Here is a 70190-nt window from a genome sequence, read left to right on the forward strand (position 1 = left end):
GATGCACCAGTATAAAACATTTTACACGGTCATCCAATCACATATCTTTTTTATGATCATTTAAGCGGTCAATGCAAAATGTTATTACATAATTGGATGCACATGTAAAATTGATTTTTCGTGGCGGTGCATCAAAATTAAATTTTTAAATTATTGTGAAAAAATTTGCATGATTAAAACTAAAAAGTAGGGTATTCGCGGTGCGGTTTGGATTGAATTATTTTTTTAGAGAATCCGATCCAATTTCAAGCGATTTGGATTGGATTGGATTTGCGGTTTCGTAAATTTAAAAAATAAATAAATATATATATCAAGTCTCAATATCAAATTTTAAATAACCAATAATGACATAACAATTTTTAACAATATTTTGATAAACCAAAAATAAAATAACAATAGAAATAAAATTATATATTAATTAAAATAAATAAATCTTATTTTAAATTCACAATATATTCACTAAATAATAATAATACATGAATAATATATAATATATAACAAATTGATTATATTATAAGTAAATTTTAAATATAATAATAAAATAATAACATTATAGTGCATTATATAGTTTAAATTGGATTAGATCAATTTGCTAAAAAAGTAAAAATAGAATCTAATCAAATCTAAATTAATGCAGTTTTAATTAATTTTCGATTTAAATTAGATTAAATAAACGGTTTAATTTAGATAGATTCGAATTTACCCAACCTACTAAAAAGGGAGTGATATTCCATTGTTGCCAATGTAGGACTGAAATTATCATTCCCTCCAAATTATTATCATATAAGCATGGTCAAAGAAGCACGCTTTGCATGATTTGACCATTGTTACACTGTGGTGGGTATTTATTGGTGGAAGGCTCACGGTTTCTATTAAAAGATGTTTCTCACATCTGTATTTTACTATTTTACATACTCCATTCAATATTTTACATGTATAAACGTCTTATAGTTTAGTACATCCTTAACATTTCATAAATTAATCTAGTAGCTATTTTCCTAACCAATAATTACATCTATATCTATAGTTTTTGAACAAAAGAATGAAGTAACAATAATTTAGATCATAGATATCCTCTAGAGTCACTAGTAGTCTAACAATGCAAACTTAACCTGCAATCCAATCTTGCCACCCTCAGTCACAAGCTTAGCTGCTGTTACCAGCCAATGGCCGGGAACGTCGTGCGGACCTCGCACGACCTCACTGGTGTCAACAAACTTTAGCATTTTGGCGGAACGAGTCGGGACAGGTGGACCGTCCGGATAAACACCGGAGTTGAGCGCGGTTGGTGCTTGCTTCTGGTGACCACTCACACTCTGTTGTTGTGTGAAGGAAAATGTAGTGCTAAGATTTGTTAGGAATGATGATTTTCTAGAAGCCTCTGGAACGGCGGCCCATTCGGACTTCCTGATGCTGCAATTTGGTATGTGAGTGTATAGGAGGCGCAAATGAAGCACATTTCTTGGCCAACTCCCTTTGCTAATGAGTTGAGCACCGGTTACAATGTAGACACCATTACTACTTGATTCATTCAACCATTCAGGGTCATGTTTGACTACTGAGGTGCACACGTTAGCAAAACCCTTCCATCTTATTGGCTCTAGGAATTCGTCGCTGTTTTCATTGTCATCTGATCCTCGCCACATCGACGATTTGCTTGTGATTGAGCCGCCGGAAGAGAGGATCATTGTGTTTGGGAGGCTGGAAAGGTGCTGTATGTGTAATGCTAGTCTGTCACATTTTCTTCCCTCTAAATACAAGCGAAGACCAACCACAGGTTTTTGTTCACTCAATACCTGATATTTTGCACGAATTCCGTGATTAATTATATAGAATATACTAGAAATCTTCCTAATTACTAAAAAAGAAGAAAAAAAAAAAGAGATGGATATTTTTGATGTCCTGAAATCTTAGAAAGCAACAAATTCTTCTTTAGAGAATGTTTGTGAGAATAAATTATTTCTCTATCGATATAATATAATGTCAATTGCAACACTAGAAGGGTTGAAAACTCAAAATAGGTGCTATGTTCTATGCAGCACACACATTGAATTGAAATAAGGAAACAACACTTATTATCAAGTGAAGTATTAAGTTCATATTGTTGTCAAAATGACTTCTAGAAAGAACAAAGAACAAACACCCAAATTTGTCGGGAAAGAATTTTGATTGGATACTTTAGTCCTCAACAAATTTTTATTCTCTTAAGAGCCCTCTAGAATTACTCCCGCAAGCCAGATTGGTCCCTCGGTCGCTTTTAATAAAAAAATTTAATATGGGTATTGGACAAATAAATCCCTAAAAATTTTTCAAAACAACGAAGGAACCAATCTATCCGATGTGAGTCATTTTCATGGACTTCTAGAGATTAAAAATTTGTTGGGAATCAAAGTGTCCGATTTGAAATTCTTTGAAGACCAATTTGAGTATTTACTCAAAAACAAAAATTCGTCTCATCTCATGTACCTAAAAAGCTTGATTTGTTAGACTAATCTGCACAAGATAGGTAATTTCGTCAACAATATGATCTTTTGTAGCAAATGTTCCTCAAGGGTTTAATTTTTTTGTCTTCTGTGGATAATTTTGTCGGCGACATGATCCTTGGTGCATAAATTTAGGATTTCGCTTCTTATATATGTTGCAAAAACTGTTTGCTCAAGTAGCAGGGTTTGGTTAGTAGTACCTGTGCAGAGCTGATATGAAGCTTGGGACCCAAGAAACTGAACTGCAGCGAAGGCGAAGAAGTCTTTCTCCGTTGATGCCTCAGAGGTAGCTCATAAAACATTGGTGCCCATTGCGTTGGAATTTGAAACTCCAAGAAATATTGTAAATCTTCAGGAGAAGGCTTATCTGTGAAGAACATTTAAATCAATGAAATGCAGTGTAACTTCCTCGTCAAATTAGAAAGTGATCGACACTTGAAACTCGTGTAATTTAGTAAAACATGCAAGGACAATCCGAGACAAATCATATTTGCTTTATTTTGGAGCTTATCTAAATCAAAATCATTGAAGCTGCATAAAATAGAGATAAAAAAAAGTAGATTATATAACTAATTTTGGATCCAAAAGAACATATCTTACAGCGCAAGTACGAATTGATGGCATGGCTCAGATAGCCACTTCCAGGAATTCCTGTGAGAAGTGATGAAATAGGAACAAACTTGAAGAGAATTGCTTCAGGATTTGATGGCACTGTCTGAAGCCAATTTGAGTGACTATGCTTGAACATATCACCTCCTCTTTTTGAGCAAATAATAGTGAGGCCCTGTTCCAATAACAAAAAGCATGAGATACTAACAATCTTTAAAATCTTTGTTCCTTTCAAATTGAACTGATATATTGTTTCTCTTTTTTATACTTACATCCTTGCTTGATGATTCCGAAATACTGGTGAACTGTACTGAGTTTGATTGCATCACGCGACTAAAGACTTCAGGGACCTACATGAATTAGCAAGATTGATATCTATCTATCAATACATAGACAACCATGTTAATAAATATTCTATAGACTTCAGTTGTAGGAATTAGCCTCTCTTAGAACGCTTTAATAATATTGTCTTATGAATGTGTATAAGAAGGTTATGCATTGTATCAAATTGACATAACAGTCACTTGAAATATTATTCAGATTATATCACTCTCCCTCTATTTTGATTCTGTATTTTCATGAATTCTAAGAGTATTAAAGATGTTAGTAAATATCCTAAAAACTTAAGTTGCTAGATAAAGACAGCAAGACATGCTAATGCTTTTTATATCTAACAGGCTCCTTCATGCAAAAGCTATTTTAAGCTTGAAGTGTGGCTACAAATCCACACATACCTTGTGGTCAAATTTGATTTTAATTTAGAAGAATGGGCGTAAAAAAGAACAAACACGAAACATTTTTGGGTTACAGAAGTTCAAATCTCATAAACCTTTTTCTTTTTCCAAAACCTTTGGCTATAGAGTAGAGTCATATTGGTTACCTTTTGCTTTGCATGTATTGTTGTCTGCCTCTCGAGTAGTGAAGGGCTTCTTAAATCCGAAAACATAAAGTCTCCAAGTTCCTCTAGATATCTTCTGAGATCACTAGGAGAAATCTTTGAAGAGTGTTTCTGTTTGACACAAATTACATCTTGGCCTCCAACAGCCATACCTATTATTATGTGTGTACCATATGTCTGAATGAACCTGCCTAACATGACTGATCAGGATCATTACGCTTATTGACCAAAAATCATGCATAACTGTATGCATGTTCCATTGTTAAGATTGAATTGCGAATACATAAGAGTGAAAAAAGTTTGCTAACAAGGATTCTGTCTAGAAGGCAAATTGAGTATTAGTTAAGGGAGACATGGAATTCTTGTGAATTGGTTCTCCATTACCGACAACTCGAGCTTAATGATAAAGAATAATGAATTTGTTAAATGCAGTATCATTGATAAGTTGTAGAAAGTACAGAGTACTTGCTATTTTTCACTTTTAGATATTGTTAGATATATAAATATTCATGTGCTTTTATCTATCAGTTTAAACTTTTAGAAAAGATGGATTACCTGGACAATGCTGCAGGATCCCATTGAGCCGGAACAGCTTTCTTTACTTCATCTTGAAGTATGAGGTGTGAAGGAGTTAGGTGCAAATAGTACAGAGAAATGAAATAACCATCAAAAGCAAGATATTTGATATCTTCGGCATCACGATACCAATCGCCAGTTAAGTCGAAAAGAGCATTAAAATAGCCAGAGGGAATTTTCCCCTGTATTGCTGATTTCTGGTTAAGCAACTCAGACATCTGCAATCAAAGAAAGAGATATGCTACATTTAAACTCTGTCTTTTAATACATATCTTCTATCAAGAAATTGCAATGACATAATATCAACCACTTTAGAAATTTAGTACATTCATAGTTCAACTTATTCATAATATACTGGATTTTCATGATAACAGACGTTATGGAATGAAATGAGTATTACTTTTTTTTTTTTTTTTTTTTTTTTTTTTTGGTCTTTTCAATAAGATCCATTACTGAAATATTGCTGCATTTTATTATCCATTAATTGAATTAGCTACATCTTGGGTAGCATTTCTTTGAGAATCTTGATCAATCTCTAAAATGCATGGATGACGACAAATGAAACAAGTGATTAATGTCTTATATTCCAAGTTCAAGTGTCTTAACATTTTCATCACTTGAAGTTTGAGATTTAAATACCCAAAATGACATGTCATGGTAGCAATCTAAAATTAAGTGTAAACTATAATCATGTAACTGAAATGTATATACTGCCTTCGATAACACTGTCCATCAATTATGATTTATGACAACACATTTTACACTTACAATGATAAAATTCTCATTTATTTTACCCCAATCACTATTCACTAATTAAGTAGAAGGTTCCCCCGTGCAGAACATAAAGGTTTAGACTGATTTGGGATACAGTTTTTTGGCATAATATCGAAGCTTATATAACAAATATAATTCAAGTGCCTAAAATTTGATTATTGTATTCAATTTCATTCTTCTAAATAAAAGCCTAAACTCTTTCTCTTTTAAAAAAAAGGAGAGGATTATTGACCCATGTTTGACACATGAACTCAGGAAATTCTCCTCAGGTCACATAAATATTTTGTATATTCCTTTTGTTTCGGATATTATCCTCATCCTTTTGGGAGTGTTAGAACTATGATCTCACAATAGGTCCAATAATAAAAAAATATGTATCAACTCTATATATATGAAACAAATATAAGTACAAATAACACCTCATTTTGTACAAATCAATTTTCTATAGATATTCAATAAAAGACCAAGCTACCTGTACCAAATGATTCAGCATAAACCTTGCATACTTGTCCGTACATATTTAAAGAGTAACGTTGCATGCACCAGTTTTGTCTACATTTCTTTTGTATAAACTTACCTTTAGTATTAAAAGTCAGAATTTAATTTTGATATGCGTAAAGTTTTTCACTTACATCTAATTACTCAATCCCACATCAACAAAAATAGCGAAAGTTAATTCATCAAAATTAAACTCTTAAAAGTATTAATAAGAACAGAGAAGATAAAAGTTTTGTCTTTTAAGTAGTGTTTGTTTTGAGGTACTGAGACAGAGACTGAAAGACTGAGACTTAATATCATGTTTGTTGGTTCAGAGACTGGTACTAAAATTTCTCTCTATCTCCAAAATTTCATTATTTCAGTACCTCCAAAAGTTAGGACACAGGGGACTAAAATTTTTAGAGATAGAGACTAAAACTTTAATAACATTTTATACCTAAAATACCCTTATTTCAATTAATTAATTTTAATTTTACCTTTTGTGTAAATTAAATTATAGTTTTATTCTTATTTCAATTTCTGTCTCCTATTTTGCACCAAACAGAATATTGAGATTTATTTCAATTTCTGTCTCTTGGTCTTTGTCTCTCACTCTCACTCTTTCCGTCTCTCTCTCCACCAAATATATCATAAAAAATGTACCAAAAATTTCCAGAAAAAATTATAAAAACATCTCTTTGAAACCATTTTGCTGCTCAAACAAACAATTCATCGAGAACTCGGTACAGAAGCAATTTCTATTCATCGAGGCAATAGTATTTTGGAATTTGAAACGCAAAGAAGAAAAAATTAAAATAAAAAAAGGAACCTGATTGAATTGAAGAACATCAGACTTAAATCGAATCCTGTCTCCTTTATCACAGCGTATATCTTGAGAAACATGAGGAATAATAGTGTTATTACCAGAAGGTCCTCCAGGCACCACAATATCCCTCATGTTCTCTTCGTCAAGAACCACCAACCTCCTCCCTCCATTAACGCCGCCCTTGGCGAACTTGAGCCGAAAATCGCTGGTGAGATCGAACCCTTTGCCCAGACAGCCCAACGCTGCAACCTCCTCCATCGTCGTCTAGCAAATTAAACTTTGATGATTATATTATTCGAATATAATAAGCACTTATAGCATCAGCTGCCACGACCTCTGACCGTGACCGAATCGAAGAAGCTAATAGTCAAATCAGGTTTGGTGGCGGGTTTGACTTTGGATTCTTCGCTATTATCAGTTTGTTTGAATAATTGAATGAGACAAGGTCATTATTATTACTGTGCTTAGTATGGTTCAAATAAAATAGAATAAAATAGTAGGGTGACGTAATCAACAAATATTATTATTTTAGTTCAATATTTAGTCTCTAATAATTTATACAAATACAATTATATTATATGTATATATTAAAATTAATTATTGCCAAGAAGCAATAGCTCAAATGGCATAGCCAATAAGTAATAGCTCAAATGACATAATCTCCTCATACTCAATTAAGAGGTTGCGGGTTTGAGTCTCCTATCTTTGGTAAAAAAAAAATAACTCAAATGACATAATCTCCCCATACTCAATTAAGAGATTGTGGGTTCGAGTCTCTATATATTCGATAAAAAATAAAAAATATTAAAATTAATTATTAATATAAAATATAAATTAAAATATAAATATATATTAAAAATAAATTAAATTATATATATTTATATATAAATATATTAATAATTAATTTTAATATATAAATAATATTTTTATTTATTTATATATATTAAAATTTAACATATAAAATAACATCATTTATATATAAATTTTTTATATAAATTAATAAAATTTATTTATTAAATATAATTTGATGTTCGTATTAAAATTATTAAAAATTATTAACCTCTAAAATTTTTTAAAAAAATATTATAAAATTAGTATAAATAAATAAAATAAAATAAAAATTTAAAAATAATTAATTTTATATAAAATTAATAATTAAAAATTATTAAATAAAATTTTAATTAAATTATTTAAATTATTTAACAATTTTTAATTATAATTTTATATAAAATTAATTCCATTTGAATTTTTACCATAAAATTGGCGGAGGCTGAAGGCTCGAGACTAGAGGCTGAGGGAATGGCGTCGGTTGTGATTTGAAAGGGAAAGGTTGGTCCAATTTCAATTAAGCACTATTTACTTTATATATATATATCACAACTTGACACAACTAAAATATATAGCACAATTTGAATTAACTTTCAACTGGTTGTTAATTTATTTTTTTATTAATTAAAATAAAAAAATATAAAAAACCAATAGAATATCTGTTAATCTATATAATGTGTATAATAAATTGTATTATGGTCAATTTAATAGAATATCAGATATTTATTATCCCTAGTACTCGAATAATTATTCTAAATAGTAAGAGTATATTGTGTTTGATAAATTAATAGTATTTCATTTTAAATGTTCACTTTTAACTAAATAAATAATTCATTGTACATATTATACAGATACTTCATTCACTCTCTAATAAAATTCTTAAAATAAATAAATAAAATGTTATGAAAGAAAATAATTAAAAATTAAATTTTTAACCATTTTTTAAAAAATATTTACTCCTTGTGTTGTTGGCTACTTATAGTGATTAACTTAAAATATTAAGTAATCAAAAGGAGACCGACATACATGCCACGTCTTTAAAATTGGTCAAGTACGTGTATCTCTGCATGCATACAATGCCATTACACATGCCAAATGCCATCTTCTTCTGAATATAAGTAATGTCAGATACTCAATGTAAGTCACAGCCATGTATATAAATAAAATTGTTACTTGAAAATGGATGAAAGTTGAAAGCAAAGATGTCGAAGAACAGCAAGAGTAAGGTACCTGGGGAGCCCACAGGAAGTGGCACTTCCTTGCTTGAGACTGCTACGGCTGCCATCCAAGCCTTTGCTCCAGTCAACAAAATCCATCAACATCTTTGTGCGTAAGTAAACCCCCTCTTTCCATTATTACCTTAGTTATTACTTTCACTACATACTTAAATAGGTTCTTTCATATCCAACGTTTTTTATTTTCAATCCCACAACATTTTCAACAGTATTTCTATCAATTTCTACCAAACTTTTGTTTATGATGGTGTGAGTTTATGACGGTGTTAATAGAAGTGTCTTTGCGAATGTGTCTAATAAAAATGTCTTTTTTATAGCTGTGTTTAATGAAAGTATCTTTATAAATTTATAAATCTATTTTTTAGATGTATCTTTTTATACATGTGTTTAAAATATAATAATTAATTATTGTTACTAATAAATTAGCAGATAATATATTAGTACCCTATACTTTTTTTTATTTTTAAAGAATTTTATTACAATTTTTAAAAAATAAGATCTATCCTTTCGGTCATATTTTTAACAGCTTAGTTATCCTAATAAAAATAATAAATTTAATGAAAATATAAATTTATATATCTTATTTTTATTGATTAAGATAAAAATTTATATATCATATTTTTATAAAATTTAAATACATTAATATATAATAATCAATATAATAAAATTTAAACGTAAAATTTTTCACAGACCTATTTAATATATACTCTATTTTTTTTAATTTGTTACCTCTGATGATATAAATTAGTTTTTATTCAAAATTTATCTTAGGGTATAAAATATATAAATTATTTGAGTTGTTTTATAGTGTGTTAATATAACTAGTCAAATTGTTCCTGGAACAATTTTTATTCAAAATTTATGCATGTTTCTATCATATGGATTTTTTTATTTGTTATTAATTATTAACTACAAATAAACTACTCCACTGATATAAGCGTAACAAGTCTTTCACTCATTGTAAATTTGTAAATCATATATATATTTTTTATTATAAATGTATATTTAGAATCGTTTAAAATGAGAACTATTGTAAGATGAGAAATAAAATAAACTGAAAAATCAATTATTTTGGATCAATAATTTCCCCATTTTTTTGTGGGAGGGTATCAAAATAATCCAATTATTGTCATTAGTAACTTCAACTACTGCAGATTTTATAGAAAATAATTCCTCATCGTCTGATTATTGGATTTTTTTTAGTTGTAGATAGGGCTGGAAGCGAACTTGAAAGCTCAAGTTCGGCTTATAAAAATTGAGCTTGGCTCGCGGCTCGACTCATTAACGATCAAGCCCATTTCTTAAGCTCAAACTCGACTTACTAAAAAAATTTATAAGTTGGCTCGAGTTCACGAGTTGCTTCGAATAATAAGGACATCATCTATAGTTTTATATTAATAAATTGTAACTTATATATTTTAAAATATTTAAAAAGATCAATTTTATATATTGTTTATTTATCAATAAATTATAAATTTTTAATTTATTTCCTACATTAAAATTTATATAAAAAAATATAAAATTTGAAATAATTAAGATTATATATATACTAAATACATATAGAATATGTGTATTAATATATATAATCGAATCAGTTCACGAGCTAATGAATTGAGCTTATCTAATCTTAAGTTTGGCTTATTTAATTTATGAGATCAATTTCAGGCTCAACCTTGGTTCGCAAGTTTAACTTATCAAGCTATTAACGAGTCGAGTTCGAGCTGGCTCATGAGAGCCGGCTTGACTCACTTATCAAGCTATTAACGAGTCGAGTTCGTAATCTATTATTTTCTTTTAATCTCGAAATAATATTGGTTGTTTCTATTTAATCTTTTCTCAAAATGATACTATTTCTTTTTTATGATATTACTATCATTTTTAGGATACTTTTGGAGATACGATATTCAATGTAATTTCTAATTTTTAATGTTAATTACTTTAAAAATATTACAAGTATTAAAAAGTGATATCTAAGATTGATATTACTCTTAATAAACATGAGTTGAACATGCATTAACATTCATGTATGAACCAATTTGCAATTTGCATGTAGGTTTCACTTCTACTCTCACGACATGACCCGCCAAGTGGAGGCACACCACTTGTGCGGACACCAAAATGAAGAGATGAGGCAGTGTCTCATCTACGACAGCCCCGAAGCCAATGCTAGACTCATTGGCCTCGAGTACATTGTGTCTGAGAATCTCTTCATGACGCTTCCGGACGAGGAAAAGCGCCTTTGGCACTCGCACGAGTACGAGGTCAAGAGCGGTTTACTCGTCATGCCGGGGATCCCTGGCCCTGTAGAGCGCCGGGACCTGGAGTCGGTTTGCAAGACTTATGGTAAAGTTTACCATTTTTGGCAAGTTGACAAAGGTGACTCTCTCCCTCTTGGGGTGCCTCAGCTCATGATGGCATTTACTAGAGATGGCCAAGTCTACAACGAGCTTGTACAAAGTATGGTTTATATCCTGTCCTTTTGTTTAGATTCTTTATTCTTTTGAAAAATTTTCAAGTGTACTGATTTTTAACCGTTGATCTTAATTATAAAAAAATATATAATATATATAATTAAGATCAACGGTTAAAAATTACTGTAATATTGATACGACGGTACATTTAAAAACTTTTCTATTCTTTTATCATTGTGATAAATTGGTCTTAGAGTTTGTGTATGGCAAGTGTACCTAACTGTAGCACAAGAAATTGGGCAAGTTTTTAAGGAAAAAATGTAAATAATTTTTTTAAAGTATTTACAAAAAAAATAAAAATAATTTAATGTTTGAATATTTTGAGTAAAAGTGTTATTTATTTATCAATTATATTTGAATACAGAAATGTAAAAAAGTTTTTATCTATTTATTGTGTTAAATTGTTTTTTATTTATTATGTTAAAATATTTTTTAAAAATTAAATTTTTTAAAAAAAATATAAATTATAATTTTTAAAAATGATGTTTTTTATTTTTAGTGTTTTTATTTTTTTTATTAAATATTTATTAAACACAATAAAAAAATTTATTAAATTTTTTTTTTTACTAATTTAATGGCACTTAAATAAAATTATAGTCATACTTGAAAGATAAATTGTGTTTTAACATATGCCTCTATTATGATCGAGCTGATTCACATTCAATTTCATTGCAATTAAGTAGTTATTAGTTATTACTATAATATTTTTGGTCAATAGTCACAGTATAAAATCGTTATTATAGGTATTTTTAAATCACGTTTTTACATATGATATAAAAAAGTGTGATCTAAAATATAAAATAATTTTATTAAGAGAAGGTTGCCTTTTAAATTCATGATTATAGACATCTATAGTCACGGTTTTTAAATAAACAGTGATTAAAATTTTTGTTTAGGTCAGTCAAACTGTGACCATAGGAAATTTTAAGTTTAAAATTTTAAGTCATGATTTTTAAATGTGATAAAAAAAATTTTAGTCTAAAGTCTAAAATGTTGTAATGTGTATATAGTTATTTGTTCTTTAAGTAATTATAGTTGATTTGAATTTTGTTTTGTGTATATAGTTTAGTTTTAAACTCTTAAATAGAATTCTAATTCTTGATTTGGTAACCTATCGAATTGGAGATACCGTAGAAAAAAAATTAAACGAAACCGTAAATCTTTGGTAACCAAAGAAAATTAGCCAAAAATAGCCATAACTTGCCTTATTTAGCATTCATTAATTGTTACGATAATTAATGAATGCTAAATAAGGCAAGTTCTGACTATTTTTTTTGTCTACCTAACATTACCTTGTTGTTTATGTGTAGATTGCGGGAAGCGTTTGGGCGTGGATCACGAGAAAGAGAGAATGAACAGAGAGTATATGAAAGGACCAGAACATGGAATTGATCCATTGGCCAATGGTGGAGGTAAAGGTCTTAAGACTGTTCTTAGAGAGGTCCATCTCCCAAATAATCAACCTCCTCCATCTGCCACCAGGGTCTTTGTTTGAACAATCATCATATATCTTATCAATATATAAGATGACATCAATCTTTTCTAGACTTATGATGCACAACTTGTATAATTATTAACAAGGTTTCATGTGTCAAAGTTATATGTATGAGGAGTCGGGATCTCTTAATCCAAAGATATGTAATAATGCAGTTAATTAGCACTTAATTACCTTAGGATCTGTTTGAGAATAAAGGGCATAAAGTGTTGTGAAGAACTCATGTTATACTATTGTACCGTTATATATTGGGAATCATATATGTTTTAAACTTTTAATTTGTTGATCGTACCTGTGATGGTGCTATTTAATTTATAAGATATAGCGTAATAATATGATAATAGCACCACAAGCGTCAGGCTTCATAGTTATAGATTTATTTTTAGTTAGCGAGTCTTATACTCTTATGTATGTGTCTAGGGATTGAAGTCAAATGAGATTATGAGGTGATTTCTACGAAGATCTCTTTGCTTCCCTGGTTGGAATAATTTTTATCTTTGAGATATGGTCATTGTGATGGTTGCCATTGTTGACATTCTTTTTTGACATCCTCATCTTCGTCACAACCAATCTGTTACTGAATTAATAGGTCGGCCATCCTTTGGACCTTGGCTTGTAGCGTAGCATTCATGGCCAATAACTTGAACTAAATTGGTGGACGAGGAAGTGGAGTTTGCTCATCAACCATGATCGACAAAAGAGGAATAACAAGTGAAAAAAGAAAACATGGGATAACATTAAGGTTGGTCCATAGTGGGTACCAAATGTTCTTATTGTTAAGGACTCTGTCCAAGATATAGCTCGCTATAGAAGGAGAGACATCGTCCTATCTTCTCTACGGATAAGATATACATTGGAGTTCAAAGGACACCAAATGGGATGGGTATGGGATGGATACCTGCAAAAAGTACTTCAACATTTAAGTCAGTAATAATTCAAAGAAAAAAGTGAGAGTGACTTAAGTGAGTATTAGATTTTTAGATGTATTCTTTTACCTTGCTTTACTTTATACAAACTTATGGAGAAATGACCGTTTTCAAATATCTTTAGTTGTCGAGATATTAGGGAGCACGTGTAGACTATAGTGCAGTTAAGTTTGAAGTACCAACGTCTTTTTTAACTGCTTTTCCGAACTACTAGGGGTGATGTGTGAGAAGGTTATTGTTTTTTTGTTTTACTTGAATGATTATATCTATTTATTTGACTTGTTCGCCGAACTATAGGTGACAATTATTGAATAATACGGGATAGATTAGGTTGTAAAGGTGGAGTTATAGATATAACAGCCAAATTATATGTAACGTGAGTGGTGATTATTTATGAGCCACGAAAATTTTAACATTCTTTTGACCTAATTTATGTGCTGATGAGTCGCAATTCCATACTTCACAGTAGGTCAAAATATTTCAAAATTGATTTATACTTTGTCGCAAATAGAATTATTTAGCAGCAAGCACATGTTGTGCACATTTCTTCCTTTGATCAAATTGTCGATGACTTACAAAGTCTCTGTCCCATGATGCCTTTGTTCGTTTTAGGACCAAATTGAGGCTGGTTTGTTTGAGAGATATTAGGAATAAATGGTAGTTATGCTTATGCTAATCATTTAGTTGGTTGCTCATTAGCTATTAGAATTATTATATAAGACATGAAGTTAGCTCTTTTAATTACAAATAATGAAAGCCCTCTTTTAAAACCTTCTGCTTTCTCTCTTTTCTCTCTCAACTTCTTCTTCCCTTTTCATCCCTGAAGGGTTTCTGATACCATTTCATAAACATAATATAAGCTGTACATAATATCAAGCAGACAAGCATACATCAGTGTGAATAAGAAGATTTTTTGTTACTGATGTCAACTGAGTCAATTATATCGTAAATGAATTGGTAAAATTTCGAATGATTGAATAACTGAACTATATGGAGTGTCTCTGCAAGAAACCTTTTTGTGAGTTAAGTCACAACACCAACTAGAAAATATATTTTTTTTTTTACAATATATTATATGATGCCAAATCACTGTACAATCATTGTGGAGTTTCTCAATGACTCAAAATCAATTTAGGGGACACGTTCTAATACTCGTTGTAAGGCCTTTTTGATACCTTCCTGATCTAGTGACGTTGTCAAATGTACCTCCTGAACCTGCAAATAAATTATAAAATATGTTTTATATATAACTACAAAAGAATAATCTTTACGAAAATATTTAGTAACAAAAAAAAATTAGTCAAAAACAGCCCAAATTTATAAGTTCTAACTGTTTTTTTTTCTCTCTAACATTACCGTTATCTGTAATACTCACAAGTCACATGTCCTATTATTTGTAAACTCTGTTTTCTATTCTCTTTTTCCCCATTTCTTTTAATTATTTCCTTTAGTTTTAAATGAGAAATATTAGAAGACTAATACTTTTATGGTGGAAATTTAGATGCAGTCAACTTTACGTAAAGTTGATACCTGAGAATCGTTAGATGATTTGACTGATTTGACTAAATTTTCATTTAACGGCTCTCAGGTATCAACTTCACGTGAAGTCGACTTCACCTGAGTTTTCACTTACTTTTATTAATTTTAGCGAATATTTTAGACTAACACTTTATTTTTATACTATTAGAATTTAGAATTTAAAATTTAGTATTTAATAATTAGAGTTAGTCAAATATTGGCAAAAAATAATAATCTAGAGCTTAGAGAAGTCAATGCATATGAGAGTCTATATTCTTCTTTTTTTCCCTATTCAGTTCAGATTGCATATTTCTATATCAACTTAGGTTCTTAGACTGTGTACAAGAAAAAGCCACCAGAGAAAAGGGAAGAGATATTAGGAAGAAAGACATGTTCTAGTTTTCAGATTCATCTCGCCATTTTCGGAATTTTTCTTCCTGTAGGAATCAGATTTTGGTTCCATTTTCTTTGGCTTTTGGATTGGTGAATGTAATAAGATTTTGTTAGAGATATAATCATTCATGTTGTTTTTTTCTATCAGCTTAAACCTTTGTGAATGAGTAGTTTCATGACAATGATATTAGATCTCTATATCCGAAAGATCAAGAGTTCGATCTTTGGTGAAAGACACTATATAAGAGTTCGTGCTACAAAGAAGTTTTATTTTACCTGTCTTCCCGCCCTAGCAAGGAGGGTAAATCTTTGATTTACTGGAGGTGCCTAGAAAACAATAAATAAATAAATACAAGATAAAAAAAAAGAATGTGAACAACTTCACGCTAGTTAGATAAAAGAAAAAAAATGTTAGGACATCAGAATTTATTGTATTTTATCATCACTAGTCATCAACTTATTCATTGAGTATAGTAATTCAATAATATTTTTTTTATATTTTTAATTATTGATAACTAACTAATAGTCAAAAACAATAAATTTTGATGGTGGAATAAATTACCATTTGTATCCATGAAAGATATAAATGCTGATACATGTATCTATATAAGAATAAAACGACAATTGTATCCATAGAAGATAGCTTTCGTGTGCCAAAAATACCCTAACGGACCAACTGTGTAACCAATATCCGGATACTCTTGGCACACGGAAGCCATCTTCTGTGGTTATAATTGTCATTTTATTCTTATATTAGTACATTTGTCAGCATCTGTATCTTTTATGAGTACAAATGGTAATTTATTCTTGATGGTTCTCTAACATTACTCAAAAGAAAATTATTTAAAAAAACTCACATTAGAGAGCCAAAGTTGCAAGTCTTGTGAGACAACCCGTTTTTCAAATCCTTGACGGCTTATTCTTGCTTCATAAATTCTGTCACATGAATAATATCAACGTACCATCAACAGAAACTTCTTCACATGCCTTTTATATATCATCATTTGAAGGAACAATATAAGAAAAGTATATATATTTTTCTGAAAATAAAATACTTCTTTTAAAATAGAAGTAGAAAACAATATATATTTAAGTACATTAAATTTATTTAAAATATGTAAATTATCAATATAACTGTTTTAAAATACGTCACCTATATAACGACTCAATTTATTTAAATACAATATATATTTAAGTACATTAAATTATCAATATATCAAATTTGTAATGTGAGAAATATTTTACAATAGAAAAATAAACATATAGAAAAGAAGAGACAATGGTGCATGGAAACATACCCATCCTCCTGTTTGAGCTCTTCAAGGATAGCTTCAAGCCCCGGAAGAGGCTCAATAGTACTACTTTCACTGTCACTAGAAGAATCAGGATCAGCTATACCATCCTATAATATACAAAATATAACTTAAATAAGGCAGAGCCATGTAGATTTTTGAGTAATTTTGCCATGGAATTTATAAGTCTTAGAAAAAAAAAATAATAATCAAGTCCCTCAAGAATTGAAAGACTGCATTTATAGGTTTCTGAAAAATTACATTGTTGGGTAAAATTCATCCTCTTCTGTTGGGATTTATACATCCAATATTGCAATTTTTTGAGGTACTTAGTAGTTTAATTACTCTGTTGGTCCCTATAGTTTCGTAAAATTTTCAATTAGGTCCCTATATTTTTTTTTAATTGGGTCCCTGTACTAATTTTTTTTCAATTAAGTCCCTCTTAGTAGTAATTGGCTTAATTTTATAGGGACCCAACTAAAAAAAAAAGAATTGGTATAGGGACCTAAATAAAAGGAAAAAAAAGTGTAGGGACCCAATTAAAAAAAAATTGGTGCAAAGACTCAATTAAAATGAAAAAAGTATAGGGATCTAATTAAAAATTTCGCAAAACTATAGGAACTAACAGAATAATTAAACCGTACTTAGTTGATATTTTTTCCCCTTAGGAACCTACAAGTTCATTGCAAAAAAATTTCAAAGACTTAATTTGAACTTTTTTTTTCTTTGGAGATATGTAAGTTAGTAAAAAAATACTCCAAAAACCTACTTATCTTATTACTCTAAATAAATTAAATAAGACTGAGAAAAATGAATAAATATTTAAATTAATCATTAAGAAGTCTCTGAAAATTACTCTTTACAGATTAGTTCTCATGTGGCTTTCAATAAAATTTTTAATATGCGTGATAGACAAAATATCTAATAAATTTTATTAGGGGTAAGTACGATTTTGGTCCCTTAAGTATGGGGTCAGAATCGAATTCGTCCCTCTTCTTATTTTGCCATTAAAATCATCCTTAATGTTTTTTTTCGTATTAAAATCGTCATTTTTATTAAAATTTTTAATTTAATACCTAAACTACCCCTATTCCTATTTTAATAATAAAAATTATAAAATTAAAAAAAAAAAAACAAAACGCGTTTTGGGAGGAGGGGGGGGAAGAAAACGCGTGGGTGGGTGAGGGGGGAGGGAGATGGCGCCGGGGAGGGGAGGGGAAGGGAGCGGGGGAGGGGGATGGCGCCGGGGAGGGAGCTGCTCACGTTGCTGCCGTCAGACCCTGTCGCCGCCGTTCGTGCTTCAGTCGCCGCTGCTGGTCGCCGCCTCACCGCTGCTGCTCGTCGCCTCTGCTTCTTGCTTCGTCTTCTACTTCTTCTTCTTCTTCTTCCCTTCTTCTTCTTCTTCTTATTATTATTGTTGTTGCTGATTTGTGGAATATTATTGTTGTTTTCTGTTTCTGATTTGTTGATTTGGGTGAGGGGGAGACGGGGAGGGGGAGGTGACGCGGGGTGGGGGTGGAGGTGCTGGGAAGGGAAGACGGGGAGAGGGGGGTGACGCGGGGTGGGGGTGGGGGTGCTGGGAAGGGAAGACGGGGAGAGGGGGGTGACGCCGAGTGGGGGTGCTGGGAAGGGAAGACGGGGAGGGGGGTGACGCCGGGTGGGGTGGGGGTGGGGGTGCTGGGAAGGGAAGACGGGGAGAGGGGGTGACGCCGGGTGGGGTGGGGGTGGGGGTGCTGGGAAGGGAAGACGGGGAGAGGGGGTGACGCCGGGTGGGGGTGGGGGTGCTGGGAAGGGAAGACCGGGAGGGGGAGGGGGAGGGGAGGCGGGGAGGGGGAGGGGAAGGGGAAAGGGGGAACGACAGCAGCGTTGATGGTGGTGCTGGTGGTGCTGCGGTGGTGTTGGTGGAGGTTGTGGCGGTGGTGTTGGTGTTGGTGGTGGTGGTGGTGGAGGAAGTAATTATGTTGGTAGTGGTGAGGGTATTTTTGTCCAAAAAAAATAAAAAGGACGATTTTAATACGAAAAAAAACATTAAGGACGATTTTAATGGCAAAATAAGAAGAGGGACGAATTCGATTCTGACCCCATACTTAAGGGACCAAAATCGTACTTACCCCATTTTATTATTAAATAATTAGGTCTCTAAAAAATATCATTATCGAACAACTTAGTCTTTCTTAAAAATTACAGAAAAACAAATTCATCTAAGAGTAATTCTCATAAAATTTTAGAATAATAAAAATTTGTTGGGTGAATAGTTTGTAACTTTAGTTTAAAAGGTTTGCAGGTCTTTTTTACCATTGAACTAAATTATATGGCTGAGACAGTATTACTAATCAATTTTTCCAACCAGAAACAGAATAGAAACAAAATCATCCACCCAAAATCCTTGAAATACATACATAACATTGGAAAGCTTTCAAGTATACCGATATTTCAGTAATTTTTTACCGTTGATCTTAATTATATATATTTTTTGGGCAATGCTACGTAACCAAAATATTATAGATAATAAATAAAGGTACATGATTAATAGTATTTGCGTTGATAAGAGAGTGTGAATCACTCTCCTAATTTAATTGACGTAATTAATTTCTTTCTATCATTAATTATCTTTCCTTATTTAATTATACAAAAAGTTAATTCCAAATTTAATGTGAATCAAATTGCAAAAATTTCTCCTTCATTATTATTACATGTATTTATAATTGTATAATTTTTTTCTTCCAAATAAAAATTTCAAATTCTTATATTTTTAATTAAAAAAAAACTCAAATCACCTCAATACATTTTATAAAAAATAAAATATTTTAAATTTGATCAATTTTTATTTATTAAAAATTAAAAATATCTAAAATTATTGGTTCATGACCTGCAAAATAAAATAATAAATAATAATAAATTAGCACCAATTTATTGATTATGGATATTATATATATAAAATTATAAATATTATACGTATAAAAATATGGATGTTAAATTAGAGAATTTAACAACTTCTGGTATACAACTCATATTTTACATATAGGTTATTATAAAATAAAAAAATTAAAATTAAAAAATAAAATTTAAAAAATAATTATTAATTCGTCGTATTAAAATCAATAAATAAGTATACATATGAATAGTAAACAAAAAATATTAAAATTATGATCCTTTGGTGTACATGTAAGATAATTTGAAATATATAACAAGACACATAGTTTAAAATTTGGTAATATTAATTGTAAAAATTTGTTAATTATAAATATTATATGTATGAAATTATGAATGTTATGAGTATGAAATTATGGATGTTATTAATATAAAATTTTGGATGTTATGTGTATCTTACTTAATTATGGATGTTATGTGTATGAACTTGTGGATGTTATGAATAAATTTGCCAATTGAATAAATTAATTTAGGTATTTGACATTTTTTTTCAAATCTAATTATAGTAAAATTTAGAAATATATGTGAATTAAAATAAATCATTTTCACTTTGAAAAACATGAAATAAATTTTTAAATTATCAAAGACGGTGATTTAAAAAATTATACGTTGATTTAAATGTATAATGTCTTCAAAAATAAAATATTAAAATATTTTGAATCATGATTTATTAGTATATATGTAAAATAATTTGAACTACATAATAAAATATAATTATTATTAATTTTTATTGTATTTTTATATATAAAAATCAAATTATAAAAAGGAATATTAAGTATTGATTACAATAGTGCCTAATAAAAAGGGATATGATTTTCTAATTAATATCATTAATTAGCAGATTTAATAAGAACGGTGATAAGTAGAATAAACGGTGATAAGTAGAATGATAAGAGAGTGAAGTAAAAAATAAAACTGTTATTAAGTGATATAAATGAAGTAAAATATGGAAAGTTTTGGCTGATTATGGCTGAAAAATTTTGGTTACCAAACTTTTTCCATATTTTTTATAATTAAGATCAATAATTAAAAATCACTGAAACACCGGTGTATCAGTACATTTAAAAGTTTTCCGATAACATTTAAGTAGTGCTACTTCAATAACTCAAAACATACACATTCTCTCTTTAACAACTTTTGTCTAAAGTAAATAAGTAATAAAGGCAGGAAATATACACATTCTCTCTCAATTTTTAGTTTTATTTCTTTTTTTTTCATTTTCTCAAACTATTTGCAATTATCAACTAAAAAATGAGCTGTAAAAATAGCATATCCAATAATAACATAACTAAATGCATACAAGGAATCATAGATACACTTCATACAAACCTGTGGTATTACTTTGTCCAGAGTTTCTAGAAGTGGATCTTCTTCTAACTGTTTAATTGACAGTGTAATCCTTGATTTTTCTCTGCAACAAGTTTGACATAGTTCCCCATGCAAAATAAAATTCTTTTAAATACCAGGGTAAGCTACCAAAAAATGTTGGTACAAAAATTTTCTCAAAACATTATAAAACATGACAAACGTAACTAAATTTTTTTTTTTAAGTAGCAAACAATGCTTGTATTTGGATAAAAATGTTTCATTTTTCTAATTATACTTACAGAAAACTGCATTAAAATCTAATCTCTAAAGTATGTTTTGAGAATCAACAATGCTAGGGAACCAAGAAGGTACCAGCCAAAAATCAGCCAAATACCAGCCAAATACTTCTGGGTGAATCCAAAACGGATGGTGTTTATGCTAAGCATTAGGATGTTTCTCCTACTAAGTATTAGAATGTTTCTTTTTCATACTAAATGGATGTTCTTTTATATATATTATAAATTTTTTTATATACTAAAAATCGGGATTGTTGGAAGTTCCGTGATTCCTGCCCCTATTTCTCCAACGTATAATTCAGAATTTTAATTTGGGATGAGAAGCAATTAATATCAAATATTATAAATTAAAAACAAATTAAATTAATTAAATATAATTATAAATTAGTTAAGTTGTTTATTTTTTGGCTGATCACCTCTTGCTTCCATATACTTACGATTTTGGTAGTTTATCAGAAGAAGCAAAGTACAAGGAAACGCACCTATCAACACCAATAACTTTGACCCTGACTTGATCACCTTCTTTTAAGATGTCTCTTACATCTTGAACTAGATCCCATGATACTTCTGAGATGTGTACTAATCCGGTAAGGTGATAAAGACCTGCATCATTCTGTATTTGTTTGGTATTAAAATACATTGACATTCCAATTAAGTGCTACTATATAGATAATACGGCAGCACTTAATTGGATTTCACTGACAGTGTAAAGTAGTTAAACTTGACGATTAGGAGTTATTACCGTCGGGGAAGCGCAAATGAACGAATGCACCGTAGTCCTCGACAGAGCCAACTCTTGCTTCGAAAATGTCCCCTACTTTGACTTGCCCTGAATATTTGGACCAAGAAGCTTCTTTCTCAGAGAAGATCAATTTTCTTTTATCTTCATCTGCTAGAATGACCTAAAATTAGAAGAAGAAGCTACAAATCATTTATAAATTCAAATAACTCTTGCTGGTTTGAAATTTGGGAAGCAGGTTGAAAATGAAAATAATCTAGTTCAGCATAAACCATAGGATAAAACAAATATTTGATGCAAGTAGCAGATACAAATGCATTCATCATATTTCAAGGTTCAAAAACTCACTTTTTTTTAGATGTAGATTTTTTATTTTATTTTATTTTTTCTTCAAAAGATAAAATGATAACATGTAGCATCCATTATTCAAATAACAATAATGTACCTTCACTGATATGATTGAACCATGCAAACCTTTAGCAATATCTTGGATAGGTTTCTGTGGTTCTACACAAAAGTATAAAAACTACAATAAGGCAACAATTGCAACTCTACCTGCTACTATGACTAAACATTAGCAAATGTTGAATCAGTAACATGTTATAAGCATGCTGGGTTTGGTACTATTAGAGATATAATCATTCATGTTGCCTCTTCCTATTAGTTTAAACTTTTGGGAGGAGTACTTTCATGACATGGTATCATAGCTTTATATTCAAAAAGTCAAGAATTCGATTTTTAGTGATCCTCAAAAGTGAAAAAAAATAGCATAAGGTAAATGGAAAAAGAAAAAAGAAAGCCTATGTAAAAATCAAGCAAATAAAAAAAGAGGCTCTTGCTTGAGGAAAAGTGCCAAAGATATAACCATTCATATTATCTCTTTCTATCAACTTAAGCTTTTAGAAGAAGTAGTTTCAAAATAGGTACATAAGCTATGAAACTCTTGCATTGAGAGTTAGCTACGGAAAGAGTTATTTATAAGGTCAATCGAGATAAATAATGAGAATATTGTACCAAATACTAATATATGACAGAAGCAACCAAAATTGCCAACTAGTTAATGAAACAACCACGGTAACTAGTTGGCAATTTAGGGCGTTTGATTTGTATTTTCATTTCCTGTTTTCTGCTTTTTGGATTTTATAAACTATATTACGTGTACACTAAAATTAGCCACCAAAGTCGACCAATATAAAATACATGTTAGAATACAAATACACATTGAAAATAAATTAAACCACACATATAGTTATACACAATATATTGGTGGCTAATTTTAGCAACTGATTTTAGTATACAAATAACATTTTTGTTGATCTAAACGTAATTGAAACAAAATCATTGCGTCCGACAGGGGATACCTTTGGACGAATGGATTGGGCTGAGCTGTGGGAATGGGAGAAAGCCGACAATAGAATAAAAGCGAACAAGGAGGCCTCCGGCATTAAAGCCTTCAATCCTACCATTGTGGATCACTCCATTCTCTTTGTGCTCCTTTGCAACCTTCCAATCTGACGATCTCTACTTCATTGCAGAAATTAAGTATCAGATAAGTTTGTTAAGCTACTTACTTATATGTTATTACCCTCCATCAAGGTTTCATCAGGATATATAAATCATGTGCTTCCGAATTCATGATATTTTGATTTGATATTAGCACCAGAAACGCATTAAAAAAAAAATAGCCAAAGTTTGTATTAGTGCTAACTGCTAAATCATAACATAATTTAATTTTAATACGTAAAGGAGTTTACACTATCATGTAATTAAAACTAAAATTTATTATACGTATGACCTTTGAAGTAGTAACTCAGGATTAAGTCAAAGAAACTTAGCAATATATTATCGAATACTACGTCTACACTAAAATCAACTACCAGAATAAAATATATGTTAGAATATAAATACACATTAAAAATAAATTAAACCACATGTATTTATATACAACTACATTAGTGACTAATTTTAGTGGCTATTTTAGTGTACGAATAGCATTTTTTTGTATCCTATATTTGTGTAAAATTTTTCTTTTTTTTGTCATTATTTAGCCATCAACTCAATTTCTTTAATTTAATTCTTAGTGCAGTAATCCAACGATATATTTTATCTCATTAATGTTACACATCTAAGTATTTTTGTTAATTAAATCCAATAAATTGGTTTAACATTAACAAAAATTAATTATAAATATCATTACTCCAAAATTTATTGTTTAACTTGATTGAACTCGATTTAGAAAAAAAACTCGATTGTATAATATTATTCAATTTTTAAACATTGACGACAAATTAATGAAGAAAAATAATAAATGAAGTTGATAGCTGATAGCAGTTAGATGAAAATTTAGTCAAATCAGTCAAGCTATCAACTTCACATGAAGTCGACTGCAACTGAGTTTCCACCAAAATATTAAGGAGAAGAAGGAAAAAGAGAGAAACCCGGGCCTGACGAATGTGATCATCATCTTGTAGCTGCGGTTCCAAAAGAGTAGGGCGTTGATGAAGGAGTCCACCATCTGGGTTTTGGTCAATCTGGGTACTATTTCCAGAGACGCATATTCTACTTGTGTTATTACAGTTATGGTGCCACTCCCAAGGCGTCTTTGCAGTTAATTTGTGGGGGCATTTTGGGAAACTAAAAGGATAACGATAAGAAGTGGTAGTGGTGCAGTAGAGGAGGTCTGGTTGTGAAGAAGGTGAGACTGAGAGAAAAGAGATTGAGGCAAGCGTTGGAGTGAAGATATGCATTCTTAATTGATTCTTTTTCAACAAAAGAAAAAAAAAAACTAAGTTGATGTCTTCATTGTTATATATATCTATCTATGTATCTCCTAATCTCCATTTGGATTATGGTTGTTATGGATATAATATAAGCGATAGGTTTTAAGATAGCAGGTGCCTTTTCTTCCACCACCATATCTTTTATGCTCGCTACTTTCTTTCTGCTCGTGTGGTCGTGGAACAAGCTCAGTCACACACTACTTTTATCTGAAAATTTCAGGTAAAAAAGCTCTTACAGATGTTATTAATTAGCATTATGCGGGTGTTTTGAATGAAGATTTTATAATTATTTTTATGTAAAATTTTTATTTTTTGACTTATAAATGGTGAATTATAGAGTTAAATTTTGATATGTTATAAAAGTATTAATTTTATTTAAAGTGTGGCCAAATAAATAAATCATATTTTTATACAAAATATTTTCGTAAAAAAAGATATTTTTTTGACATTTTCATTTAAGTAATTTTCTTCTTTCTAAACCTCAAGTACGTCTGTTTTTTTAATTGTTTTTTAATTATTAAAAGATAGTTGTTGTATTTTTTATTTTGTTATATATTTTTATATGGACTAAACTACTAAAATCATTTCTAATTTTTAAAATTATTCACAAAAATATCATCAAAATTAAAAAGATAATTGTTTAAAAAATATATACAAAAAATAACACCAAATTAACATTTAATTTCTCAATTTTTAATCATATTTGTAAAAATCACATTAAAATTCAATTTTTAAAGCACTTTCTTAAATTATAAAGACAGTGTTAGAAAGAAAACGGTCTACAACTTTTACAGAGATCTAAAATTTTTTGGAATTGACTAGATATTATCGAAAATTCATTAAAAGATTTTTACGGATAATTATACTTTTTATCCAACTCACAATAAAAGAAGTACCATTTATCTAGATCGATGAATGAAAAAAAAAATTTAGAATTTTAAAGGAGAAATTAACAACAGTACTAGTTTTAGTATTATCAGATCTCTAAAGACCGTTGAAGAGTTTAGGATGTGTACTGATGCAAACCAAAAATAATGTAGCCTATGCGTTAAGACATTTAAGGTCACATGAGTAGTACTACCCGACTCACGACTTAGAATTGGTAACAGTAATGTTTGTCTTTAAGATTTGGAGATATCATCTATGTGAAGTGCAGTTTGAAATTTTCTCTGATCATAAGAATTTAAAATACTCAATTAGACTTTTGATGTTCTTTAAAAGGGAATTTATAGTATACAGATGTGAGGATACAGATATTCCTCCTGGGGCTATTTGGTGCTGACAGGTGTCTACGGGGAGCCACTTGTGATTGATTGCTGAACGGTGTAACATGAAGCCATCATGTAGCCGAGTAGCTGATGCATGGGAAGGGAATTGGCTCCGTTTGGACAGAGGTTGCTGCGGGAGGATGTGGATGATTGGGCCGTGGTTGGATGGGCTCCATGTGTGGCCTTGGATATGGGTGGGCCGTGGCCCGTGGGGCATCATGTTTGAAAGGATGGCATGCGTTACAAGCATACTGGAACATAAATCAATTATGTGTTGTTTGACGGTTGACAAAAATAAGACGTTCTATGACCCAAATAAAATCGAACAAAATTAAAGAAGTGAAAGAAGAAATGCGCCCGGACTAAATTTTTGCTGAACATTGAAGATTTAGTGTGTGTTTGCGTTAGACAAACTGGAGTTTGAATGGAAGTGATTTTGTAGAATTGATTTTGAGTATAATTAAATTTGTGTCAACATGATTTATGTTTGGCAATTTTTATTAAAATGAATTTTGATAAAATAAATATTAGTTGGATAATATTAGTTAAAATCACTTCTAAATAAATAATTAATTAATTACAAAAAATATAATATTAAAATATAATATTATTTTTTTAAGTATATTTAATTTTTTTTATATTTTTTTAGTATTTTTTATATAGTATTTTTTTATAGCACTCTATTTTAGTATATTATAATTATTTATTATTATAATAAAAATTAATATTTATTTATGAAATTAAAAAAATATAAAAACTGACAATTTTGTTAAGTATTTTTCTATAGTAAAATTTAATATTTATTTATTAAATAAAAAATAATATATAAAATAACGTATTCATTTTAAATACTTTTAATAATCTTATTTTTATTATTATTTTAGGTTATAATTTTTTACAAGTTATATTTTTATTATTATTATTATTTATAATTAATATTTTATTTAATTTATTATTTTTAATAGGAACACAGATTATAAAAAATTAAAATAACAAACAGTACAAAAAAAAATTAGAATAATTATTTTAATATTCTCAGTATTTATTTAGAAAAGATTATGGAAAAACCAATAATAACTAGCAACTAACTTAAACGTACGGTGAGTAAACGAGCTTTTGGGATGTAAAATTATGTTGGCATATAGAGAAGAAAGTGGGTGGGACTTTGGTTAGGAAACTAGTGCTGCAGACTGTTTTCATTTTTCCCACACTAACTCATAATTTTTTTTTCTTTCGAAGTTGACCCAAAATATTTTTTTTCCAAAGTCCACAGCCACAATGAACCACCCATCAATGCAGTCCTCAATGCAGTCCTGATTCCATATCTCTCGTTATTGAATAGTATCAGTTAGGCTCATCCCTTGTAAGTCTTCTAAGCCAACATCAAATTCCGCACCATCGAAGTCTTTTCCATTATAAACCCAATGTCACATGTGTCCTCTCTCAATAAACAAATTCTATGTACGCCTTTTCCAACTTGCATCTGTACACTAGACCGCTCCTTGTGAATTTTGTGATTAGGGCAGCAAATGGGCTGAAATTAGTTAAAACGTGTTCGGACATTATAAAGTGAATGTTGTTTATTGATTTTATTGTTAATTGATTTGGATATTGGGCCGGAGGCCGTAATAGGGTGAGAAAACCCTCCTATGAGGTAAGTGAAGGTAATCGGCGTGAATTATTGTAATGGTGATGGACTTGGAGATTGAGCTAGGCAAGATTTCAAGGGTTGGAACCACCGACATTCAAGGTACGGGTTTGAGTTTCGAGTAGGCATTATGTAAAGTTATGTGAATGCCTAGGTTAGTTAACCCTAGGATAAGTGTGGATTGAAATTGGTTGTTGTTGGGGATAGTGAATGGCTATATGTATGATGCAATTTTGCTTATGTCTTTTTTTCACGGGCTCCTAGTATATCATATTCCTTCCATTATATATGTATGTATTTTGTTTTTAGAAATCGTGATACCTCACTACCATTGATTTACTACTTAGACATAAAGTTCTGTGTAGTTAGGTGTTACATTTTTACTATTATTATTATTTATGGTTAATTTTTGTTTAATTTACTTTAACTAATAGAATCAATATATTATATTATAAAAAGCTAATAATAAATATAAGAGAAAATTCCACTTCCCTCCCATCTGAGATGCTAAAATGACACTTTCCTCTCCTCTATTTTATAAATGTACATTTTTCTCCCTTTCAACCTTTAAAAAATCTCCTCTTTAATCAATTTTAAATTTTTTGTGTTAACTAGTATTAACTTTATCTATTTTTAAGAAAAAATAATTAATTTTTTGAAAAAATATACCCATTAACAAATATTTTATTTTTTACCATTAAATTTTGCTTACCAAAATACCCTTTAATAAATTATTTTTTTATTGATTAAATTGTATTTTTACCAAAATATTTTTTAAAAAATTAATAATTAAATTATTTTTTTCTAAGATACCTAACCTTCAATCATTTTTTAATTATTAAATTATGATTTTATCAAAATTTTTGTTAACAATTATTTTTATATCTTACTATTAATTTTTTATATCAATATTTATTATTTTAACATTAAATAAAAAAATTTTACCACTGTTAATATGTATAACAATTAATATATATTGATATTAAAAAATAATCTTACTAAAATTTTTTATTTAATATTAAAATAATATATATATATCGAAAAGTTAATAGTAAAATATAAAAAAGTTGTTAATGAAAATTTTGATAAAATAACGAATATTAAATACCTAAGTATGGCACTACTAGATTAACATTTTTGGGCTCCCCCATTTTTCAGGACCATGCTGGATAGTGAAAATAATACATCTCTCCCCACTCACTAATACATAATATTTTGGGAGGTTGGGGGCTGTCCAAAACTCTACTTTCTCCAAGGCCCACACCCGATAAAAACCCACACGCCCAACCATCCCTAAATCAACAGCTCAAGCTATCTTTATAAAAATGGCTAGGCTCACTCCATTTAAGCCTACACCGAATATTTACTCTCGCAGCTCCCTCCGTTATGCAACCCAACAGTACACGTGTCTCATCTCTAGGAAAAAAAAATAATATCTTTACATCTTTCCCAACTTTGATCTTTACAGTAGAGCAACCCTCTTTAAAATCACTATCACAAACTGGTCCTATGGTCTTTTTAGTGTAGTTTGAATCTGAATCTTTATTTTTTGTTATTTTATATGCTACTTATTAATTATGTAATAAAATTGTAAAATAATTTTTTTTATAATTATTTTAATTTTATACTCATTTATATTTAAATTAATTATATTTTTTATCATTCATAATTATTAATATAAATGTTATTAAACTTATATAAATAAAAATATCAAATATTTTTATTAATTAAAATATAATTATTTTTTTATGATTATATGATATTTATTAATATTATTTTTCAATAAATACATATAGTATATAATAATATAATAAATATAAATATTTATTATGAAAAAATACTAAAATTTTATATATTTATTTAATAATAATTAAATTATAATTTATGAATTATAATATAATTTATTAAAATTTGATTATTTTTAAAATATTAATGAAAATATATATTTTAAATTTTAATTTTTGAATATTTTTTATTTTTTATTTATATAGGACTAGTTGAATCAATAATTCATTGCTTAAACTAATAAATTAATAAATCAGTAGTACGATAGATTCCGACTATAAATGTAACTACACCTTGATTTGGACCCAAAAAAACAACTGTACCTTGATTTGATTTAACATAAAAAGAGAACATCAAACCAACTTGAAATAGGCTATTAGTTAGTTCATTGGCCTGTTTAAATAAGTGTCAAAAATTTGACTTTTATCTTATACATACAGTAATCCATTAGCTCCTTAAATAAATTTTAGATCTCTGACCTATGAAGCACGGATTCGCTCATGGTGCCGGCGTATCCGTGTCGGACGCGAATCCGACGCCGACACGCGGTGGATACGTCAAACGAGCGTATCGACGGCGTGTCTTTTTGCGGTGCAGAATGTTAGTAAAGCGGTCATGAATCCGAACGAGTCCGACCCGATTTAGATGTTCATGAGACGAATCTTTCTGTTGGGCTACAAATCTGCAATTAATTTTGTGATTTTATGTCCAATTAACCGATTTTCTCTTTTTAATTTTAAAATATTTTAAAATCAAAACAAATTAAAATTAAAATTTAAAAATAAAATAATTAATAAATCAAAACCTAAATCTACTTATTGTTTGTTTTTGGTGGCTTACTTACTCACTAGCTTAGCCGTTCTTAGTTCTCTGCATTATGTTGAAAAATAAGAAGAAGAAGAATAGAAGATACAGAAGATGATGGATTTGAAACTGTGATGTTTGCGGATGATGGACTTAGAGGAGAAGAAATTGATACATTTTCTGTTAGCAAAATCGCAATAGTAGATTAAAATTTTTTATTTTTTTAATAATTACATAATTTTAAGACTTTTTATACAACTATATTTACTCTTATATTTACAATATAATATTTTATTAATTTAATATATTATTTAAATTTTAATTCACAACGTATCATAAACGTATCTAATTTTTTATAAAATGAACATGTCGGCGTATCCGTGTCGTGTCGTGTACGCATCGCGTGTCGTATTGGTGCTTTCTGGTCTCTGACGAATTAGTACTTAACCTCGGAATAAGAGATACGTGGTAAAAAAAAAAAATAAAAAACAGCACATCATAGTTTATACTCACCTCTCGCAAAATAAGAAAGAAGACGCTCAACATTGAAGAATAGGCACAGAAGCAGAGGGTAGTAGAGTAGTAGCTGAATTCAAAGCCTCGCTATGGCCCCTCCCAAAGTTCTAATGGTCCCTAACAAAATCACGGATCACACCCTCTTCAATTCAATTCGTCCCCTTCCCTATCAATGCATGTAGGTTTATTTGTGAGTTTCTTACTTTTGCAACGTTTTTGTGCCTCTGGTTTCAGGTTGCAGAGAAGCCTAGCATCGCTGTCTCTATTGCCTCTGTTCTCTCGCGCGGCAAGGTACTTAAGAGTTCAATTTCAAATCTTCTTTCTTTGAGAACATGTACTTGCTCTGTTTAATCTTTGGGAAGAGGTTGACTGATTCATTATTTGGGGGGTGTTTAGAATTTTGCCTATGCTAAGTGAACACTAAAACCAGCTACCAAAGTCAGCATCAGTATAAAATACATGTTGGAATACATATATACATTGAAAATAAATTAAACTACACATGTATTTATATACAAATACATTGGTGGCAGATTTTGGTAAATATTTTTGTTAGAATTTAGGTTTTAATATTTTGGTATCAGTAGCTTTGCAAGTCCTATTATGAGAAAATGAAAAGAAACTTAAGGAAACAGCCAATAATGGATAAGAATAAAATATACAAAAAAGAAGAAGAAGAAGAAGCAATGGGGCTTGTTTGTTTGTTTTGGTTTCTTTTCTTTTTCGTTTTTATTAGAATATTTGTCATTTTAAAATGTTTGCTGCAGTTATTTTTTTGACATTCTAAATCATTTGTTTTTTCAAACACATTTGTGTAAACAGATGTTTACAAGGAGGGTCAGCACTGAAGTACATGAATTTGATGGGGTGTTTTTTGGATCTCCTGCGCAGTTTAAAGTGACATCAGTCATTGGACATGTTTTCAGGTCCCTTACCTTTCAATTTTGGAAACAAAAGATCACTTATTAAGATTTTTCTTTCTTTCAATGTTGTTATGGTATAATTACAGTCCTTTGAACTTGGGGCTACCATAGATTACATGTATTGAATACTGCAGAAACTTAGAATGAACTTTATATTATGGATGCTGTTATCTGGTTAAGGAAAGAAAAACACTGCACACCAGTGATCACTAATTATGTTAAATGGACCTGTTTGACATGAGCCTTTATATCTGATTTATGGTATTATTTAATATTCTAATATAATTGTCAATAAAAGTGTAGGAAGCAGAAAATGTCCAGTTTTTTACTCACTTGTGAAAATCGACTTAACAGTTTATGGTGTTCACCAAGCAATTTGGTCTTTGGCATGCTGCTCATGTCTATCATGTGCGTTTTTAATATTCACTGTTGTTTTTCTATTGTTTGCTCAATCTAGTGTAGATTTTCCTCCCAAATATCAAGATTGGGCAGCCACAGATCCATTAGATCTTTTTGAAGCTCAGATTGTAAAGAATGAATCAAACCCAAAGGTATTTTTTCAGAGCTGGGATCCAATTTGACAATAATTTGTCTGCTTACAATTAGAGCAGAGTGCAGAAGAAAACTTGCTTCAGTTACTTGTCTCTGTACATTTACTGTTGAAAAATTTTATTGTTTTATCTTTTCTGAAAAATTATGAATAATTTGTTTGGCGGAAATTTTCCCGAACTTTGAGCTACAAAACATGTGTGCGGTTGGAGGCAGGCTACTATTCTTTTCAATGCATACAGATATAGGATCTGCAGCTCTGAACAGCTGCACTATCCCAAAGAATTATGTATATCTAGAAGTTATGGGGTGGATGGCTGCCCCACACCTCAGAGTGAACTGCCCCTGTGCATATGGCATATGCCCAAATAAGAGTTGAGTGGTTATAAAGCATGCATATTGGGTTTCTAAAGAAAAGGCTGAAGTACATAAACTTTGTGCAATTGTTGCTTTTTTCGGCAAAGCCTTAGTAGCTTTGAAAGAGCAAGGATGCCAAGAATTTCTCTACCTGTACATGTCATTTCATGTGAATATACTAGCTTTCAATATGAACTTTGCACATGATTTTCACAATTGTGTGTTGATAATGAGCCTCTACTTTGTGTTTAATTTATTTATAGCATTGTGAAAAAGGAGAATTGGTTTAATTAAGTGGTGATATAAACTTTGGTATCATTCCAAATTATCACTTGATCTAAACTCTTAGGGAATTTAGTTTTATTTTATTTTATTTTATTTTTATTTTATTTATGGATTCTTTCGATTGGCAAGGGTATTATAAAATTGTTTACTTATTTGTTTATTTTATAAACTTGTATTGGTTCTGTATTTAAGTACTTTATATTCCAGTGATTAGGACTTGTTACCAATTTAATTTGTCTTTCTTGGTTTGTAAATGCTTGATTACATTGAAACGACTTGAAATAATTCATCTGCTTTTCTTCCATCCAATTTCATTTAAAAGGTGTTAATTGCAATGATGATAACCACTTAGGATTGAGTTTACTGCCTTTGCAGATATTTTAGTATTTTAGTAACATTTTACTATGTTTTAATGGTTTCCTTCCATTATTAACACGAGGTATTTCATTCAGGCTCACATTTGTAGACACTTAAATCAAGAAGCTCGTGGGTGCCGTTATTTGGTATTGTGGTTAGATTGTGATCGTGAAGGAGAAAACATATGTTTCGAGGGTAATAATAGTTTTGTTTGTTTGTTTGTTTGTTTTTGCCCTCTTAACATGTGTCACCATTGTTATTACACTTTTTCTTCGTTTCTTGAAATATCAATGCATATAACATGCCTCTTCTATGCTGTTAGAATGGAAAACTATTATATTGGAGATGTGGGTTTTGATTTGGTTTTCTAAAAAGAAATCCTATCCCTTATTCCCAATCACGAAATCCACACCTAGTAATAATACTTCAAACTATGAACCTTCAGCCTTGTAATTGAAATATTCACTCTATTGCAGTTATACAATCAACTGGTTTCAACATAAAAGACACTTATCGTGCACGGTTTTCAGCTGTTACTGAGAAAGATGTTATGAAAGCTCTAGACAACCTTTCTACGCCCAATAGAGATGAGGCATTGGCTGTTGATGCTAGGCAAGAGATAGATTTAAAGGTTGGGGTTGCTTTTACTCGATATCAGACGAGTTATTTCCAGGGAAAATATGGGAACCTAGATTCCAGGGTCATCTCGTGCGTTCCTACTCTCTTTTGCATTTTGCTGCTGTTGGTCATATATTTGTTATGCCATATTTTTTATTTTCTGCTTTCATAAGCTGAATAGAGATTTGAAATTACTAGTCTTTTTGTTTTAAAGAGAAATTATGTTAAAATTGTTAAAGTTATGTTAAAATTGTTGAAGAACTGCTTAGTTTTAGGCTTGTGAATGACCTAGAGCAATCTCAGGCAGTCAAGCACTACTGAACCACACCAAAATGTTAATATTGTCATTGTTGTGCTTAGCTTCATTGTTCCTGCTATTTCAGAACGAATAAGTATAAATATTAGGCTAAATTAAGGTATTAGTCCTTGTAATTTTAACAACACTAGAGTTTGAAATTTATAGTTAGATTCTTATCATTATTATTATAGGGTTTTGCTAAGGGCACTGCTTAAGGCTTCCAAAGTAGAAGGTTTGTATTTAAAGAGTAAAGTTTTTAAGTTGTCAAGACTTTTAATGCATTGAAAGCTCTACTACTTTGCACTACTGGAAACTATTTAGCAAATGCTTATTATTATTAATAAATTAATCCTTAGTCATATACAATAAACAATCATTGTCAATTGCACTGTTCATCATATATGTTCGTATAATTTCTTTTAGTTTTTTTTTTTTTTTTTTTGAAGGTCTCTTTATTTGGGGGAAAAGTTAGCAATTAAGTACTTCTTTTTCTCCTCAAAATGAAAAGAATGATGACCTAATTATGATTTTTAAGCTACACAAACCTATTTGAAAAGTCAGTTATAGGTGAGGTCTTGGTTGGATGGAACTCCCCCATTACGAATACTGTCTAACCTACAGGCTGATGCTGTATGAACCATGTATATAAGGGGCTAGTTTTTCTATTTGTTTGATAAACTTCAACTCCTCCAAAAAATTAAAAATAAAAAAATCAAAGGTTATTTGGACCTGGCAGGTGGCTGTTCGTAAAATGATTGCCAGTTTTTTCAGGATTAGATTGCTACATGTCATGACTCCATTTTCTTATGGCTTTATCTTTTCGGACATATTAGTAATATGACCTGGTGTTCTAGCTTGATTCTCCATCTGTTTGAAACTCAAGTTGCAGGTAATCCTTTGTAATAATTATGTATGTATCATGGCTTGATATGAATTCCCAGGAGGTGATGCAACCCACAGATGTTTTACTTCCCTGATCTTCAGGCATATCAGCTTTATTCATTAATAGCAGGAAATCATATGTGCTTTCATTTTAGTTAAGCATTGACGATCATGGATTGTGACATTCTGTTGGTTGCTGCATATTTCAGTTATGGACCATGTCAAACGCCTACCTTAGGCTTTTGTGTGCAGAGGTATCTGCAAATAAATACTTTCAAGCCAGAAAAGTTTTGGAGTTTGCACCCGTACATAATTTTCCAAGGATATGAAATTCAGTTAGAATGGCAACGTGGCAGATTATTTGACAAAACTGTAAGAATTTCTATTCTCTTATATCATTCTTACTTTGTCTCTCCCTGACAAACAATGGACATCGTTTTGATATTTCATATCATTGCAGGTTGCTATGATGTTTCAGAAATTGGTTGCAGAAGATGGATTTTTAGAAGTTACTGAAATATCAGAAAAGCAGGAAACTAAAGGTCGTCCTGTTGGTCTAAATACTGTGAATCTTCTGAAGGTTAGTAGACATGTGGCAAAAACTATTGAGAAGCAGTAGCAACATTTAAACTGTGTGTTCAACTTTAATGTGCAAAATTTCATTGCCATAACTATGGAATTTGCTTCAAAGCTAACTTTTTGGTGCACATATAATGGTTCAAAAGCGGTACAGTTAACAGTGTGACTTTTCTGTTTTTTGGAACAACTAAATACTTTGTGTTTCATTGTGCTAATGTGTGGATTTAGATCTCATAACCTAAACTTTTTTTAATGATTATGTGCTAAAATAACATACTTCATGCTGGTCTTTTAAATGGATGACTATATACAACATGGATGGATGAGAGTAACTTGCCTTGCTTATGAGGATGCGTGATTTTATTTCTTGATTTCTGCCTGGATAGTTGATCAAGGGAAAGTATTAGATAAGTCAAACATGAACTGGTTGTATTAACCAGAGAATACTTAAAAAAAAGAACTTAGGGAAGGAGAAAAATGGGAGAACTGTGACCTCTTCTCTATTTTGATTAGAGCGCAGAGAAAATTGTGTAGGGCCCACCAAGAGAAAGTTCTATGGGCTAAACTAGAAGAGGATGGGGCCGAGAGTTAATAGCTTTAAGTTACCAGTTTAATCCTATAGCCCTTTTTTTTTTTAAAATCGTAGATGGTAGTTATATAAAAAGTCACAGATACAATCGCAATTTCTTTTCTCTAGTTTGTTCTGTAACAAACAGTAGGACGAAGGATTTATTTTTCATTTCCTCCATATTTTCTTTTCTCGACATTTTCTCTTTACATCCAAATGTAGCACAAGATCACAATAATCAACCATTGGAATTGTTAATTGAATCATCTGCTCATGATGCTGGATCCATTATTGGCCATTAGCCCTTCGCAAAGCAATTGGTATGAGTAAGGTTGCCTGTGGTTTTTAAGGAAGCATATGATGATGTTTTTCTTTCTATTGTTGTTACTAAGGAGACAATTTTAATCTCCTTCTTTTGGTACTTTTGTTTTTTCCCCTGTTTTTATTATTTTTTGTTACTGATATTTTCCAACTCAAGATATAGTTCTTTTTGTTCTTTAGTATGTGACATTTCAAATTTGATAAAGGAGTTTTTCTTTATTTACCAAGAGTCTGGAAATTTACTTGTGCAATATTTAATTTCTTTTTAATACACTTTTTCTTTCCAGGTTGCTTCAAGTGCTCTTGGATTTGGTCCTCACATGGCTATGCAAATAGCTGAGCGATTGTATACTCAAGGATACATCAGGTTTTCCCATAATTTGTTTGTCTTTTATATTAACAATGGAATATCTACATAATTTGTAGTTTGTAATAACTTTTTATTGGTTTGTGTATATTAATCAAGCTATCCTCGCACAGAAAGCACAGCATACCCTCCTTCATTTGATTTTCGTGGTACACTCTCTGCACAGGCAAATAGTCCTACATGGGGTAGTTATGTACAAGGGCTACTCGCCAATGGTTATCACAAACCTCGATCTGGAACAGATGTCGGTGATCATCCTCCCATTACTCCAATGAAATCAGTAACAGAAGATACCCTGGGAAGTGATGCTTGGAAGCTATACCAATACATCTGCCAACACTTCATAGGGACAGTCTCTCCAGACTGCAAGTATTTAAGGTAAAAACTATATTTTTTCAACTTTTCTCAGCGTGTCCTTTTATGGTTTAGTCCATTCCGGTGATTCGATGAATGTCCATTGCCTTTTGTGTAGATTGAATGTTATCCGATAAACCATGTAGTATGTACTTTATGCTTCTTGCGGTCTTGCCTAGTCATTCATTTATCATGCATTATTAATTTATCATCATCCTTTCAGGAGAAAGGTTGAGTTTTCAATTGGTGGAGAGTCCTTTCATTGTACAGGACATCAAGTCATTGCCAAAGGATTTACTGCAATAATGCCTTGGCTGGCCATAAATGATAAAAATATTCCTTCATTTACAAAAGGGCAGAAGATAGAAGTGTCAAAACTTGAACTATATGAGGTAATTGTCTAACCTCCTGTGTTGGATTCTGCATACAGCTTTTAGATTTTATTCCTTATTTCTCCTTGTTAGTCTCTTTGCACTGAATAGTTAAGGCCCTAAATTCTACAGGGGACTACCTCACCTCCAGATTATCTTACTGAAAGTGAGTTGATCTCCCTGATGGAGAAGCATGGAATAGGAACGGATGCGTCTATTCCTGTACATATTAACAACATATGTGAGAGGAACTATGTGCAGGTAGTGGATATAGATGTGGTATCTGTATCATTTTCTACATTTCCTGAATCTGTCCCACCATATTGCAGGTACAAGCAAGTAGGAGGCTTGTCCCAACTACACTAGGTATAACTTTAGTGAGGGGTTATCAATCAATTGATCCAGACCTCTGCCTTCCTGATATTCGTAGCTTCATTGAGCAACAAATAACTCTTATTGCTAAGGGTCAGGCAGATCATCATTGTGTAGTGCAGCATGTTATACAACAATTCAAGCAGAAGTTCAGTTACTTCGTCAAGAAGGTTGACTAACCATTATTTAGACTTCTTTCTAGTCAAAATGTGGTTCAATGTGATTATTTTCCTTGGTAATGGATTCTCATATGTTAATTTTATCATGGTTTCATTCTTATCTATTTTAAGAACTGGTACCAGATGCTGAAAAAGTAGTAGAACATAGAAAAATACCTCGGGATTTGATCTATAGCAGTGGGGTGCAAACCTCCTGCTCTGTGTATATTGATAACTTGGGTAAATGAATGAGTTCCGAAGTTGTGTGTTCAAGGGACTCAACATTTGTCTAGTTGGATTTATTTATTTGATCACGAGATGTTCTTCAGCTTCCTTCTATATTCTTTCATCTTTGGATATAGCCCATCTTGATTTACTTAAGTTCACAGTTAATAGATACATGTGACATTGGCCTAATGTTTGAGTTTCTTTTTATCTGGATCAGATTGAAGATATGGATGCATTATTTGAAGCACAATTTTCTGCCCTTACTGATTCAGGACGCGCTATGAGTAAATGTGGTAAATGCTTGCGGTATATGAAGTACATTTCTGCTCAGCCAACACGTTTGTATTGTGGTACATGTGAGGAGGTTTATTATCTTCCACCGATGGGCACAATCAAGGTAGTCTCCAAGAACCTATTAAATAATATCAACTTAAGCCTGATCCAACTTCATAATCTGCTTGGTTCCTTATCATATATTGTACTGCAAAGCAATAACCAGGAATAAATAGTTGGTGGTGTCTATGGTTGGTGCCTATGGTTAGGGTAGCTACACACGTATTGTTAAAATTAAAATCATACTTCTTTTACATTTTGATCAAACTTATTCTTTTACTTTTTAAATTAAAAGCGTTGTTAAATAGTAAAAAAGCATTAATTTAATTTTAGCAATAGTTTTTAAGACACCATAGCCACCATAGCATAAGCATCATAGCATGCACCTGGAATAGTTAGCCTGATCTGTTTAACTATAATCCTGTGTCAAACACTTCAAATTTGATTTACCAATATTATTATGAATGGTGGTTTCTATCAAAAGAAATATTATAATGAAATTCATAACTACAATTATCTTTGTTTGTCTTCTTTTATCTCGTCATTGTTCTATTCTGTATTTCTCTCCTTACAGTTTATCCTATTCATCTTTATTGTCTTTCCTGCTTCTATGGTCTATTGTACTTTGTCAAAGTGTAAGGGCTAGCTTTCTTCCAAGTACTTGTGCCTTTGGCCTTAAAAGAATATCATGTGCAATATGAGTTTCAGCACTCCAGATCTCTTGCATTCAGGTTGCTTTTAGAAGGCACTTGGAGATTGCCATTTCAAAATCAGAATCTTTTGCGCCTTTCATAGGTAGATCTCATCTCTAGGCTGATCTAATTGAACAACCTTCCCTGCCACTAATCCAAGGGTGCCTATTAGTATTGGTACTCCTCTTAAGATTGCTGCTGGCCAACAACATTAGCATGTATCAGTGCGACAGTGCCCTCACTGGTGTGTAATCATATTCTCTATTGTTTGGGCTATACTCTTAGATGGATACAGAACAAGAAGGAAGTGGTACGGGTTTTGGTAATTTTCTGTATTAGAATACTGCTGTCAGGTTGATTAAGACTATCTGATTATCAATATCAATTTGGAAGGTTTAAATCAATCAGAATCATTGTATTTAATCATTTGGTATTCAATGTTTTCATTTATCTAAGAATTTCTTTGCTTCCTTATTGCGTTGTATTATATTCCTTATATATGCTGCATTTGTTTTTAACTGTTTCTGCAGCTGTACAAGGAACTGTCTTGTCCACTAGATAATTTTGAGCTTCTGGTCTGCTCCATGCCGGGTCCTGAGGGTAAAGCATTCCCACTATGCCCATACTGCTATAGTAATCCTCCGTTCGAAGGGATCGAATCACTTATTAATACAGTGAAAAATGGTCCTTCTGGCAAGATTGGCAAGGGAGCTGGCATGCCATGCACCTTATGCCCTCATCCAACTTGCCCGAATTCTCTGGTTTCCCAGGGTGTATGTGCTTGTCCAGAGTGCAGTGGAACGCTTGTTTTGGACCCGTTAAGCGCTCCCAAGTGGCGACTTTGTTGCAACAAGTGCAACTGCCTTGTTTTTCTTGCACAAGGGGCTCACAGAATCTCAACTACTAAAGAACGATGCCCTGAGTGTGACTCTTCAGTCGTAGAAGTCGACTTCAACAAGAAGACAACTCCACTGGAAGACGGATCCACCTTACACCGTGGTTGCATTCTTTGTGATGAGTTGCTTCATTCCCTTGTAGAGATGAAACATGGGAGAGGCTTCAGACGTATGGGTTCACGGGGTGGAAGAGGACGAGGGGGAGGAAGAAGAGGCGGTTATAGGGGTAGAGGACGCGGAAAAATGGTGGATCCAAAAATGAGTTTTCGAGATTTCTAAGAGTGCTGCTCTTCATGTCCATGGCTATATAACTTATGTAGGTTTTAATTGCAAATCCAATTGTCTCATACAGCTCAAGTTTTTTTTTTAATGGAAAAATTAACTTGTCGTGTAAGGTTCTGTGAGTTGTTCATTTGCCATGAATTCCTTTTGAAGTGTCGCTCAATTTAACAATTAGAATAAGTAGCAGAAATGAAGGTTTCATTTTCACTTTATATTAACATATTGAGATCATATGTAGTGGATGATTTACACCATTTAGGATATGGCATGTGTTTTGGTGTAAGGATTTTTTTCTATTATAAATTAAAAATATTTTATTTCCAAAAACAAAATAAAAGTACAATTTTTACTTGGACCTTTTTTTTGGGTCTGTGAAGTCGTTTGCCTAATGTCTCGATGAACGGCATGACGCCACTCTCAGTTTGTCTACTTACTGGTTCGAAGCCTGTGCATCTGCACGGAATTGAATAAATCTCTAAAATGGTCTTTTATATTGGACCCGTGCATCAATATTGTCCCTCAGTTTTTAAATGCTCTAAATGCACTCTCCAATTTGAACTCCGTGCAAAATTCTGGTCCTTCTACTTAATTCCGGCATGACTCAGCAGCCAGAGCGCTGAGCTGGCAGTTCCACCACCTCTACGTAGGCTTCATCACCCTCCACCATCACCATCGTTCCTCCTCTTCTCCCAACAGAGCCATTACCCTTCTCTTTTCTTCCAATCCTCCTTTCCCTTTCTCCCTTCCTCAAGCATTGTAGCCCTTTCCTTCTCTCAGTTCACCAGCCTTCACATCACTACCTTCTCTTTTGGGACAACATGTGTTATTTTCAACAGATAAATTAAAAAAAAAAAATCTTTAATATTTACATCCGATAAAGTTAAGTTAAAATGCACATTTATACAGAGAAATTATATGTGTAATTTTGATATTTTTTTTGCACAATATCAATTGATAATAATATGAACAATACAATTAATCCTTAATAATAATTTTAAAAGTAAAAAAAAAAATACTAACATAAACTTGGTTGTTTAAGATAATTCTATTTTTTATTTTTACCATATAATTATTACAATATCAGAAATATAGACATTGCAAAAATTTTATTTTTGTTAGACTTGTGAAAATAGAATAATCATATACAAAATTTTCAATTAAATTAGTTAATCAACTCAAACCTAATGATGATAATCAAAATCTTAATAATACAAATAATAAAAGAGAACAATTTTCACAATACTAATAGAAACATCCTAAATTTTAATCTTTCCCAAACATAATGAATGCTTTTAGGTTTAATAATAATTTGATTTTATTAACGTAGAGACATGAAACTCCTAAAATACCACATAAGCCATTAATCCATTATCCATCCACAACGGCAAAGCCAAAACGCTCCATCCCAGCACTCCCCTCCACCTCGAGCCTCTTCTTCCTCTCACCATCATCGAGCTCCTCCTTCGCCGCCGTCGCAACTTCGAACTTCGAGCTTCGAAGCCACCGTCACAACTTCCTTCCGTTCCATCGTGCAGCCACCGTTTGAGCTTCGAAACCATCGTCGCTGGCTCTGTTCAACCGTTGAGCAGCCGTTGTTCCATCGCGCCGGCCCTGTTCAACCGCGCTCCAGCCCTTCTCTGCTTCAGTTCAGCCACGCCCAACCCTCCTCTGATCCATTCCCGCCACGCTCCACCCTCTGCTCCAGTTCCGCCTCGCACCACCGTCCTCGGCTCCAGTTCCGCAGCGGTCCGGGCCACCTGTTTTCCAGTTCTGCTGTGTCCAGCCTTACAGTGCTCCCTCGCCTCTATGCTCTAGAAGGTACTTTTTTTAGGATTTTTAATTTCTAATTTGTGACTTATTGGTTTTTTATTTTTCTCCTTCAATTATTGTTGTCTGTGGTTTAGGATTGATATTCTGTAGTTCTATTGTCTTTAATTTTTGTTTTGAATTTTAGATTTTACAGTGATTGACTGATTTTGTTTGATTCTGTTATGGTTCTGCATCTGTCTTCCATTGTTAATTTTTTTTTTTGTGTTGTGTACCTATTGCTGTCCTTGAGAGTTGAGAACTTGAGATTATTGGATTGTTGTATTTGGATATTTGGATACTGTGAATGCATTTAAGCATTTCCAGATGAGTTAGAAGAGAAGCTGGTGAATAAGGTTTTAAATTGTGGAATCATTTGTTGTTGAAAGATAATAATAAGGAATAAATTTGGTTTTTGCGGTTTAATCTTTCTCAGCTGCTCATCGTCTTGCTCCATTGTCTGGTGCTTTGTTTCCTTGCTCGTATTAAGATCTTCACCACCTATACAGCTTGTGCACGGGAGCTTACTGGTGTTACCTTGATCTTCCTCCAATGGTTATGGACTTCTGGTGAATGTATCTTTGCTGTAAAGAAGAAATACTGTCGAGCTTTAACAATGTCATTTTTAGTTAGTTAATTATGCTTAGATTGTGACTGTTTTGATGATTTCTTGATTTGTTGTAAATAATAGTATCAATTAAGAAGCATTTGCTGATAATAATGCATTTGTGGATAATAATTTGGTTGCTAAATCCTCTTGTTTTGAATAATGCTGCAAATCCTAATTCTCCTAATTCCAACAATAGTCACAAGCTTCGTGTTATTTTGAATAATTTGTCATTTCATATTTAGATTTTTTTTGTTAATTTTTTAATTTGTACTTTTATAAGATTATAAGACTTTGGTTGATGATATTTCATATAATGCTTCAAATTTAGGATATTTTTGCCTATTTTAAGGTTTATATTAGATTATAATTATGTTTTAGAATGTTTATTTATAATTTATTTTATTATTTTATATTATGTTTTAGAATGTTTATTTATAATTTATTTATTATTTTATTATAAAACAGTTTTTTTCGGTTGAACTAATAAACCAGTGACTAGAGCGGTTTGATGACTGGTTTGGTTTTCAGAACCTTGGTCCATTCACAATCTCACCTCACCTTACAGAACATGATGCTATCTAGATATCTTACTATCTATCTTGCTGCAAAATTATCCAAACCAAAGACGAAAACTTTTTTATAATTGGTCATCGACATGCCTGAATCTGCTTAGACATTGTAAAGCATCTGTGTCTGTGTTCCTGCTTCTGCTCCTTCCATTCCATTCATCCCTGCATAACAGGTTAAACCTCTTCTTCTGCTTTCGTATGCACTTCAATTAAATTTACTCAATCCATTTGCTTCTTTTCTTCATTGTTTAGATAATTGTGTAGCTTTTATGGTCATCTTAATACTCTGCTCTTCAACCATGTGTTCTAGCAGTATGTCATATTGCTGTGCCTTCGCTGACACCAATGTCTATCTTCTGAGCAATAATGGGTTCTTGGGTGGAAGCAGTTCTGTGAAAGTGAAGATTTTGACTAATGGCTCTTCGCTAAATCAGAAGAAACTTGGAAGAAGACAAGTGGGTCTTCATGCCTTTGGCACAAAAAGTGCACACGAGGTGGTTGTGGAAAATCGCAAGAGAAAAACGGGAGTGTCCTCTGAAGAAGTTATTGGAGTTCTGAAGTCTATTTCGGATCCAAATTCTGCTCTTTCCTACTTCAAGATGGTTGCTCAGTTGCCGAATATTTTGCATACCACTGAAGCATGCAATTACATGCTTGAGTTGTTGAGGGCTCACATGAGGATTCAGGATATGGTCTTTGTCTTTGATGTAATGCAAAAGCAAGTTATTAATCGAAATTTGAATACGTATCTCACTATATTTAAGGCTCTTTCAGTTAAAGGTGGGATTCGGCAGGCGCCATTTGCACTTGGAAAGATGAGGGAAGCTGGTTTCATCCTGAATGCTTATTCATATAATGGGCTGATCCATTTACTACTCCAACCTGGGTTTTGTAGAGAGGCTTTGGAGATTTATAGAAGAATGATCTCGGAAGGGCTTCAGCCTAGTATGAAGACATACTCAGCACTGATGGTAGCACTGGGGAAGAAAAGGGATACCAGAACCATTATGGATTTGTTGGAAGAGATGAAAACTTTGGGATTGAGGCCAAATATGTACACATATACCATATGCATTAGAGCACTTGGTAGGGTAGGGAAAATTGATGATGCCTGTGTGATTTTAAGGGAAATGGATGATGAAGGATGCGGGCCTGATGTTGTCACATATACAGTTCTGATTGATGCTCTTTGTAATGCGGGGAAGCTTGATAAGGCCGAGGAATTATATACAAAGATGAGAGAGAGCCATCACAAACCTGATCGGATAACATATACTACTTTGATCGACAAGTTTAGTAACTGTGGCAACTTGGATATGGTGAAAAGATTCTGGAGGGAGATGGAAGCTGATGGTTATGAACCTGACGTGGTTTCCTACACAACATTCATTGATGCTTTATGCAAATCTGGGAGCATTGATCAGGCCTTTGCTATGTTAGAAACGATGAAGATGAAAGGAACTTTTCCAAATCTTCATACTTACAACACTTTGATCTCTGGACTTTTGAAGAGGAAAAGATTAAATGAGGCATTAGAACTTTTCGATAATATGGAATCTTTGGGCGTTGAACCTACTGCTTATTCATATGTTCTGTTCATCGACTATTATGGAAAGTCCGGTGATCCAGGAAAAGCTCTTGAGACCTTTGAAACGATGAAAAAGAGAGGAATTGCGCCTAGTATAGTAGCATGTAATGTATCTTTATATAGTCTTGCAGAAATGGGTAGGATCAGAGAAGCAAATGATATATTCAACGATCTTTACAACTGCGGACTTTCACCAGATTCAGTAACCTATAATATGATGATGAAGTGCTATAGCAAAGCAGGGCAAATAGACAAAGCCATAGAGCTTTTGGATGAGATGATAAGCAATGGGTGTGAACCAGATATAATTATGGTTAATTCGTTAATTTATATGCTTTACAAGGCTGATCGAGTTGATGAGGCATGGGAAATGTTTGGGAGACTGAAGGATTTGAAGCTGGCTCCGACGGTAGTGACATACAATACTCTACTTGCTGGCTTGGGGAAAGAAGGAAAAGTCGAAAAGGTTCTTGAACTGTTTGGGAGTATGACAGAGTCTGGATGTCCTCCAAACACAATAACTTTCAACACACTCCTTGATTGTCTTTGCAAGAACGACGCAGTTGATTTGGCATTGAAAATGCTATGCAGAATGACGATGATGAACTGTAGTCATGATGTTCTGACTTATAACGCCATCATCTATGGGTTGATCAAAGAAGACAGAGTTAGTTATGCATTCTGGTTTTTCCATCAGATGAAGAAATCTCTCTACCCTGATCTTGTAACTTTGTGCACCCTCCTTCCTGGTGTTGTACGGTATGGAATGATAGAGGATGCTATCAAGATTGTCATGGAATTTGTTTATCAGGCAGGTTTAGAGAAAGGCAAACAATCCTTGGAAGAACTAATGGAATCCATTTTAGTTGAAGCGAAAATTGAAGATGCCATTCTATTTGCCGAAAGATTGGTAAGTGCTTCTGGTTTCCAGGATGACTGTGTAATATTACCTCTAATTAAAGCCTTGTGTAAGCGGAACAAGATCCTTGATGCTCAAAAATTATTTGATAAGTTCACCAAAACTTTGGGAGTTCGCCCAACCATTGAATCATATAATTGCTTGATGGATGGGGTTCTTGGATCTTATATGACCGAAAAAGCTTGGGATCTTTTTGTGGAGATGAAGGATGCAGGTTGTCCTCCAAATATTTTCACGTATAACTTGCTGCTCGATGCTCATGGTAAATCTGGGAGGATTGATGAACTCCTTGAACTTTTCAATGAGCTGCAGAGTAGGGGATGCCAGCCTAATGCCATAACCCATAACATTATCATCTCTGCGCTTGTGAAATCTAATAGCATCAATAAGGCATTAGATTTGTATTATGAGCTCATAAGTGGTGATTTCTCTCCCACTCCCTGCACTTATGGACCTCTTATAGATGGACTTTTAAAGAGCGGGAGATTTGAGGAAGCAATGAAGATCTTTGAGGAGATGTTAGACTATCAATGCAAGCCAAACAGTGCTATCTTCAATATTCTCATCAATGGATTTGGGAAAGCTGGAAAAATTGATGTTGCTTGTGATATGTTCAAGAGGATGGTTAAAGAGGGAATAAGGCCAGACCTGAAGTCTTACACAATTCTTGTAGAGTGCCTATGCTTGGCCGGAAGAGTCGACGACGCCGTGTACTACTTTGAGGAACTAAAGTCAACTGGCCTTGATCCTGATAGAGTTTCGTACAATCTTATGATCAATGGGCTCGGAAGATCACGCAGGTTGGACAATGCTCTTTCTCTTTTCGACGAAATGAAGTGTAGGGGAATTTCTCCTGATCTTTACACTTACAATGCATTGATTCTCCATCTTGGGATCATTGGAGAGGTGGACCTAGCCGGAAAGATGTACGAGGAACTGCAAGCAAGGGGTCTGGAACCTAATGTCTTCACTTATAATGCTCTCATTCGAGGGCATAGTTTGTCGGGAAACAAAGACAGAGCTTTCAATGTCTACAAGAAGATGATGGTACAGGGGTGCAGCCCCAACAGACAAACCTTTGCTCAACTTCCTAATAAATGCTGATTTCACTCGCTTACAGTATCATTCTGGTGCAAGCCTTTAATCTCAACGATAGAGGTCTTCAAGGTAATTATCAATATTTTTTACCAAGAAAATTTTTTACTACCTATGATAATGAGAATATTAGATATCTTGGTAACTTTATATCATTTTGGTTTCTTCAGGGATACTCTGCTCCTTTGCCTCATTGCTCAGTGTATATATTAATGTGCAAATTATTCACTTCATATGCTGGCAACTGCTGCTGATTAATGGTAGAAGTATTTAACTTGTGCAGACACAGTACTTGCTATGATTTTTAAGGACCAATTCTTTCTATAAGAACTATGAGTATATTTCTGCCAGTTTGATAATTTGTTTTATGGTTATAATACAAACTAATTGTTTATGATTACTTATTATCTTTCTATGTGATTGCAGGGATATGTGTAGATGGAAAAGGCATGAAGTTTGACTTTTGTGCAAAACTAAATCTGAGCAATTTAAAGATTTGTATATTTGAAATTGTAATCATATGTAAAGTGTAAAAGCAATGCTAGATCAGAAATTGTAAAGGCAGATGCTAATATGCAATCATTTGAATATAAAAGGGTATTCTTTTGGCTGAAAAATATACACAACTAAATATGACTAAGTTTCCTATAATAAGTAGTCATTAAGAAGAACATTGAAAATATCATTAATAGAAATATTATTAAGAGAGGGAAAAGGAAAACATAAAAATGATATACAATTCAAATATTACAAATTTTCTTCTGATATATGTAATTATATTTAACATGTCAGGCAAGTGATGACATGTCATCTTAAGCGATTTTTAAGGATTTTTTTTATTTATTTTCTTAGGTTTTTAATTAAATTTTTTATGACTTCTAATAGAATTTAATAAATAATCAAATATTTGGATTTAAAAAGTAGCAAGAACTTTTGTACTGAATACTGCAGTAACTTAGAAAGAACTTTTGTATTATGGATGCTGTTATCTGGTTAAGGAAAGAAAAACACTGCACACCAGTGATCACTAATTATGTTAAATGGACCTGTTTGACATGAACCTTTATCTCTGATTTATGGTATTATTTAATATTTTAATATAATTGTCAATAAAAGTGTAGGAAGCAGAAAATGTCCAATTTTTTACTCACTTGTGAAATAGGTCTAAGTAAAAAATGTACTTTTATTTTGTTTTTGGAAATAAAATATTTTTTTAATTTATAATAGAAAAAAAATCCTCACACCAAAACACATGCCATATCCTAAATGGTGTAAATCATCCACTACATATGATCTCAATATGTTAATATAAAGTGAAAATGAAACCTTCATTTCTGCTACATATTCTAATTGTTAAATTGAGCGACACTTCAAAAAGAATTCATGGCAAATGAACAACTCACAGAACCTTACACGATAAGTTAATTTTTCCATTTAAAAAAAAAAAAAAACTTGAGTTGTATGAGCAATTGGCTTTGCAATTAAAACCTACATAAATTATATAGCAAGTATTTAGTATTTATCCACTTTGGTTCTCAAAGAATTTTGAATCAGACACTTTAGTTTCCAACTAAAATTAATTACTCGATTGATGCGTAACAATTAACTTCGTCAGTCACTTGTTAACTCTAACGGAGGACAAAATAGTCCCTGACAACTCTAACAAGGGACAAAATGGTCCTTGACCTCCTCTATTCGGAAATGACATCGTTCTCCCCCAATTTCCATCCTATCTTGCATAACATTAATAGTTTAATAATGTAACTTCAAGCTACATAATACACACTCTGCAACTTTAATGTTCACAAAAAGAAAAATACTTAATTTATTCTCAACCAATTCATACTCAAGAAACTAATGACTATGTCTCTCAAATACTTGTCGTCTTCAATGGATCCCATGAATCTAGACAGCAAGTCTGATTTGTTAAGACCCGCCGTCATCGTCGCCATCTCCCTCCTCCTTTGTCCTATCATCTCCATGACCACATTGTCCACCACTCTGATTGCTTCCTTCAGCTTCTTCTCTGAACCAATGTTCAGTAATCGCTTCAGTTTCCATATGAGCGGCAACGGCGACATTGCTCGTTGTACTGATAGCTTAGATGCGAGGTCGAAACTGTCTGTTAACTTAGACTCTGAGAAAGAAGGAATGAAGCACTCAGGGTCCATTTCAAATGAGAATTTGCATATGATGTCGAAGGAGAATCTTCTCATGATGTCCTAATGTCCAACAATCTATATTGCTTGTCGGAGAGTGGAGAAAGGCGTGCTCTTGGAATAGCCGTGGAACTTGGTCTTGAAGATGTGGTGAACGTTGCAGGGGTTGGAGGTGATGCTGTTATCGAGGACGTGGAGGTGGATGCTCAGTCACAGAGATTTAGGAAGTCTATAGTCCATGACATATTGAGGTAGGTGCGACACGTGGTTTGATTTTGGAGCTGAATAAGGGGAAGAAAAAGATGGAAAAGATGACTGTGAAGGTAAAGGAGAGTATGAATGTTAGGATTATGCGAGATACGATGAAAATTGGAAAAGAATAGTGTCGTTTTTGAACAAAGAGGTCAGGAATCATTTTGTTCCCTATTAGAATTGCCAAAGACAATTTTGTGTTTCGTTAGAGTTGACAAAGCTAAAAAGTTAAGTGACTGACGGAATTAATTGTTAGAAACCAATCAAATAATTAATTTTAATTGGAGACTAAAGTGTCCGATCCAAAATTTTTTGAAGACTAAAATGAATAAATACTCCAATACAAATCGAGAAGAAAATAATAGTGCTAGTGAAAAAGAATTTTTAGTCAACTATGAATCGTTAGGAGAAAATAACGAAGAAAATGAGACAACCAATATAAAAGTTCATATTACAATACACCCAATGACAAACCTACATTCTTTTGGTGTGCTAATTTTTATGGGTGCACCGAATACTGAGTATAAGTATGTGAATCTATAATACTTTTTATTACGACAATATTTCGTTAAGGATACATATTTTTACCTGTGTTTTTGTTCTTATTGTTCAAAAAGACGAATTTACTATTACAATGGAGTTCAATTTTAAAAAACTTGTGGTCATGGCAATTAAAAGTTACATTATTTTAAAAGGGATCGATTACAAGATATATTAGTCCTATGACCTTTTATGCCAAATGCTAATTGGAATTTGGAATTGAATTCCCAATAATTTTGCATAATATACATGGTATCGAATTAATTAACTATTCTTGTCATTGACACTCCCAAGACGTATTTATGAGATTTTTCATTTTTTTGGTCAAGTACCATCGTATTCAATAAATACGGTGAATTCATGTACCGCACTATATTGCAAATTAAATGGAGAGATGATGTGCATAACAACCTAAAGAAACACCAACACACATCATTCATATCATTCATTCCGAAAATAATTTCATGGGAACAGGCAGAAAAATAGGGTGAGGAAATAAAATATATTGAATGAGACAGAGAAAAGAGCAAAGTGCCAATGTCATCAAATTTTAATGACCGCATAGTCACAATCGTCAAAATGGATTGGCTTTTGTCGTATTCTTCTTCCCCATCCACTCAAGAATATTCTTAACACACAAATTCTTAATCCACATTTTTTATTTGGTACCGCTAGCTACTAGCTAGGTACATACAACTCATCAACTTTAATGAATAAAAATTCCTTTTTTTAAGTTAAATTAATATTCTGTTTTTCATATTAAATAAGTTCATTAAAGAGAAAGAATGACTTTGAATAATCTTTAATAAAAGGATAATAATAAAAAAAAAAAACAATCTATTAATACTCAACAAATTTCATATTCACCAAAAATTTGTCGATTTGAGTCTTATTTTTAACTTAAAAAAAATATTTATTATCGAATTATAATTCAAATGACATTATCTTTATATACTTTATTCGGAGGTGCGAGTCTTACTCTTATCTTTGTTTTTTTAAAAAAAAAACCCAACACACATGGACTAAAAAATTTGGATATGGAAGTAGAATAAATGTTATACTTTAATATGATAATTTTTTGTGTTTTTTAAAACTATGAAAGGTACACAAATTGGATTTGTGTACTACAATTTTTTTTTAATTTTTTCAACACAAATCCAATGGTCCGAGTACAGAAATCAGACGGTCCAATTTGTGTACCTAAAAATTGGACGGTCCGATTTTTATACCTCTTAAAAATCGGACGGTCCGATTTGTATTCCGTATATTAAGTCATCACATATTTTAAAAAAATATGACAGTAGATCACAATTTAAAAAAATACTTACTCCAATATTAAAAATAAAAAAGTGACGCACATGCAAGTGGAAAGTGCAAATACCAAATAATGCTACTACACTCTACACACAGTGGCGTGGTGCTATCTCCACCAACTGCTTCTTCCTCTTTCTTCGTCTTTCTCCCACTTCCCATTTCCCATTTCACACAGTTAAGTTAACTATTAAAACAACCAACATTCTTCTTCTTCAACTACATCATCCCCTTCAGTTCCTCTCTTTCCAACTAGGTAATTTACCAATTTTAAGTTTTAAACTCTTAGTTCACCTTTTTTTTTTTTTATAAAAACGTCGATGAGCACTATAAACAACACATTAATTGAATTTCAAAGCATTTAAGTAAACACTTTAATTTATTCCATATTATCTTTCGTTAATTAACATAGTATCTATATATTATTGACTGCCTTTTCTTTTCTTTCTTTGATGATAAAGCTGAATCCTGTTTCTCTTTTTAACCGGAGCAATGGCCACGTGTATATCTGCTGTGAACTTGAATTACCAAATTGCCCCAAGAACCGTTTCGAAATTCAGTTCTGCGACGAGCTCGGACCAAACGGCGTCGTTTTCGCTTGGCGCGAGCGAGTCGATGGGACCGAGTCTCAGACTCGCTTTGACTCGTGCTGCTAAGAGCACCACCACCACCACCACTAGGTTGTTGAGGAAGAAGCATGGCTCTCTTCCGTTGCGAGTGTTTTGCGTCGATTACCCTCGGCCGGAGCTTGAGAACACCGTGAATTTCCTCGAAGCAGCGTTCTTGTCTTCGACTTTTCGTGATTCACCACGACCAGCGAAACCGTTGAAGGTCGTTGTTGCTGGAGCAGGTAGAATTTGAGCTGTACCAGTGCAGTTTTCTGTTTTTTTGGCTCATAAATAAGTTATATTCATCAAAATTATGCTCAGCAACTTATCTTATGTGTGTTTTGGATAAACTATATGCGTTTAATTATGATCCACTGACTGTCGTCCGGTCCAATCCAATCATATTTGTTCTTTCGGATGAATTGTAAAAAGTAGCTTATTGATGCAGGTTACATAATTAGATGGACGTGTAAAATTGATTTATCCTGACATGGTATCAAATTAAATTCAAATGATATTGCTTTAGTTATAGATTTTGTGAGCTAACTTACTCAGAATCAAAGTTTTTATCTTTCTAGCATATTTTATTTTATTTTATATTTTTTTTTTGTGTGTCTTTCATTTTTGGGATTTGATTCTGTGTTGACTTGTATATGTTTGGTAATTGGTACACTCAAGCTTCATATTTTTAGTTCAATTGCTGTGTGTGCTACTCTGTTATTAAGTGTAGAAGAGTTTTACTCAGCAAGCATTTGTATAATTTTGAGATAGTAAGTTGTTGAGACTTGAGTCAAACACCTTTGCATTTATGCGGCAAATGGCAATACATGATTGGATATCTGTGTAAAATTTTTTTACATTGACTAAATACAAATTAAATCTCTTTTAAAATAGTAGTATTTTGAAATGGTTTTAGGGGTTACTGTATTTTTGTTAACTAAATGTACACACGTTTATGCTTGATGATATTGAGATGCTCTGGTCTCCATGAAGAATTCGGTTCTAAATTATAAGTATTAAATTTCAAGTTAAAGGTCAAATAAAATCATGTTGGATATTTAAAGATAAGAGAAACGACCATGTTTGCATGTACTTCTTATGCTCCTTTTCTGAAATTATTATTTTGGATCAATGAATGTTTCAAATTATCCCAGGATTGGCTGGTTTATCGACTGCAAAATATTTGGCAGATGCTGGTCACAAGCCTGTATTACTGGAGGCAAGAGATGTTCTAGGTGGAAAGGTTTTTCTGCTAATTTAATCCCATTTCTAGTTTTCATTTTGCATTTTGCATTTTCATCATTTAAGCTTGCTGTGTGATTGAAAAAACAAAGTGTTCTTTCACTGTTCGATATTATCTGACAGATGCATTACCTTGCCTTTAAATGATAAATAATATGGCTTCTTTTTGTCTGAATTAGTCTTCAAGACTTTGTTGTGGTAACTTCATTGGCAGGATGATTGAATACTTCCACAGCTTGCAGCATACTAAATTACTAATCATATCTCAGATTTAAATGTCTTGTATTTTTATACTATTGTCCCAATTTTGTAAGGTTGCTGCATGGCAAGATGAAGATGGAGACTGGTATGAGACAGGCCTGCATATATTCTGTAAGTTCATTAAAATTCTGCAGTCTTTCAATCTAATAATATAATATAAGTCCTACATACCCAAAAAAAAAAGGAAAAAAGATTCCTGTGGTGAACCTTCCTTTTTATTTGCTATAACATATAAGTGACCACTAAGAGAAAGGTAAAAAGGATGAAGAAGAAGAAGAATCCTCCTACAGCTACAAAACACTATCACTGGAAAAGAAAATGTTTAATCAATATGGTTGTGTCAATTATTGGAATGAGTTTGTAATTGTCTTTTCTTTACATAACCTCCTCTTTCTTTTTCCCCTCCCCCAAAGTTGGGGCATACCCTAATGTGCAGAATCTATTTGGAGAACTTGGTATTAATGATCGGTTACAATGGAAGGAACATTCTATGATTTTTGCAATGCCAAGTAAACCTGGAGAATTTAGTCGATTTGATTTTCCTGAAGCCCTACCAGCTCCACTAAATGGTAAGATTCAAGACTTATATTTGCACATAATGACTATGTTGATGTCTAACGGGCTTTGAAATGTTTTCTTCTTTGCCATGCTTTCACTTTCCTCTTCCTGACTATTAACCCATACTTATACATTGGACCCGGTGAATGGTGATTGTAGGAATATTGGCAATATTGAGGAACAATGAGATGCTTACTTGGCCAGAAAAAGTCAAGTTTGCAATTGGGCTTCTGCCAGCTATGCTTGGTGGTCAGTCTTATGTTGAAGCTCAAGATGGCCTTTCTGTTAAAGATTGGATGAGAAAGCAGGTATAAAATGTTGTCTTGGTTGTGTTGCTGTAGCTAACAATTAAAGGATTTCTCTAATCATGTTGTGGCTTATTTTGACTTAAAATTTCAAGAGGAAGGTCTTGCACATTTGTCAATGTCTTTATCACTTTAGTGATAAGGGTGGTGTACCAAGGTCACTAGTGAATGGATTTCCTAGTGATTTAAAGTTGAGATGCTTGGTGTTGGCCTGAATTTATATGAAGAAAGGGCTTAATTCTTCCCAGAACTGGAGAATAAATAAATCTTTTATGCCTTGTTTATTTGGTTGATCATCTCATACTTTTATGAACACAGTAGTATGAGAAACAAAAATGGATATCTGTAGTTATACATTTTATATTAAATTACTTATTGTATTTACTTAATTGTAAATTTTTCATTTCTTTGGTTGATTTCATAGAACAGGTTGCAACCTCTGTCAGATCTGAATTGCAAGTATTTATGAATAACAAAAGTGTTTTCTCCTGATTATAGGGTGTACCTGATCGAGTAACTGATGAGGTGTTCATAGCCATGTCAAAGGCACTAAATTTCATCAACCCGGATGAACTTTCAATGCAATGTATATTGATTGCCTTAAACCGATTTCTTCAGGTGCAATCATTTCCTTTTCTTAAATTTTATTCAACTTGTATTAGTATAAATTTGACAAGGTCACATCAGTAACATTACCATTGCCATATTTAGAGGGAATCAGATTAGCAGTAACCCTTATGAGAGCTTCTTCCAAAACTGAAACTCCGCTATTTATCCAATTTTTTAATTCAAATTCTTCAATAGGAAAAGCATGGTTCTAAAATGGCCTTTTTGGATGGTAATCCCCCTGAAAGACTTTGTATGCCTATTGTTGATCATATTCAATCCTTGGGTGGTGAAGTTCATCTAAATTCTCGCATTCAAAAGATCGATCTAAATGATGATGGCACTGTGAAGAGCTTCTTGCTAAATAATGGGAAGGTGATTGAAGGGGATGCTTATGTGTTTGCAACTCCAGGTATTTTTGTTCTTATATCCCCTCATTATATTGATTAGTTGGTCATCTAGCATTCTTGATATCCATCTTTTAACACTGTTGTGCACTTTTTTCTTCGAACAGTTGATATTCTGAAGCTTCTTGTGCCTAACAATTGGAAAGAGATTCCATATTTCCAAAGATTGGAGAAACTAGTAGGAGTCCCGGTTATAAATGTTCATATATGGTCAGTAATGGTTTATGATGTTGAAAAATTCGTCTACCAACTTTTCAGTTAATTTATTTGTCATTATTATTTCATGCTGCTGTCTTCTATACAGACTCTCTTATTTACTGACAGTATGGAGTTGGAAATATGTGCCTGTAAAATTGTTTTAATGACGAATGGTGGTTATAATTTTGAGAAGTGAAACTGTGAAGATGAGAGTATGTAAATCCATTTTAGTATTTTAAATAACGCCATTATCATCAACAAATATACTAATATACTTCTTTTCTTTTTAATCAAAAAATGTCCCTGATTACGTTCATATATCTTTTCAGTAATCATAGTAATTAGAATAGAATTAATCTGTAATATTTGTCAATGATGATTTTATTATTAGCTTCACTGGTGTGGTGATGTATATATGTATCATGTTTGCAGGTTTGACAGAAAACTGAAGAACACATATGATCATCTTCTCTTCAGCAGGTGCTACTTGGACTTTAAAAATGAAATTGATAGCTGAAAGGGATAGAAATTCTGTTTGCTAAATGTTTCATTTGGTTTTTGTGATACATAAATGCTTATAACTTTGTGCCTCACAAAGTTAATGTGCTTTCATATTTCTATCCGCTAGTTGGAAAATTAATTCTAATATTGCAGTAATAGTGTAGAACATAACCTCTTTATCAAGTAATAAAGATTCACTTATTTATCTGCAAGAAAAAAGATGGGTGACTTCTCTTTTACTAACATGATAACAAAATTCATACACTTAGTTTGGAACACTCTTTAGCTTCCCTTTCTAAGTTAGAGTATTGATTTCCAAGTCCCATGGACCATGGTATTCTATATCTAGAACTATAAAAGTCAGGAAAAAGGAGAGAAAAACTTTGCATGGGCAATTTCCCTTGCTTAATCAAGAGTGAGATTTGCCTATATGGTTGTGTTTCATTCAAAATTCAGAATGACTGCATCTTGTTAACTGCTAACTTAGAGAGAACTTTTTTCGATGATTGCAAGTGATACCATCATATTTGCTTTGGAAAATAGATGTTTTTTAATTGTGCTTTGTTTTGTTCCTAGTATCCAAGCTTTTTGTGTATGAGGGTATCTTCACTTCAGTGTTTGATTAAACTATTTTCTTCTTTGCTTCTGATGCCATTTGTGAATCATAAAGCATTTCAATAACCTCATTTGTACATTTTGTATTTCTTAATGCAGAAGTCCACTTTTGAGTGTATATGCTGACATGTCAGTAACTTGTAAGGTAAAAGCTAAAACCTTCTCATGTGTCGATGATTTTGTACTTAATGTATTTCCTCAACCTGTTCAAAAGTTGTTGCCAGTGTCCATGTTAGTGTATACATCAGTAAGAACTAAGTTTTGTTCCCTATTAGGTGGGACCAGTTAGTATGGTCCATGTTATGTGTATGTGTGTGAACAAAGACACCTAATTGAATATAGTTTAGCTTTCTGGATAAACAGTAAACTCCATATGTCTAAATGTCTAATGTCTCTGCTCAAAATCTCAGATTGTCAAAATATCTGAGCCCATTTATGAATGGATTTCATTTGCATATAGCTATTTTTCTGGGTATCATTGAACGTTGGTAAGTTGTTTGTGTAACTCTTCACGTTCTGCAGGAATATTATAACCCAAACCAGTCTATGTTGGAGTTGGTTTTTGCACCTGCTGAAGAATGGGTTTCTCGAAGTGATGAAGACATCATTGCTGCTACGATGTCTGAACTTGCCAAACTGTTCCCTGATGAAATTTGTGCAGACCAGACAAAAGCAAAGATTGTTAAGTACCATGTTGTTAAAACACCCAGGTCAGATTGAATATTTCCTCGTGTCAAACATGTGTTGTGGAATCTCTTGTACTGTAACTGATGATATTTGTAGCTGTCACAATCAATTGTCTCTTAAACTCTAATAGAACTTACTACATTCTTTCAGGTCGGTTTACAAAACTGTTCCAAATTGTGAACCTTGTCGTCCCATACAACGATCTCCTATAGAAGGTTTCTATTTAGCTGGAGATTACACAAAACAAAAATATTTAGCTTCAATGGAAGGTGCTGTTCTGTCAGGGAAGCTATGTGCACAGGCTATTGTACAGGTAAAATCCGTTGAATAATGTTTTCAATATAAATTGTGGCTCCATGATGTAAGAATCATTAGCAAGGAATGCCACTATCACTATATTCTAGCGAAAAAAAAAAAAAGAAAAGAAAGAAACAAGAACACTCTTTCAAAATATTGATTGGCTAGGATGATTAATTGTACATTTTGTGGGGAAACACTTTTCCCATTCAATTAGAGTCGATTTATTTTTTTATGATCCAATTATCTTCAACTTGTGCTGTAAAGAAAAAGCCTGTGAATGATCTTTCATTTGTATTTCTAAAACCTTTTGGTTATGAACATTGTTTGAAATAATTTAATATCAATAGTTAACGTAAGGAGTACCGACCTGCCTAGTCCTAATAAGCTTAAGCCCCTAGTAAAAGACTAAAATGTTTCAGAATGAGTTTATTCAATCTTAAATAACTTTTATTTTTTGCCTGATTTATTTTTTTTTTTCTTTTCTATCTATTGCATTGTTGTCTTTGAGGCATAACTAAAAAGTTTTGCAGGATTCTGAGCTACTTGCTGCTCGGAGCCAGAAAGCTGTGGCCCAAGCAAGTGTTATTTAACCAATTCATGAAGTGAAGGTAAATCTGCTAGAATACGTGCGAGATCATTTCAACATCAGATTTCACTGTGCTTAAAGGGGCTGAGATTTTTTGTTTTCTTATTTGGTATCTTAAAGGCAAATATTTTGACAAGGAATTGTGCAGAAAAATATAGTGAAAAAAGCTAATATGAGCAAATAGAAGTGCATAGAAACTTCATTTATAAGGTGGCTAACCGTGGAGCTGTATTTACATGCCACTAATGTTGTATATCATGTAATGTAAGCCTACATTTGCCATAACCTTCCGGTGAGCAGCAAAATATTCACAAAAGGGCATGAGCTCTTCCATTGAACAAATCGAGAGATTTTTAGATTATATGAAAACAGCAGGCTAAGAATACATTTAATCATAATGACAAATTAATGTCAAATTAAATAAGTATAACTAGATTAAGACCCGTCCGATAGAGAGCTAAATTAATTATATTATATAGTATAAATTTAAAATGTTATATATTGGTTAGAGATATATTAGATCATATGTAAATTAATTTTAAACTTAGAAGTTAATTTGTAAAAAATATTGTATAATATATTTATTTAATTTGGCAATTTATATATGATTTAATAATATTATTATTCAACAAAAAAGAAATATAAAGAAAAAATATACCGTTTTAGTATAGATAATAATTGTGTTTAATTGTAATTTAATTGAATAATAATATGAATTAAATTTAATTGATTAAGAAGTTTAAAATTTTGTTTAGTAGAATAGTAGCATATCAAAATTAATTTAATTTTATAATAGTTGATGATAAATGATAATTTAAAATAAAAAATTAATTCAAAATTTAATAATTATAAAAAATAAAATTATACATAAATTAGATTATAAATAATAAAAATATTCATCTGATTTTATATAATTATTTTTTATTTTTATTTTTCAAATAGTTACTTTTGTTTTTTTAATTTTTTTAGGTTATATTTAAATACTGTGGTACAATGATAAAACTATTAGATAAAATACAAGTATGAATATTATAAATATTTTGATAATTAAAAACAACATTAAATTTTCTAATTTTATTTTTTGTAAATCATAACACTATGTATTTTCAATAATATTATTACAATTAAATGATTTTAAAACATGTAAAACTGTTGAAAAAAAAAAGAAGTGATATATAGGTGACATAAACACTATATAACTTATGAATACAATTACGCAAAGAAATAGAAAAATTAATAGATACAATCACATAATCACCTAATACATACATTTAGCAAATTTTAAAAAAAAAATTATGGTCATCAACTAAATTCTAGTTGTGCAAAAAATTAGTAAGAATAGAGAGAGAGAAAGAGAAAGAGAAAGAGGTATGAAATTATGTTAGAGGAGATAAAAAAAATGTGTAAAGTAAATGTTAATTTATATAGTACATATTATTGATGTATTGATAATTAAAAATAATATTTAATTTTCTAAATTTATTTTTTGTGAATCATGACAACATATATTTTCAACAATATTATTACAAGTAAATGATATTAGAAAATGTAAATATTATTAATGTTTTGATAATGAAAAACGATATTCAGTATTCAATTTTCTAATTTTATTTTTCATAAATCATGACAATATGTATTTTCAACAATATTATTACAACTAAATAATATTACAAAATATAAATTGTTGAAAGGAAAAAGAAATTATATATAAGCGACAAATACACTATATAACTCATGAATACAATTACACAAAAAAATAGAAAAATTAATGAATACAATCATACAATCATACACAAAGACATATATTTAGCAAATTAAAAAAATAAATAAAAACTATGGTCATCAACTAAATTCAGGTAGAAGAAGAAAGAGAAAGAGTACGAGATTATATGAGAAGAGATAAAAAAAAATGTGTGAAGTGAATATTAATTTATATGGTAAATATAAGTATGAAAGGAGAAGAGAGGGAATTAGATTTTAATTAAATTTATACCTATTAAAAAGAATTAACATTAACATTAAAAGTAATAGTATAACCTACATAAAAATAAAGAGTAAAAAAATATAAAAAGTTAAAATAAAAAAAAAAAAAATCCTAACATTATATAAAAATAGGTTATTATGAAGTGATAAAAATACAATAAGAATTCTATAACATATTATAAAGATAAAAGATTGTATTTAATTTGTGTGAATTAGCCACTTAAGCTGCCCTGACATAATAGTAGAAAGCTAAAAAGCTAACAATATATCTATAGACTACTTTAAACTGTTTTAATATATTACTAATAGATACATATGTGTGCGGCCAAGCAAGCTAGCCAATGCGAAGCGTTCTGAATCTTCCTCTTTCGAGAGCCGTGCTAGGGCTGTTAGCTAACTGTTTTGGATAATTATGTTCTTAGCAGCAAAAATCTTATTTTTCTCTAGTGGATCGCATTCTCTTTCATAAAAGAAGGATTCTATCTTGCCCTGCCCCCGGATACCATTTCTTGGCTTAAACCGACCAGAAAGATCTGACAATATCTTCAGTGATGTGCAGTCTTCTCTAGCTGTTTTCCGAATCTAACTCTTCATATCCTAGGCTCAAGAAGGATGGGTATTGCGCCCGAATGAGTGAGTTCAAGGTAGTCATAACCCTTCCTTTATAACCTGAAGTAAAAGCAGGAAAAAAGCGGCGAATCAAGCAGTGTCTAAATACTAAATTAATTTATATTATCAGTTTTTTTTCCTTGGGGCGGTAGTTATTGTGAGACTATTCTTTTTTTTTTTTGGTAAATATTGTGAGACTATTCTATTCAGGCTATTGGTGATTTGTTAGACATGACCTTACTATATAAGACCTGACCAAAAATAAAAAAAGAAACGTATTATGTAAGAAAATTATTCATTCAAACATGGTATTAAACTATTGACATTTGACGAAGACAAAAAATCAAAGCCTTGGAAAAATCCCTTTCAATATTTAATATGTCGGTACAGTTGCTTCCTCATGGTTCATTCATTTTCATAACCTCTTACATAGATACATATCATAAAGGGCCTTTGATTATCACATCAGACATGAGACATGTAAAAGTCACATTTCTATTACACAAATCTCTCTTCGGAGCAAGCAAGAGACAAACTCATTTATGCTCACAAAGAGTAAGAACGAAAGAATAGAATACAATCATTTATCAACAAACTTTGTAACAGGGACATACAAAAAAGGTGTGATTATCTCTTCTATATGTTGCATCTATCATAGCCAGAAAACCATGATGGTTCTGCTAGTTTTTCAAACTCCCCATCCTCTGTATTATCAAAGTGCTCAAGATCATGAACACTACTACTATGTGGCTCATCATATATGGGCATTACAATGTCATCATCATAGGCTGGTCGCATCAATTCTTTCGCACGTGTTTCTTTGAGCTGAATATTGAGTTCACTGATTTCCTTTTCGTGTTTCTTCTTAAGCTTCTCCATTTGTTTATAGGCCTTTGTAGCTTCCAGTTCTGCATCCATTGTACGTTTCTGCAATTATATGTTATAAAAAGTCAGTCTCAAATATTCACTGAGCCTTTCAGGTTTTCACATTGGTAGATAAAAGAGACTTAATGCCATAAGTAATCACAGGAAAATTTTTATGAAGGGATCCTTTTTTATCACTCAAAAAAATTGAGAGACAAGTCTCTCGGGATTCAAACCTCTTCAGTGGTCTCTCATCATTCAAGAAAGTAACAAGTTAGTCTCCTTAGGGTCACCATGAGTGTTAAAATTCCACAAGAATGATATGTTTTTCATTTTTTTTTGTTCATTTTATAGACTAATTTTGGTGCGAGGAGATAATATTTTGATTATTTTGACAACCAAATAGACAATTTAAAAGCACATTAAAGGTTTAAATGAATGGAAGCAATAGAAGCATAAAATATTAGAGAAGATCTCCGTGTAGAAGATATCATTAATAAATTTAAGTTACTTGGACCATAATATGAACAGTGGAAGTACAATTGATTCTTACTAACCTGTGCAGTAGTGACAGCTTCTTCTGCTTCTTTAAGCCGCAAAAGCAATTCACCTGCAGCTTGCATTGCTTCAGCAGTATCCTTCAATTGGGATTGAAGGCCTCTGTTTTCATCCCTTAGGATTCGCCTTTCTTTTTCTCTTTCTGCTTTTAATGCTGAAATTTCCGCAGCAAGGGCATTTATGAACTTAGACTCTGCACCTCTTACTCCTGCCCTGGAGGCTGCTTTCTTGACATCCTCAATTCCTTGCTGCATGTTTCTATGCCTCGCAAGCAATTGGATATGTTTCTCTTCCAAATCTGCATACTGTTCGAGAAGCCTTGCATGGCCTTCTATAGCCATATGCATTGCTTCCTGAAGTTCCTCACTACACTTCCTCTCGGCATCCAATTCCTGCTTCCTCTTTTCAGCTAGCAATCTGTTAGATTCAAGCTCAGCTCTCAATTCCTCAGAAAGACAAATCCATCTGCTTTCTGCCTCAGTCCATTTAATTCTTTCTCTTTCAAGTATCGCTTCAGAGCTCTCCTCTGATGATGCTGGAATTTCATTGGCCTCAGCCCTCTCCTCCCCTGTTGACTCTGGAATTTCATCTGTTTCAGCTTTCTCATCTGTTGACTCTGGGATGGCTGTGAGTGTTGCTGACAATCTAGGTTGGGAGGAACTAGTTAACTGCAACAGGGGATATTGCTTCCTTCCAGATTGAGATGAAGAATCAACGTAAAACTGAAGCTGGCTTCTTAAACTTTGTATTTCTTCCATCAACACTTCCCTCTCACCCAATTTGTAGAAACTCTGATACTGTTCTAGTTCATCTCTTACCCTTTTTAACTCTATCTGCATCTTCAAAACTTCGGGATGATTCTTGAACTTCTCCTTTAAAAGCTGTTGACAGTAGATAAGTAATTTATAAGCACATGATATAGTAAGAATTCAAAAACCTTAGAAGAACATATTCTACCTTGTGTTCATGGACAAGGGCCAGATGTTCTTCATCCATGAAGTCCTCGGAGGGTAAAACACCATCCATGAGGCTCTCAAGGCGAAGAATTTTATCTTCCCTTGTTTGTGCTACTATGGCATTGCACTCCCTCTCATGTTTGTACTGTTGCACCTACAAATATGATTGCAAATGGTTGCGGGCACGGCAACAAACTAGTAAAACACTGGTTTCTTTTTTTTTTTTTTTTGACAGGGACACTGGGATGGTGGTAGATAAACAACAGAAACTCAAGAGAAACTTACCAGGCGGTTAAGCTGCATTAGCTCATAGTTCTGCTTTGCACAGAATTCTTCAAGTGCCATTTCTCTCCTTATAGATCCTGCCAAAACCTTTTCTACTGCCTGTGATGCAGGAAAGATTTATAAATGATATAATGAATTCAAATTATACAGGAAAATACAGCTAGAGTTTTTGTATGTACTTTCAGAACATGCTTCTTCGACTTATCAGCGGACCCAAGGTTATCAACAGGTACCAACTCTAGGCTTGAGTTAGGACAATCAACGGGTACCAACTGTAGGTTTGAGTTATTGTCAGCTTCATCAGCATCAACTTGCATTCTGTTTTTACAATTACTACATGTGAATACAGAAGAATCTTCTTTGACAGTATCATCAAGAAAAGTCTGCACTCCAACATCAACTCTGTTAGCTGGAACAACTAATCTGGATTCTCTTGGTAGTAATGAAAACCTATATGATGAATGCCTCAAAGCAGCACTACGACGATGGCCATCAAGAATTTCAAGACCATGCCGTATGCTTGCTGCTAAGTTTTCTGTTTTAGAAAGGAAATTTGGATCTGTCTGAGTTGAAAAGGCAGCGGATGAGCTTTTCTGATTCCCAGTTTTAATTCCCATCTCACTTTCAACATCAAGGTCATTCTCAGAAGGGGAGACCACTGATGACATCCGCAGACTTTTCCTTCCACTGCTGAGCCTAGGAGAAATACTGAGAGTTGGGGATTTAAGTAATGGGGATGAATCACAAGGAACTATGCTGAGACTATCTGGGGTGACACAATCCATTGTAGCACTAGGAGAATCACTGGACGTTTTAGGGGCTGAAAAACCAGTAAAATCTCCTACGGATTCACCTACAGGAAGTGAGAAACTGGTTGTTACTATTGAACTGGATGATTTTTCATTAAGGCATCTGCTGCCAGAGCAACTAGGAGTATTTTTATCATCACAGGGTTTACCCATATCCTGCTCCTTGTCATTTTGTGCAAGATTGCAATTATCCAACATAGTGGCACTGCAGGAAACAGCATCATGGTCACGAACACCTTCCTCATCAATCTCCATCTCTTCATCACCATCTTCATCAACGCGAGATAATTGTAGAGGCCGACTGAGGCTAGACTGTAATAAATTCAAGCTTCTTCGAATCCAAGCTGCTGAATGACCTCCACTTGAGTCTGATGGATTGTAACCATTTGCTTTGATTCGATGCAGCTCATCCTAATGATTTCATACTTTCATGTTATCCAACACGAACTCCATACGAAAGCAAAACATACATAAATAAATAAAATGATGGACCATTGTGACAGAGAGTACCCACCCTTAATTGTCGTATCACTTCTCGCAATTGGTTGACATCTTCCTGCATGACTTCATTAACAACTGCCTTGTTCTTGATAGCTTTGGCACGTTGTGCAAATCTCAGTGTACTGAAAGTTTCACTTCTACAACTGCAGAGCCAAAATCACATCCAAAGGGATCCATAATACATAACGATCACAATAAAATACACATCAAAGACAAATACATATAAAATAAGCACTGGTTTACATACTACCTTTGTGCTGGAGAAATAGCACAAATCATTGCTAATTTTGCATTTCCTCCAAGAGACTCCTGCAATAAAAATGTCAACCTGGAGTCTCTATATGGTATATGGCGCTGCTTTCCTGTCTGAGAAATTTCTGCAAGAATATTTATCAGATTCCTGCACCGCCATTTAACCTCAGTAAGTACTAGCTAAGATGAAATTCTTGATCCCAATATACATGTATGCCTAATTGCCTATGATATATAATTTTTTCCCTTTTTCAACATTTTGCTCTTATAAATTTCATCTGTGTTTTCTATTTAGTTTGTTTGAAACAGGGTAAGAGGCTAAGAGCATCAAGAAACTTTGCTTTTCATGTTTGAGCTACACAGATTACAGAAGCAGTTCTTTGCAGCAAATAAAGCACCACACCCGAAACTCAGTCAGGTAATGGAAAAATTTTTTGCCGGAATATATACTGAGCAGTCCATATCATATGCTTGTTAACATTAAGCAAAATATTTATTGTTCCACAATAACTCTCACATTTCACATTTATCCAATGTCCTGCTCAGGATATCTTATATTCATATTGCTTTATTTATTGGCTGATTATTTGAGCTCAATTTTCCATGAAAACCATAGAATATGAGCAGAATCTAGACATTGATTAAAGCTGATTCAACTTTCAAGTTGTAACAGAATGGTTATTCACTTTCCATAAAATACGGTTCCAAATGATGTGATATAAAGCCATAATACACTATCCGTAACTACTAACTAAATATCATAAATCTCTGATATCAGCTCGCAAAGTAGCATACAAACATGTTAAACCATACCCAAGCTGTGAGAGTGATCTATTGATATTGCCGGCTTCCTTCAAACGCTCCCCTGCAGCACCAGTCAATTTTTGTCTTTCTGATCCAGCTAGATCAACAAGATTGATTCTACTTGTTTTAAATCTGCTTGTACCATCTACTGAGCTCTGCAAGCAAGTATTTACTTCAAGCCCAGTTCCAGATATATGTCACAAGAAATTGAGTAAACATATCTATCTACAGCTCCATTGTCAGGAGCCGTAGTATCTACCATACAGCAGTTCATTGAGCAAACAAATCTCAGTAATTCTGTTCTCACTTGAAACACATTATGACATCAACACGTTATTTTATATCCTACTATCCTATCAAAACAAACTCCTCTATAATATAATATAGCCAGTTTACTTGTAACACTTAAAATATGTAGCTTGATAGTTTCCAGGAAATGAGAGAGGAGTGCATCACCTTGCATCGAAATTCAACAACACAAGTAAAAACAGTATGTGAGCGAGAACTCTCAGAATTTATACTGGTTGCACCTACTCTTCTGTTTGTGAATCCCTGCAAAATGAAACACTGATGATGTAAAATACGAAAAAAAGGGTTAAAAAATAACAAATAGGGATATGTATGATATGGGCCAACCAACATTTTTCCAGGTTGACAATGTATTAATTAATTAAATAAATGTTTTATTGAAACCGAAAACAAGCACTAAGAAATTCAGGGATATTCCTATAACAATATATTTTGAAATTTAAATTTTAAAATATCTTCATCTAATTCCATGAAACGAAATCATTCAACTTTGTGGCATTAAGTAAGCAACGTGACTACTTTCTGTCAAGCTTCTCAACATAAAAAATGACCAGCTACAGAAAAAAGAACAGCGGGATAAGACTATCTAATCATATCCTTAGATATTGTGCATTAAGAGATCATAAGAAAGAAGACATTAAGAGAACATTTTACATTACTACAACTACAACACATGTGCTAAAGCAACTATGATGAATCCATGATCACACCTTTATTAAAAGACGAGTTACATCCTTCATGGTTGACACTTGCTCCTCCGTAAGGTTTTCTACATAAACACCAGATTTAACATCTTCCCTTATCTGGATACACAACAAAAGATCAGTTAAAGTATAAAATGGTGAAAAATAATTTTCATGAAGATTCGATAAAGTTTTGATGGACATCAAAGACTTAACACAACCCTCCTCTTTCATCCAGGCTTGGGATTGGCTATGTAACATAAGCAGTAAAATAATTGACAAGAGGCAGGAAAAAAAGGAAATAAAGAACTTAATGTTTTAGATTTACCTGTAGGTTTCTTTGATTTGGATCTAAAAGATCCGTGATTTGTTCATTGTATATCTGCAAAAAATATTTTATTATTATTACTTTTCTTTTTCTTTTGTGTTTCTGTCAAAAAGTGTCGAAAAATGTGCATCATCATGGAATTGGAAACATGTAACTGAGAATTATCCAACCTCAAGAAAAGAGCAGTGGCACTGGTAGCTGAGTTGTTTGTCTGAATGCTTAGTTTGCTCCTGTGCAGGAAAAAATACAACAGATAAACACCACCAAATAGTGCACACACAAATTCTTCAGGGAATGTAAAAAAGGAAAAGAATTCTGTGCTCACTTCATTTATGCGTGCAAATAGTCTCTCAAAGACACGGGGTGTAAGACCCCGTTGTTCGCTGGCTGCATTTTCCTCCGATAAAGCATTAGCAGGACCCCACATTGTATAAGTCTTTCCACTCCCAGTCTTTTTTTTTAAATAAATAAAAGTTATATAACCATAATTTACAATGAACACAACAAAATTCAAAAGGAAAACGTAGAAATTTTTACCTGTCCATAAGCAAACACTGAACTATTGAAACCAGCCAAGCAATTCTCAACCAGAGGCACCCCAACATGCTCGAAAATATCCAGCTGGAAAGTTGAACTAAGAGTTTATCAAACACTAAACTCAAGTAATTAACACATTTGGCAATTGATTCTTTTGGAAAAATAATCATTATCTTACGTTGAACTCAAAACAAGCTAATAGAAACCAACACACACTGTGACTCAATCAAAGAATAAGTTGAACTTTGGAATATCCAGCTGGAAAATTGGAATAAAAAGATTATCAAACCAAAAACCACAAGCAGTTAGTAAACATTTAGAAATTATTTTGTTTCTGGAAAAGTAATTATTATTTTACTTTGAACTTAAAAGAAGATAAAAACACTACAGATAATCAAATTTTGGGTCAAATAGAAAGTTAAACCATGCCTGCGTAGCTTCCATATCTGCAACCGAATCAAAGGTGAAAGTCTGGCCATTGATCGACACCGAATCATCAGAGATCTTCTGAACTATAGGATCCTCTTCATCCTTGTCCTTGCACAGTGGCCTCATCCTCACAACAACCTAGTGACACCAAAAATAAATTTATAAATTAATCAGTTCATCAAAATTGCAGTATTGACTGTTACTATATCAAGCAGAGGAGACAGTGAAGTACCCTAACGCCGGAATCGGAGGATCCGGTGGGGACCGAGTTGTCAGCAAAAGCATCGGCGCTGAGCTTCCTCTTCAGTGGATTGGAAGAAGGAGGTCTTGGAGGCAGGGGGCTCTTCAATTTGGCCGGCGAAGGCTTTGAATCGGAAGCAGCGACAGCGAAAATATTGGGATCTGAGGGAGGGTCGTTCTCTTTTGAGGGTTTGTGCTTGCGAGAGTTGCTCGGCCTCTGTTTGGGGAGCTCCGCGGCGGAAGCGTCCCTTAGGCTCGCGTTTTTGGGCAGCATGAAGTGCTTCATTTTTGTTGGTGGTGGATCGAGAGAGAGAGAGAGAGGAAGTTGAAGTAGCCGTTGGGGGCGAGAAGTAGAAGATAGAATTTTGAATAATTGGGATGGGAGAGAGCGAAGATGCGGATTTTGAATTTGTGTTGGATCTGGAGCGCCTGAAACGGGTTTGGATCCTGTGACCCTCAAGACTCCAAAGATCGAGGTCTTTTAATAGAAAAAGTATAAAGAAACAATAAGAATTTTGAACAACGAGATTTTTTATTTAAATAAATAAAATAAATATAATAATTATTAAAATAAATAATTTAAATAATATTTATCGAATTAAATACTTTGGTCTTATCTTGTTTACATTGTAAACATCTCGTTTACAGTGTAAACGAGATAAGGCCTGACCACGCTTATAAGTATAAGTTGTTTACAGCGTGCGTCTGAGTTTCATTTTGACTTAGTCAATCTCTTTCTCCTCTCTTTTAACCTTTTTCTACTATATTTGAGACTGATACAATGATGGCACGCCAGACGAGAAACGACGGAGACATCAACAGACTGAACGAGACATCGCACTACGTCGAGGCGGCCGACTTCGAAGTTAGTTACGTTGTGTTCTGTTTGGTTAATTTAAGTTAATTTAAGTTAGTCCCACATTGCTCAGTATAGCAAATGGAGTGGGTGGCCTAGGCTATAAATATGAGGCTAAGTTCTCCATTTGTTTTTGCACCAGTCAGAAACACTTTAAGCTTGTATCTGATTTTTCTTTTTCTCTGTACTCTTTATTAGAGAGTGTTGTGAGGTGTAGTTAGATATTTGCTTTGAGAGAGTGTGGGTGTATTGGGGTGCCGGTGAGAGAAAGAAGTCTATGTGTTGTAACAATTTTCACATAGTGATATTCTCTGGTTGTCATTTGACAACGGCCGTGGTTTTTTCTCCGGTAATTGGAGTTTCCACATTAAATTCTTGTGTTGTGATTGTGTCTATTTTATTTCTCTGTCAAATGTGTTTTCTCAAGGGGAAATGGTGTATTATTCCCAACAAGCGGTATCAAGAGCTTCGGTTCGGTGGGATTTATTCTTAGTATGCTCTGTGGTTGCAGCCTAGTCTGACCTTCCACATCAGAAAAGAATTTTGTCATGTGGCTTGAGGTTGATCTTTGGTTGCTGTTGTTGTTGCTGGAAGGCAGTGTGACACTGTAAGAGTGCTGTTTGGAAAGGTTCTGGCTAAGGAAAGACCTGGTATTTAAGTGTGTCCATTGTGACCCACCTCTCTTTCCTGGGGACCCTTCCTAGTGCACGGTTGAGTTATACTATTCCAGTATACAGTTGCAACAATGTCAGGATATTCAAGTGCTGTGAAGCTTGAAATAGAGAAATTTGATGGAAG

General features: G+C 32.5%; 7 protein-coding genes and 1 long non-coding RNA gene across 19 annotated transcripts; 5 read left to right on the forward strand and 3 right to left on the reverse strand.

Moving 5' to 3' along the window:
* Window positions 1–866: 866 nt before the first annotated feature.
* On the reverse strand, window positions 867–7094 carry LOC112740918 (MACPF domain-containing protein At1g14780). Its single transcript, XM_025789632.3, has 7 exons — window positions 6647–7094; window positions 4546–4784; window positions 3973–4177; window positions 3365–3442; window positions 3084–3267; window positions 2684–2850; window positions 867–1796 (listed from the first exon to the last, which is right to left on the reverse strand). Exons 1-7 carry the CDS (start codon window positions 6899–6901, stop codon window positions 1086–1088), a joined length of 1839 nt encoding a protein of 612 aa, XP_025645417.1. The 5' UTR covers window positions 6902–7094; the 3' UTR covers window positions 867–1085.
* A 1506-nt stretch (window positions 7095–8600) lies between these two features.
* LOC112740920 (oil body-associated protein 1A) lies at window positions 8601–12950 on the forward strand. Its single transcript, XM_025789634.3, has 3 exons — window positions 8601–8801; window positions 10760–11163; window positions 12488–12950. Exons 1-3 carry the CDS (start codon window positions 8674–8676, stop codon window positions 12670–12672), a joined length of 717 nt encoding a protein of 238 aa, XP_025645419.1. The 5' UTR covers window positions 8601–8673; the 3' UTR covers window positions 12673–12950.
* A 1545-nt stretch (window positions 12951–14495) lies between these two features.
* On the reverse strand, window positions 14496–24916 carry LOC112740919 (small ribosomal subunit protein bS1c). 2 transcript variants are annotated; one of them, XM_025789633.3, is made up of 10 exons: window positions 24514–24916; window positions 23437–23596; window positions 22521–22582; window positions 22079–22238; window positions 21819–21939; window positions 21062–21143; window positions 16808–16911; window positions 16367–16445; window positions 15786–15836; window positions 14496–14813 (listed from the first exon to the last, which is right to left on the reverse strand). In XM_025789633.3, the coding sequence occupies exons 1-10, from the start codon at window positions 24820–24822 to the stop codon at window positions 14730–14732; spliced, it is 1212 nt and encodes a 403-aa protein (XP_025645418.1). In that variant the 5' UTR covers window positions 24823–24916; the 3' UTR covers window positions 14496–14729. The 2 variants fall into 2 exon arrangements, with proteins under 2 accessions (XP_025645418.1, XP_072069668.1); XM_072213567.1 differs by lacking the exon at window positions 16367–16445 and having other exon boundaries at window positions 24514–24825.
* Window positions 24917–30838: 5922 nt separating this feature from the next.
* LOC112740921 (DNA topoisomerase 3-beta) lies at window positions 30839–40778 on the forward strand. Of its 2 annotated transcripts, none has more exons than XM_025789635.3 (15): window positions 30839–30989; window positions 31111–31167; window positions 31699–31802; window positions 32257–32350; window positions 33443–33542; window positions 33824–34055; window positions 35355–35517; window positions 35606–35725; window positions 36901–36980; window positions 37080–37358; window positions 37558–37726; window positions 37838–37966; window positions 38035–38247; window positions 38681–38860; window positions 40019–40778. In XM_025789635.3, the coding sequence occupies exons 1-15, from the start codon at window positions 30966–30968 to the stop codon at window positions 40661–40663; spliced, it is 2589 nt and encodes an 862-aa protein (XP_025645420.1). In that variant the 5' UTR covers window positions 30839–30965; the 3' UTR covers window positions 40664–40778. The 2 variants fall into 2 exon arrangements, with proteins under 2 accessions (XP_025645420.1, XP_025645421.1); XM_025789636.3 differs by having other exon boundaries at window positions 30886–30989; window positions 32262–32350.
* A 1163-nt stretch (window positions 40779–41941) lies between these two features.
* LOC112740923 (uncharacterized) lies at window positions 41942–47870 on the forward strand. 9 transcript variants are annotated; one of them, XM_025789639.3, is made up of 5 exons: window positions 41942–42484; window positions 43611–43824; window positions 43965–47325; window positions 47424–47513; window positions 47680–47870. In XM_025789639.3, the coding sequence occupies exon 3, from the start codon at window positions 43966–43968 to the stop codon at window positions 47260–47262; it is 3297 nt and encodes a 1098-aa protein (XP_025645424.1). In that variant the 5' UTR covers window positions 41942–42484; window positions 43611–43824; window position 43965; the 3' UTR covers window positions 47263–47325; window positions 47424–47513; window positions 47680–47870. The 9 variants fall into 9 exon arrangements, with proteins under 9 accessions (XP_025645424.1, XP_025645428.1, XP_072069659.1 ...); XM_025789643.3 differs by having other exon boundaries at window positions 43648–43824; XM_072213558.1 differs by having other exon boundaries at window positions 41987–42484; window positions 42909–43824.
* Window positions 47871–51555: 3685 nt separating this feature from the next.
* On the forward strand, window positions 51556–58731 carry LOC112740925 (15-cis-phytoene desaturase, chloroplastic/chromoplastic). Its single transcript, XM_025789648.2, has 14 exons — window positions 51556–51771; window positions 51977–52365; window positions 53278–53366; window positions 53680–53737; window positions 54040–54195; window positions 54344–54492; window positions 54988–55107; window positions 55294–55507; window positions 55610–55712; window positions 56133–56180; window positions 56916–56961; window positions 57339–57526; window positions 57654–57816; window positions 58334–58731. Exons 2-14 carry the CDS (start codon window positions 52008–52010, stop codon window positions 58391–58393), a joined length of 1752 nt encoding a protein of 583 aa, XP_025645433.1. The 5' UTR covers window positions 51556–51771; window positions 51977–52007; the 3' UTR covers window positions 58394–58731.
* Window positions 58732–60670: 1939 nt separating this feature from the next.
* LOC112740926 (uncharacterized) lies at window positions 60671–66412 on the forward strand. The gene is made up of 4 exons (XR_003171323.2): window positions 60671–61016; window positions 63595–65375; window positions 65502–65624; window positions 65985–66412. It is a non-coding gene; the product is annotated as an uncharacterized lncRNA (long non-coding RNA).
* LOC112740924 (kinesin-like protein KIN-12B) lies at window positions 61325–69707 on the reverse strand. 2 transcript variants are annotated; one of them, XM_025789646.3, is made up of 17 exons: window positions 68529–69707; window positions 68297–68434; window positions 67868–67951; window positions 67656–67781; window positions 67501–67560; window positions 67331–67384; window positions 67030–67122; window positions 66467–66562; window positions 66020–66165; window positions 65205–65354; window positions 64968–65097; window positions 64603–64864; window positions 63824–64497; window positions 63645–63743; window positions 63361–63513; window positions 62403–63284; window positions 61325–61908 (listed from the first exon to the last, which is right to left on the reverse strand). In XM_025789646.3, exons 1-17 carry the CDS (start codon window positions 68820–68822, stop codon window positions 61618–61620), a joined length of 3732 nt encoding a protein of 1243 aa, XP_025645431.1. In that variant the 5' UTR covers window positions 68823–69707; the 3' UTR covers window positions 61325–61617. The 2 variants fall into 2 exon arrangements, with proteins under 2 accessions (XP_025645431.1, XP_025645430.1); XM_025789645.3 differs by having other exon boundaries at window positions 63824–64864.
* Window positions 69708–70190: the final 483 nt, after the last annotated feature.

This window comes from Arachis hypogaea, chromosome 14, assembly GCF_003086295.3.
Source record: "Arachis hypogaea cultivar Tifrunner chromosome 14, arahy.Tifrunner.gnm2.J5K5, whole genome shotgun sequence".
Lineage (NCBI taxonomy): Eukaryota > Viridiplantae > Streptophyta > Magnoliopsida > Fabales > Fabaceae > Arachis > Arachis hypogaea.

Excerpts from the sequence above, each read along its gene's own strand:
- LOC112740923 (XM_025789639.3), top strand. The coding sequence starts at position 43,966 with ATGTCATATTGCTGTGCCTTCGCTGACACCAATGTCTATCTTCTGAGC.
- LOC112740920 (XM_025789634.3), top strand. The coding sequence starts at position 8,674 with ATGTCGAAGAACAGCAAGAGTAAGGTACCTGGGGAGCCCACAGGAAGT. Across the intron at positions 8,802-10,759 it reads ATCCATCAACATCTTTGTGC|GTTTCACTTCTACTCTCACG; the intron begins GTAAGTAAACCC and ends ATTTGCATGTAG. Across the intron at positions 11,164-12,487 it reads CTACAACGAGCTTGTACAAA|ATTGCGGGAAGCGTTTGGGC; the intron begins GTATGGTTTATA and ends GTTTATGTGTAG.
- LOC112740918 (XM_025789632.3), bottom strand. The coding sequence starts at position 6,901 with ATGGAGGAGGTTGCAGCGTTGGGCTGTCTGGGCAAAGGGTTCGATCTC. Across the intron at positions 4,178-4,545 it reads GATCCTGCAGCATTGTCCAG|GTTCATTCAGACATATGGTA; the intron begins GTAATCCATCTT and ends CATGTTAGGCAG. Across the intron at positions 1,797-2,683 it reads TTCATATCAGCTCTGCACAG|GTATTGAGTGAACAAAAACC; the intron begins GTACTACTAACC and ends GCAAAATATCAG.
- LOC112740919 (XM_025789633.3), bottom strand. The coding sequence starts at position 24,822 with ATGCATATCTTCACTCCAACGCTTGCCTCAATCTCTTTTCTCTCAGTC. Across the intron at positions 22,239-22,520 it reads GTTCAATCATATCAGTGAAG|GTCATTCTAGCAGATGAAGA; the intron begins GTACATTATTGT and ends TTCTAATTTTAG. Across the intron at positions 15,837-16,366 it reads TGCAACTTTGGCTCTCTAAT|GCACCTCCAGTAAATCAAAG; the intron begins GTGAGTTTTTTT and ends ATTGTTTTCTAG.
- LOC112740921 (XM_025789635.3), top strand. The coding sequence starts at position 30,966 with ATGGCCCCTCCCAAAGTTCTAATG. Across the intron at positions 33,543-33,823 it reads AGAAAACATATGTTTCGAGG|TTATACAATCAACTGGTTTC; the intron begins GTAATAATAGTT and ends ACTCTATTGCAG. Across the intron at positions 38,248-38,680 it reads TCAGTTACTTCGTCAAGAAG|ATTGAAGATATGGATGCATT; the intron begins GTTGACTAACCA and ends TATCTGGATCAG.
- LOC112740924 (XM_025789645.3), bottom strand. The coding sequence starts at position 68,822 with ATGAAGCACTTCATGCTGCCCAAAAACGCGAGCCTAAGGGACGCTTCC. Across the intron at positions 67,385-67,500 it reads GCCACTGCTCTTTTCTTGAG|ATATACAATGAACAAATCAC; the intron begins GTTGGATAATTC and ends TATTTTTTGCAG. Across the intron at positions 65,098-65,204 it reads GCTATTTCTCCAGCACAAAG|TTGTAGAAGTGAAACTTTCA; the intron begins GTAGTATGTAAA and ends TTGGCTCTGCAG.
- LOC112740925 (XM_025789648.2), top strand. The coding sequence starts at position 52,008 with ATGGCCACGTGTATATCTGCTGTGAACTTGAATTACCAAATTGCCCCA. Across the intron at positions 52,366-53,277 it reads GGTCGTTGTTGCTGGAGCAG|GATTGGCTGGTTTATCGACT; the intron begins GTAGAATTTGAG and ends AAATTATCCCAG. Across the intron at positions 53,367-53,679 it reads GAGATGTTCTAGGTGGAAAG|GTTGCTGCATGGCAAGATGA; the intron begins GTTTTTCTGCTA and ends CAATTTTGTAAG.